The sequence below is a fragment of the Phalangium opilio genome, unplaced genomic scaffold (assembly GCF_054372755.1).
Source record: "Phalangium opilio isolate 3A_F unplaced genomic scaffold, DU_Popi_V2 ptg000053l_1, whole genome shotgun sequence".
Taxonomy (NCBI): domain Eukaryota; kingdom Metazoa; phylum Arthropoda; class Arachnida; order Opiliones; family Phalangiidae; genus Phalangium; species Phalangium opilio.
Window position 1 is genome coordinate 122,809 of NW_028324172.1, and position 72,089 is coordinate 194,897.

Here is a 72,089-nt window from a genome sequence, read left to right on the forward strand (position 1 = left end):
ACTAAGCACTTAACACTAAATTTCTCTTATCGATTAAACTTAATTTCAAATTACATTACATAATAATTTTTTATTTCTGGCCCTTTGTGGGTTTGAAAAAGTGTCAACAAAGATTATATATTAATGCAGTTTTTAAGGACTGCGAATCAAAAGTCGTTATTGTATAACTTATGCTCTTGTTAATAAAGCATTTAGTAAAAAGTGGAACTATTACTTTGTTACTTTTTATTACTTGCTTTGCACTTACGTTATCTGAGAGATTGGAGTACTCCTTCAGTTCTAAATTTCTACATTCCTCAGTTTTATTAGGGATTAAAGTTTTTGCCACTTCAGACTTTTCCTAAAAAAGTATTCTTAAACTTAGTGTACACTAAGGGTTATATGATCAAGGCTGGCCACCACCTGAGAAGGGGTTATAGCAGAAGCTGATTAGGCTTTACACATGAAGCGCGTAACATGTGCCTGGACGGGGTCATCTTTTTAAGCTGAATTTTGGGGGAAACAAATCCTCTAGTTGAAAGACCCATATTATTTAAAGTACTTACAACGAATTTATAGACATTAGAAGAAAACTCGCATCCGCATATACAATTTATGTTCCTATTTGAAAATATTAGATTTTGTTTTTAGAGATCAATTTGTAAATAGTTTTGAAACTTTACACCAGGTTTTCAATGGACGAATTTGCAGCGATTTTCGCATATTTTTCGGAAAAAGATAAAACTGTATCCTATACTTTGGCGGATCCTATTTCTATTGTTGCGGATTTATCTGTAGGCGCGCTTTTTTCCACTGTAGGCAGAAACCAATAATAGGCGGTATACGAGTGACGAGGTTTTGTGAGTCCGCGTGGTCTGCTTTGTTGAATCGAGTTGCCATTTTGAACTTATTATTATCGTTCATCAAATTCCTTCGTGGCTTTTAATCAGTTCTACTTTTTGACATAATTTCAAAATGACTAAACTCGATTCTGATGTTTTAGTAGAAGAAATTAGAAAATACCCATATCTTTGGGAAAAGAAGCACTTTAGCTTCAAAGATGATGTAATGAAAAATAATAAGATGAGTTCCATCGCAACTATGCTACAATGGACAAGTAAGTTTCGTATTACGTTTTGTGTATAACATTATTAATATTCATATCATTAGAAACCAACTGACTTCGAAATGGAAAGGGCTTAGAGACCGATATCTCAAGTTGTGGAGGGAATTTAGTTATAAAGCGAGCGATAAATTATAGACCAATTTATGAATTTGATAATTTATAACTCTCGTGAAAATTAAAAACGGTAGAATTTCAATTTTCCCACCTTGTTTTTTACTAGCACGAGGGGAATTCGCGAGACATCCGCCACTTTTCGTTCAAGGTTTGATGTCACCTAAGACTAATCACCTAGTTAGACATAGCGCTCTCATAGAACACACGAGGTTGACATCAACCCTTTAGACGATAGTTATTACTTGCTATAACTCGTTTAAAAGTTAGAGAATTGCCCACAATAACAGCTTACTGCTAAAACGAGCCCGAAGGGTAAAAACTTGAAGGTGGTCTCTCTGCGCTGGTCTCTCGTTTATTTTCTATGGCAAAAACACTAACTTCGGGCCATCGAGGCTAAGCAAAAAAACAACAATAAAACAAGCAGTTGCTAGCTCGATCATTTACATAAATATTATTACCTAGGGCGTGATTAATGCAGCAAGCGAGTGATTGGGATATTGGGGAATTTTGTGTTTTAAGACTTATTATGAAGGAAAGAAAACATGCCTGTTTAATGAATTTTTGAAAATTTTTAATATCTTTATTGATAATTAGTTAAAAATGTACAAGTAGTAACAAAATTTGGACGAACATTTTCGAAATAACAAGACTTCCTTCGAGTTTCAAATTGAAGAATGTTCGTTTTCTTTATTGAACTCTTTCTTTTAAACAATACTGTCAATTTCAGTTTCAATTGTTGCTTAATATTTTATTGGACCTACCCTAGCCCATAACCACATTCTTAATCTTTAATTAAATGACAGACATAAACTCTAATGAAATTAGAGGAAAAGCATTATAATATTCAATATATTCGCCCTGTTCGCAGGTAGTCCTTTCTCCGTGTGATTAACCAGCCCACATCGTGACCGGTAGTAATATAAATAAGCTAATCAATATTCATGTCTAACTTAAATCATTGTTTTAGTGTATGGTTTCAGGTTCAGCACAACGATTGCCCAGCCCATGCGTCCCAACTCGTTGCAAGAATTCTGGAGAACGAAGGAATTTACGTTTCGGACTGGCCCACTCTCTCGCCCGACTTGGACAGGCGATTTAGTGTTTATGTCTGTCTTTTAATAAAAGATTAAGAATGTGTTTAAGGGCTAGGAAAGGTACAATAAAATATTAAGCAACAATTGAAACTGAAAGTAAGTCTTATTTATTGTAAATAGTTCAATAAAGCAAATGAACATTCTTCAATTTGAGACTCGAAGGAACTCTTGTTATTTCAAAATTTTCGTCCAAAGTTTAATAATACTTTTCTACTTTTAACTAATTATCAGTAAAGATATTAAAAGTCTTCCGAAAATTCTGTAAACATGCATGTTTTCTTTCCATTATATTAAAAATCACACCAAATTCCCTAATATCCCAATCACTCCCTAACTGCATTTAATAATAACAGCCAACTCATTCCATAAAGAAAAGGGGACCGATCAAGAAAAGAACCGTATCTTATTTCGACAGTTTAAAACTGAACTAAAGGAAAAATATCCAGACTCCTCCGGGAGGTGCTACTGATCTCGAAGCTTCCATTTACATGAAAAATATAAAACTTACAAAAAAGAAGAAATTTATCAGGTTAGTTTTAAAGAGTAAGTAAAAAGAAAATCAAATCTACCTTACATTGTGTATAAAAACAATGGTCCCGGAAGCTTTGGAACAGATTTTGGCTGTTATGAAAAAACTGTCTCCATTGAGGAACTCTATTTAGATAATATAGGAGTTAAATGGTGTATATTCGTAAAAAAATTAAATACCCACATGGAGCCTTACTTCAGGGTATAGTCCCATTGGACCGAAACCGCTTTTTGGTTTTTTTATGGAGAATATATTTAAATTTCCAGCCCAAAGGCGAGTTTCTGCTGAATGGGAATTTATTTGAAAGAATAAGTTAATTAAATAACTGTCAGGATTTCGAATCACCGCAGCAGCATGCTAGAATATCAGGCTTTTAATTCAGAGGCTTGGAATCAAACCCAGAGAAGGAAATTGTAAGTTAGGTTTGGTTAGATTAGGTCAGGTTAGGTTATTATCCTATTAATTAGCTGCCAGCTTTTCCAAAATATTCTCCTACTAATGAGCTGCAACCTTTTCCAAAATATTCTCCTAATAGTTAGCTGCCACCTTTTCCAAAATATTCTCCTAATAGTTAGCTGCCACCTTTTCCAAATATTCTCCTATTAATTAGTTGCCACCTTTTCCTAAATATTCTATTAATTAGCTGCCACCTTTTCCTAAATATTCTCCTATTAATTAGCTGCCACCTTTTCCTAAACATTCTCCTAATAATTCGTTGCCACCTTTTCCAAAATATTCTCCTATTAATTCGTTGCCACCTTTTCCAAAACATTCTCCTACTAATTAGTTGCCACCTTTTCCAAAACATTCTCCTACTAATTAGATGCCACCATTTTTAAAATATTCTCCTAATAGTTAGCTGCCACCTTTTACTAAACATTCTCCTACTAATTAGCTGCCACCTTTTCCAAAATATTCTCCTAATAGTTAGCTGCCACCTTTTCCAAAATATTATCCTAATAGTTAGCTGCCACCTTTTCCAAAATATTCTCCTATTAATTAGTTGCCACCTTTTCCTAAATATTCTATTAATTATCTGCCACCTTTTCCTAAATATTCTCCTATTAATTAGCTGCCACCTTTTCCTAAACATTCTCCTAATAATTCGTTGCCACCTTTTCCAAAACATTCTCCTACTAATTAGATGCCACCATTTCCAAAATATTCTCCTAATAGTTTGCTGCCACCTTTTCCTAAACATTCTCCTACTAATTAGCTGCCACCTTTTCAAAAATATTATCCTAATAGTTAGCTGCCACCTTTTCCAAAATATTATCCTAATATTTAGCTGCCACCTTTTCCAAAATATTATCCTAATATTTAGCTGCCACCTTTTCCAAAATATTATCCTAATAGTTAGCTGCCACCTTTTCCAAACCAATGGTTCCAATAGTTCGTTGCCACCTTTTCCTAAATATTCTCCTATTAATTAGCTGCCACCTTTTCCAAACTATTCTCCTTATAGTTAGCTTCCACCTTTTCCAAAATATTCTCCTAATAGTTAGCTTTCACCTTTTCCAAAACAAGGCAATTCTCTCCATTATCAATCACTCTTAAAATTAAATTTTGCATTTCAAACATCAATATATAAATTCAACGAAAACTGTAGGGTAAAAAAAATTCCTTAAAAAAAGTGAAAACGTTTGGTTTTTAAATTATGATATATTTTTTCTTAAAACCGCACACTTGGGCTGTTTTCGGTTGAATGGGAAACGCGTTCGGTCAAATGGGACACAAGGTACTACAGACCGTCAGTTACTGATTTATTTCGAAATTCGGGAGCTCGCTAGCAGGGTTAAAGGAAAAATTCACGTAACCTCTAGCTGGAAAGACCTGCTTTCTTCAAGGAAGAGTCAGTAATAAGGAATTGAAACTTTGGTCAAAGCCATGTCGCGGTTAAAGTTTGCCTGAGACTTCCTGTAATGGCAATCTCAACGTACACCGGAAGTCATAAGACAAACCCCTCACAAAGCCAATACAATATTTCGTTATATAGTGGAAGGTAGTGGACACAGTTTCCATTTCTTATCACTCTACCCTATTTGGTTTCTTTCCCCCTTTTTTCCCTGCACCCATGAGCACCACGGTCACGGCAATTGGATCTTTATTTATTTTTATTTGATTTTTTTGGCTTCAAAATATTTTAAAATTAGTTTGCGCTCTCTATGATGAAACATTTAAATTGTAGACATTTTATAATATTCCTTTAATAAATATGGAGGAATTCAATTATGTATGGTTTTCTTCTTTAAGGGTTGATTTCAAGTTTGATATCTTCCCTGCTGTGGAATCCACGGTGTTCACTTCAACACCAAAGAAATGTATTGAATACCAGACTTACAAACTCAAAATTACGAGGAATTCATTGATCTTAAATGATTTTTTAACAGCATTCACCGTTAAAAGATTTCAACCGTACGCTGCAAAATCCATGTATATACATTTATTTTTATCATAACATTTACCGAAGCTCTCAATCATTTTCTTTACATTAAAGGGTCAATGTTAAAAAGCCGAAAATAATAACGCTGGACGATGACGAAATGGATGATGACATGGATAAAATTTTAATAAGATCTATGGATATGGCTGAAGCACAAATTGTAAATGTGCTTGCACTAATATTTCGTTCCAAATTTAACTAATATATGCATTATAAAGTCACTAGAGAAGCAGGAAAAGGAGGAAACGAAACGAAAAGAAAATGGGGAGGAAGAGAAAGCGGAGGAAGAGGAGAAACAAAACATGGAGGAAGACAAGGAGAAAGAAAAATCAGAGACAACAGAGGAAGAGAAGAAATAGGAGAAAACGGGAAAAGAAAATATGGAAAAAACCTTTCAAACGTTATTGAAATAAAATTTTTATTTCAACATTTATGACTTACTTTGTATTCTAGCAGGGTCACATTTATATTATTTTTCAAGGTTGTAACCGGTAATTGAGTTAGGATCGCTGCATAGTACTAAGACGCTCTACCATTGTACCGTAAAGACTTGATAGATACTAAGTTTTCTTCCTTTAGTTTAGTCAAAGTGTCGGGGCGTCGGATATTTAAAGTTTGCGGGGTCGGTAAGGCCCAGCCCTTGGGCCATTTTTTTTTGGAATTTGATTTAGGCATAGTTAAACCCAAAATTTTTTTATTTCTTATTTTTATTCTCACGTTGAGATGTTAAGGGTTCTTCAATTCAATTTTAAGAGTAGGGGTTATTTAATTATTTATTACATTTAGAGCCTGTACAGGGTGTTTCTGTTACGTCTGCCATATATTAAAGGGTGCATGTGTTCTTTTGTGACTAAAGAGCAAATGAAACGACAAGCGAATACAAGATACTCTTCGTCACTTTCCCTTGTAGGGGGAATTAACGTATCCGTCTTTTACTAATTCCTACGTATTCCGAGAATCTTGGAAAAAATATGTCTTAATTATTACAAACCCTTTTTAAAAACCTTATGACTTTTGACGATTGGTATATATATAGGCTTACAAGACCTTTTCCCTTCTAATCTTCCGTCTTCGGTGGTATAGTAAACGGAGTTGTATTAATTTGGGAGAGCTTTTGGCTGGTCATCGGTGGCGTATGTCTACCAATTTTACGTTGTAGAAAGGAAATGGCTAGTCCCAAGACAATTAGAAGGGAAGGCGACATGGGATAGCGATTTTGTCTACGTTTCTGGCTCCAGCCAGTCGTGGGTAAACAGGTTAAAATGTCAACTTAAATAAGGGTAAGAGAGAGAAGAAGCTAAAAGTACCGCTCCCATTTTTCATCGTCCCTTCTTTACAATTCACCTTGTTGGCTTGAGCAAATAAAGTAGGAAAGTAAGGCAGTCCCTTTTTAGAGGTTCAAAGTTTTTCCTCTTCTTCGTGTCAACCAGTTTACTGTACCAGTTTTTAGGATTAAGCAGCAGTTTTTTTGGGGGGAACTTAAAATTTGACTATTTACTCGGAAATAGGTGATTACTATAAATATTATTCCATTCCAGTTCATTAATTTGTTCTTGTTCTTTAATAAATTTGTATTTCGATGATGAAAAGGACGAAATTTTAAACCATTTGGAATATGATCCAAGGGACGATCAAACATTTCTCATGGAAACTGAATGTTTTGAGGCCTATGAGGAGAGAATAATTAACGAGAACATTGATCTTGAAATGGAAAATCTAGAGGAAATGGAAAAGGAAGATGAAGAAAATGAAATGCTAGAGCATGCAATGATATTGTTTGAAGGTGCACATGGACTGTTGCAGTATCCATATCCAGTTCCATGCTGGAACGAAGGAGAAAATCAGCTAGAAAATGCTATTGAAGCTCAAGCAAACATAAACGAAGCTATTATGGGCGGTGAGGGCAGCGAGGATGAAGGGGTTGGAGGTGATATGTTTTAAAAGAAAAAATAAAGACTTAAGTTTTAACATTTAATACATTCATTGTCAGTATTGAGCCTTCGATTCCACATAATAAAATTTATTTCACCTCATTATAGTTATTAAGTTTTTGATTTTATTATATACAGTTATAATTTTATCACTGTTTAGAGTAGGGAATCGAGGGACTATTAACTCTGATTTTATGCACTGTAAATCATTTAAGCATTGTAAAAGATAGCGCTGTTCACTCATTAGGGTAAGGTATAGAGATGTTATCCACTCATAAGGGTAGGGTATAGAGGGGCTATTCACTCGTACGATGTGGCTACTATTACGAGCCCTTTGGCTGTCTTGTTTGATTTTAGAACAGCCATGTTTCAAACCCAAATGGTAGTATATTCTATCATCAAGTGTTGTTTAAAGAACCTTTTTTAAACCTAGAAAACTGTTGGAAAAAAGGGTTTCACCTGAAACCTTTTGGGGACACTTCAAAATTTTCCCGTTTGAAAACTACGCTAAACCCCACGACTCCTTATTCAAACCCCCGCGAATTCTTATTCTAACCCCCGCGTGTTCTTATTCTAACCCCCGCGTGTTCTTATTCTAACCCCCGCGTGTTCTTATTCTAACCCCCGCTTGTTCTTATGCTAACTCCCGTTTTTTCGTATTATATTGTTGTTGTTGAAGGGGGTGACGCGTCGCCGCGTCGAGCACCGATACCAAGGGTATATTGTGCGCCCCGAGCTAGTTAGACTGCGAAGAGTCCTGTCGCCTCGATGAATTGGAGAATCCGATTGGCCGAGACAGTAGAGAACTGGTGAGGTTCCATAGTATGCATGTCGAAATGCTCAAACCTCATGGCCGCGAGGTAGTCGCAGCTACAGAGGATATGGGAGGAGGTTTCCTCTACCTCCCGGCAGAACCTACAGAGTGGGTCATCAACGATGCCCAATAAGTGCAGGTGTCTATTCAGCCGGCACTGTCCAGTGAGGAGACTGGTGACCAGCCTAACTTTGTTTTTGGGGAGGGCAAGCAGTTCCTTTGCCCTAGTGATAGAAGGACCCGGGACAAACTCCTTGGCTTGTCTCTGCCCACCCATGTCAAGCCAGAGCTGCAGTTGAAGTGCAGACATCCGGCAGTGAATCCTATGGCGAATGATGCCATGGGGGATGGGAACCGCAGGCTCAGGTCCGAAGTTATATTTTTGCATGGCATACAAACTGATACATTTTGACGAATGCAGGACTCCGTTAAACGACATAGCTGAAAAACACTTTTTGATTGTCTATGCAACCCACCAATGTCTTTCAGTTGCGTAAACCGCGAATGCATATTAAAGGCATAATTATGCTCGTTTGGGGGCTCTTCGAGTGCCTGGAGACAGGTTTTGCAGCTTATGATTTTGCAAAGACGCCATACCAGCAATGTATAAAACTGAATTTTCCCGGAAAATGGATGAATTTTCTTGTTGAATGTGAAATTCTTTAATTTCATCATCTTCTTGATTTGACTGGCGGTCCGGGGACCCCGGTAGCTGGAGAGGGTGCAGGCGGTCCGGTGGGAGGGGAAATGGGTGCTGGCGGTCCGGTGGGAGGGGAAATGGGTGCTGGCGGTCCGGTGGGAGGGGAAATGGGTGCTGGCGGTCCGGTAGCTGGAGAGGGTGCTGTCGGTCCGGTGGCTGGAGAAGGTGCTTTCGGTCCGGTGGCTGGAGAGGGTGCTTTCGGTCCGGTGGCTGGAGAGGGTGCTGTCGGTCCGGTGACTGGAGAGGGTGCTGTCGGACCGGTGGCTGGAGAGGGTGCTGTCGGTCCGGTGGCTGGAGAGGGTGCTGTCGGTCCGGTGACTGGAGAGGGTGCTGTCGGTCCGGTGACTGGAGAGGGTGCTGTCGGTCCGGTGACTGGAGAGGCTGCTGTCGGTCCGGTGACTGGAGAGGGTGCTGTCGGTCCGGTAGCTGGAGAGGGTGCTGTCGGTCCGGTAGCTGGAGAGGGTGCTGTCGGTCCGGTAGCTGGAGAGGGTGCTGTCGGTCCGGTAGCTGGAGAGGGTGCTGTCGGTCCGGTAGCTGGAGAGGGTGCTGTCGGTCCGGTGGTTGGAGAGGGTGCTGTCGGTCCGGTAGCTGGAGAGGGTGCTGTCGGTCCGGTGGCTGGAGAGGGTGCTTTCGGTCCGGTGGCTGGAGAGGGTGCTTTCGGTCCGGTGGCTGGAGAGGGTGCTGTCGGTCCGGTGGCTGGAGAGGGTGCTGTCGGTCCGGTCGCTGGAGAGGGTGCTGTCGGTCCGGTGGCTGGAGAGGGTGCTGTCGGTCCGGTGGCTGGAGAGGGTGCTGTCGGTCCGGTGGCTGGAGAGGGTGCTGTCGGTCCGGTGGCTGGAGAGGGTGCTGTCGGTCCGGTGGCTGGAGAGGGTGCTGTCGGTCCGGTGGCTGGAGAGGGTGCTGTCGGTCCGGTGGCTGGAGAGGGTGCTGTCGGTCCGGTGGCTGGAGAGGGTGCTGTCGGTCCGGTGGCTGGAGAGGGTGCTGTCGGTCCGGTGGCTGGAGAGGGTGCTGTCGGTCCGGTGGCTGGAGAGGGTGCTGTCGGTCCGGTGGCTGGAGAGGGTGCTGTCGGTCCGGTGGCTGGAGAGGGTGCTGTCGGTCCGGTGGCTGGAGAGGGTGCTGTCGGTCCGGTGACTGGAGAGGGTGCTGTCGGTCCGGTGACTGGAGAGGGTGCTGTCGGTCCGGTGACTGGAGAGGGTGCTGTCGGTCCGGTGACTGGAGAGGGTGCTGTCGGTCCGGTGACTGGAGAGGGTGCTGTCGGTCCGGTGACTGGAGAGGGTGCTGTCGGTCCGGTGACTGGAGAGGGTGCTGTCGGTCCGGTAGCTGGAGAGGGTGCTGTCGGTCCGGTAGCTGGAGAGAGTGCTGTCGGTCCGGTGGTTGGAGAGGGTGCTGTCGGTCCGGTGGTTGGAGAGGGTGCTGTCGGTCCGGTGGCTGGAGAGGGTGCTGTCGGTCCGGTGGCTGGAGAGGGTGCTTTCGGTCCGGTGGCTGGAGAGGGTGCTTTCGGTCCGGTGGCTGGAGAGGGTGCTTTAGGTCCGGTGGCTGGAGAGGGTGCTGTCGGTCCGGTGGCTGGAGAGGGTGCTGTCGGTCCGGTGGCTGGAGAGGGTGCTGTCGGTCCGGTGGCTGGAGAGGGTGCTGTCGGTCCGGTGGCTGGAGAGGGTGCTGTCGGTCCGGTGGCTGGAGAGGGTGCTGTCGGTCCGGTGGCTGGAGAGGGTGCTGTCGGTCCGGTGGCTGGAGAGGGTGCTGTCGGTCCGGTGGCTGGAGAGGGTGCTGTCGGTCCGGTGGCTGGAGAGGGTGCTGTCGGTCCGGTGGCTGGAGAGGGTGCTGTCGGTCCGGTGGCTGGAGAGGGTACTGTCGGTCCGGTGGCTGAAGAGGGTGCTGTCGGACCGGTGGCTGGAGAGGGTGCTGTCGGTCCGGTGGCTGGAGAGGGTGCTGTCGGTCCGGTGACTGGAGAGGGTGCTGTCGGTCCGGTGACTGGAGAGGGTGCTGTCGGTCCGGTGACTGGAGAGGGTGCTGTCGGTCCGGTAGCTGGAGAGGGTGCTGTCGGTCCGGTAGCTGGAGAGGGTGCTGTCGGTCCGGTGGTTGGAGAGGGTGCTGTCGGTCCGGTGGCTGGAGAGGGTGCTGTCGGTCCGGTGGCTGGAGAGGGTGCTTTCGGTCCGGTGGCTGGAGAGGGTGCTGTCGGTCCGGTGGCTGGAGAGGGTGCTGTCGGTCCGGTGGCTGGAGAGGGTGCTGTCGGTCCGGTGGCTGGAGAGGGTGCTGTCGGTCCGGTGGCTGGAGAGGGTGCTGTCGGTCCGGTGGCTGGAGAGGGTGCTGTCGGTCCGGTGGCTGGAGAGGGTGCTGTCGGTCCGGTGGCTGGAGAGGGTGCTGTCGGTCCGGTGGCTGGAGAGGGTGCTGTCGGTCCGGTGGCTGGAGAGGGTGCTGTCGGTCCGGTGGCTGGAGAGGGTGCTGTCGGTCCGGTGGCTGGAGAGGGTGCTGTCGGTCCGGTGGCTGGAGAGGGTGCTGTCGGTCCGGTGGCTGGAGAGGGTGCTGCCTGTCCGGTGGCTGGAGAGGGTGTTGTCGGTCCGGTGGCATACGGAGTTGTAGCTGTCGAGGGGTGCTGTCGGTACGATGGCGTGCGAAATGACTGCAGGCGGTCCGGTGGCATGCGGAGTGGGTGCTTGCTTGCGTCTTCTTTCGCCTCGCGCCGTTTCTCGCTGTCGCATCTCTTGTTCAGCATTTGCTGGTAGAGTTCTTCACCTGTTAATTTATTTGTTGGGAACTCCATTAGTAACGTCATTAACAAAAATTAGTGAGCATGTAATCATTCTTTAAGTAATTATTACTTATAATAGTGGGTCCAATTGAATTTGTATCACTCGTTACGTGAAATTCTCCTTCACAGGGCCGACCTCCGGGCAAGCTAACTATAAACTTGGTCACGACAATATGATTAAAACTTCCACTCTTGGTCCAAGGGCTCAAAAGATGAGGCTTTACTTTTATCCACGTCCCAATACTGGTAACGTTAATATTTCCCGAGCCCTCCGCAGGAAGCAGGAAATCTCCGATGAGGATACGAACAAACCTTAAATCAAAAATTAAAAAAAATATTTAGTTTTTGTTGGCTGATGAACAATAAAATTCCTTATCATTTAATTAAAGTTTAGACTTTATTTAAATAAAAAACAAGTAAAATACTCACATTATTCAAGAGACGATTTTCAGTTCTCAACTATTTATCACAGTAGTATGAAAATAAATAGATTTTTCTATTCACTTTTGGCAGTTAAACTGGTTCGGAGAGTCAAAGTAAAGAGAGTGAAGTGTGCAACAGAAAATTCTGGTATTTATAGGTTTTTTATACAAAGGGTTCTTATCCTCGACCAACGAGAGGGCTACTATTTGCGGTAAAAGGAACTTTCATACATATAAACCAATAAGAGGGTAGCTTTTTTGGGTAAAGCGTAGAAAACTCACGTTTATCCTTATTTTTATGGGAGATCGGACACTTGTCAAAATCCCTTACTTTTTTTGGAAAATCTCGATTAAAATCTCACTTGAAAAATCTCAAAATCTAAAAACCTCATATTAAGGTCTAGAAATTCTGATTTCTGTACCTAAATAGCCTTCCAAAATCGTTTTCAAATTCTCAAAATCGTTTTAAAATCTAATAATCTCATATTAAGGTCTAGAAATTCTGATTTCTGTACCTAAAAAGCCTTCCAAAATCGTTTTCAAATTCTCAAAATCGTGTTAAAATCTAATAATCTCAAGATCTTGTACAGTAAAACGCTAAATATCCGACCCCTCAGATTCCCGTGTCAATAAAACGTGTCCTACGCTCTCCATAGTGAAAGGATTTGCTTTGCCATTCTGAACACTATTTTCTTGCGACCTTTCATGTAATTGATTGCTTGACTAGATATTGAGATATTCACAGTTATTTAAACTTGACGATTTGGGGTAGCGTTGTTACTCGAGTTCTTTTGCTGTTGTCTACGAGGGAGATTTTAGTTTCTTCAATCTAACGTAAGTTTTTAATCGAAATTTATAAACTAGTGTCGTTTCGCCACAATCATATTTAGTTAATCAATAATAATAGTGATAGCCGTACATAATTGCATCTTTAAGGTATAGCAAAACCTCAATTTCCCTTTCGTTGGGAAATTTTAATCTAAAATAATTATAGTCATAGAAATTTGGAATCTCTGTTAAATTGTAAGTAGTCGTTAGAAAACAATAAGCATGGTGGTGCTAACAATCACAGAGAAGTTACTGATGACCAGCTATTCGCTGCGATGCTACAAGCGATAAACTATGATTTTGAGAAAGTAAAAGAGTTTTCTGGTAGTTTCAGACCAGTGTGGAATGAAGTAGTTAAGATTTTAGGTTGTGTTCAGAGCAAAGATGTTAAATCAAATGCCTACATCAAAGCTTCACGTTGCTTCCATTCGCGGTATCAGTTAAACTATCGGGGTTTAAACGATTATGTTACACATATGGTTGAACAAATGATAGCGACCCATTTCGTGCTTATCAAAGAAATGCAATCCCTAACTACCCAAACCGTAACTGACGCAAATGTTTCTTCCTAATCTTTCCCTGACCAAACTATTACTCCCGAATCTGTTTCTGTAAAAACTATTACTTCCAAATACGTCCCTGACCAAAAATTTACCATGCAAACTCTGCCAGCTCAATTAGACGACCAAATTATGCCTGTCCAAAACATTTCTACTCAAACCTTAATTGTTGAACCAGTATTTAACCACGTTTCTACCCAAACCTTAATTGTTGAGCCAGTTTGTAACCACGTTTCTACCCAGACCTTAATTGTTGAACCATTATGTAACCACGTGTCTATCCAAACCCTACCTGTCCAAATTCTAGACTACCAAGTTGTATCTCTCCAAAACGTTGAAGAAAATGGCTTAAATCATGAGGTTAATTGTACCAAAAATAGAAATATTTTAAATCTTAAATCTACAGGCCTACAAGTCCGGAAATCGGAAAGGTCAATAATACCTAAACGAGATCTAGATATGTTTTACCCTACTTTTTACCTCTCCGAGTGACGTATGTCACGGAGAGGTTCTAATTTCGACGTGTCTGTGTGTGTGTGTGTGTGTGTGTGTGTGTGGGTGTGTGTGTGTGTGTGTGTGTCTGTCTGTTGTTATACCCACGTGACCGCGTTCGCAGTTTGCAAATCGGAGCAAACGTGTTCTCAATTTCCGGAAATTTCGAAAATTGTATTACACTTACAGGCTATTACTCCATTGCCTGTCTAACATCACCAGCCTCTGGTATTTGTCCATCCCACATGGACACCAGTCTGTCCACACTGGCTTCTAATCACAATCGTCTGCTGCTCTTTGTCCATCCCACATGGACACCAGACTGTACACACTGGCTTCTAATCCCCACCCTCTTGTGGTCTTTGTCCATCCCACATGGACACCAGTCTGTACAAACTGGCTTCTAATCACCACCGTCATCTGCTCTTTGTCCATCCCACATGGACACCAGTCTGTACACCTGGCTTCTAACACCACCATCTTCTGGTCTTTGTTTTTGTCCATCCCACATGGACACCAGTCTGTACACCTGGCTTCTACTCCATCATCATCGTTAAGGTTAAGACATACGCGGCGATCGGCCAGGGTTACGAGAAACGTCCGGCCTCCCTAAGGTGGGGCTTCCACCAAAGGTTCACGCAATTGCGCTGTTCTTATCCATAGCTGCGATTCGACACCCTTATATACTACCTATTTGAGTAAGGTGACGCAACCGGCGTATGCTTCATTTCAAACGCCAATATTAGTCAAGTCTCTCAAGAATGTTTAATTATTCTTTTTCAAAACGATGTAACGCTCAATAAGGCGAACAACTATCGAAGAAAATATTTAATATTAATTATATTTATTTTAATATTTAAGATAATCATGTCTCTAAACTCAAAATTAATACGGAAAGGGTAAAACAATAGTCTATGTGTTTGTCTATATGTGTCCGTCCGTTGTTACACTAGTGCGCTGCGTTAGAAGTTCGTTTTTGTTTTGATGTGTAAAGAAATCCTTCAGAACCTTAATATTCCCGTTTTCAATAATATAAAATGAATATGTGGAAATATTTTTCGTAATTATGATGCATTTAGTACTTTTGTAGCTTTAAAGCTCTATTTCATTTTGATATTCCAAAGATTTTTTTTAATATTATTATTTAAAATGGATGTTTATATATTACTTAAGCTATACTACATTTGTTTATAGCATAATCCTTCCTAAAGTGAATACAAGCGCAACGCTACAATGTTGGTCAAATGAACTGTTATTTGTTAATGGGCCTAGTGAACCAAAAAGTAAACGCTTGGGTTTGGTTTTCGTTTCTGTAATGCAGAGACATTAACGGTTCAGAGTGAGCCGAAAGTTAAATACACTATTAAATAATTAGGCTTAGATTATATAATCATGGTGGAAATCTGGGCCGCGTTCAGCAGAGCCCAGCGCTGTTAGCAGTGTCATACATAACGGGATTTTGTTTTTGAATTTTGACGTCACGGTGCTTAGCGCTGAGCTAGCGCGGTCTTCAAAGAAAATAGTCGGCCTTTTGGATAACGTGACGTAAAACGTGTAGTTCTCAGCTTGGCGAAAAAACCATGGATGAATCAATACAAATAGCTCTATGGGACTATAGCTATTTAATTGGCGTGAAACCAGTTGATCACGCGAGAATTTTAAGATATATGTTAGTTTCTAATTTTAATTATAAAAGTTGTTATCTATCTCTATAAATATGTTATCATACAATTTTTGTTAAGCCTTGGTACCTTGCACGCTTTATTGCGCTAGCGTCATTTATAAAACGCCGATGACCGGAGAAAAGCTATGACAACAGAGCTCACCGGTAAACATTTCCAAAATCCGCTGTCTTTTTTGGTGAGCTCTGCTGAACGCAGCCCAGACCAGTGAAAGGTCTGATCGTAATCGGATAATAGCTTCGTGTTTTCATGCTTTTCATGGTACGCATCTACTTTCAGTGTGTGTAGCCACAAATAAGCTTTGGTGTTATGTAACGTTAACAGTCATGTTGACAAACTAAGAAAATCGTTGAGGTGAAACGAGAGGATAGTGTTTATATGGCAACCCTGTTGTGAATATGGCTTTGAACATAGAGGGCATACAGTTGAGGAGTAGAAAATTGGGCCTTTACAAACACGTAAAGGTAGTATCCCTCCAAAGTTTTATCTATTCATTTCCCGTTTCTCCCCCATCGGATGATTTTAATGTGTACAAGTATATCATTATTGGATGTAAAATGTCGTCTGATTTACAGTATATTTGCTATGCTTTGTATACTGCTTTCATATTTCATAAATTTTAACTTAAGAAACATTTCCATATCTGGGTAAATAAGTTTGTAAGTAGTCGTCTTGACTCGGAGAGGTAATATTTTGGTTTTCCCAACTTGTTTTCAAAAGAACTAAGTAGGTTTTTTGCTTGTGTCAAAAAATAGATGATAAAACATTATATTTTTAGTGTACAAAATGTGAACAGTGGTTCCATTTTAGATGCGTAGGCTTAAGTGGGAGCCCTAGTACAGAGGATCAGGTTAGATTAGTCAAAAATGTCTTGATAAGAATCAAGACCTAAAAAGTAGCGATAAAACAGGGACCGAGTAATTGAGTAAAACGTGAACAAACAAACCCCTCTATACGAAATGCATTAGACTATACTTTGCAGGCTCGTAACTCTGTGTCTACTAGAGATACGGGGATGTCCTTTGAGTATGTTATAGCCCACTTTGTCCACCATCTAACCATACTAAAAACTTTGGGCTCCGACAAACAGGGGCCGAGTACTTAAGCAAAACGTGAAGAAACAAACCCCTCCATAGGAAATGCATTAGACCGGATTTTGGGTGTTCGTAACTCATGTTCTGCTAGTGGTACGACGATGTCCTTTGAGTATGCTATAGACATATTTACCCCCATCCAACCATAATAGAAACTTGGGGATCGAGTAAACAGGGGCCGAGTAATTGAGCAAAATGTTCCCCTCCATGGGATTAACCTAAGACCCGTTTTTGGGGGTTCATAACTCATGTTCTGCTAGTGGTACGACGTTGTCCTTTGAGTATGTTATAGACAAATTTACCCCCCATCCAACCATAATAAAAACTTGAGGATCGAGTAAACAGGGACCGAGTAATTGAGCAAAATGTTCCCCTCCATAGGAATAACCTTAGACCCGTTTTTGGGGGTTCATAACTCATGTTCTGCTAGTGGTACGACGTTGTCCTTTGAGTATGTTATAGACCAATTTACCCCCCATCCAAACATTGTAAAAACTTGGGGATCGAGTAAGCAGGGACCGAGTAATTGAGCAAAATGTTCCCCTCGTTATGAATAACCTTAGACCCAATTTTGGGGGTTCGTAACTCATGTTCTTCTAGTGCTACGACGATGTCCTTTGAGTATGTTATAGACATTTTTACCCCCCATCCAACAATACAAAAAACTTGGCTATCGAGTAAACAGGGACCGAGTAATTGAGCAAAATGTACCAGAGATACGGGGATGTAAATAATGTGACCTTGACACAAATGTTCGAATGATTATAAAGACCTTTACATATCTCAAGCGAAAAAAAAACTTCGCGGTTTCGAACCTGTGGCCTTCCGGGAGTGAGGCGGATGTGTTAACCACTACACTACAGATATGTGATTATGGGTGACTGAGAATACAGGGCCGAGTAATTAAGGAAAAAGTAAACAAACAACTCCTTCCATAGGAATAGCATTAGACCCAACTTTGGAGGCTCGTAACTCTGGTTCTAGTAAAGATACGGGGATGTTCTTTGAGTATGTTATAGCCCAATTTGTCTCCCATCTAACCGTACTAAAAACTTTGGGCTGCGACAAACAGGGGCCGAGTACTTAAGCAAAACGTAAAGAAACAAACCCCTCCATAGGAAATGCATTAGACCCGATTTTGGGTGTTCGTAACTCATGTTCTGCTAGTGGTACGACGATGTCCTTTGAGTATGTTATAGACATATTTACCCCCATCCAACCATAATAGAAACTTGGGGATCGAGTAAACAGGGGCCGGGTAATTGAGCAAAATGTTCCCCTCCATGGGATTAACCTAAGACCCGTTTTTGGGGGTTCATAGCTCATGATCTGCTAGTGGTACGACGTTGTCCTTTGAGTATGTTATAGACAAATTTACCCCCCATCCAACCATAATAAAAACTTGGGGATCGAGTAAACAGGGACCGAGTAATTGAGCAAAATGTTCCCCTCCATAGGAATAACCTTAGACCCGTTTTTGGGGGTTCATAACTCATGTTCTGCTAGTGGTACGACGTTGTCCTTTGAGTATGTTATAGACCAATTTACCCCCCATCCAAACATTGTAAAAACTTGGGGATCGAGTAAGCAGGGACCGAGTAATTGAGCAAAATGTTCCCCTCGTTATGAATAACCTTAGACCCAATTTTGGGGGTTCGTAACTCATGTTCTTCTAGTGCTACGACGATGTCCTTTGAGTATGTTATAGACATTTTTACCCCCCATCCAACAATACAAAAAACTTGGCTATCGAGTAAACAGGGACCGAGTAATTGAGCAAAATGTACCAGAGATACGGGGATGTAAATAATGTGACCTTGACACAAATGTTCGAATGATTATAAAGACCTTTACATATCTCAAGCGAAAAAAAAACTTCGCGGTTTCGAACCTGTGGCCTTCCGGGAGTGAGGCGGATGTGTTAACCACTACACTACAGATATGTGATTATGGGTGACTGAGAATACAGGGCCGAGTAATTAAGGAAAAAGTAAACAAACAACTCCTTCCATAGGAATAGCATTAGACCCAACTTTGGAGGCTCGTAACTCTGGTTCTAGTAGAGATACGGGGATGTTCTTTGAGTATGTTATAGCCCAATTTGTCTCCCATCTAACCATACTAAAAACATTGGGCTGCGACAAACAGGGGCCGAGTACTTAAGCAAAACGTAAAGAAACAAACCCCTCCATAGGAAATGCATTAGACCCGATTTTGGGTGTTCGTAACTCATGTTCTGCTAGTGGTACGACTATGTCCTTTGAGTATGTTATAGACATTTTTACCCCCCATCCAACAATACAAAAAACTTGGCTATCGAGTAAACAGGGACCGAGTAATTGAGCAAAATGTACCAGAGATACGGGGATGTAAATAATGTGACCTTGACACAAATGTTCGAATGATTATAAAGACCTTTACATATCTCAAGCGAAAAAAAAACTTCGCGGTTTCGAACCTGTTGCCTTCCGGGAGTGAGGCGGATGTGTTAACCACTACACTAAAGATATGTGATTATGGGTGACTGAGAATACAGGGCCGAGTAATTAAGCAAAACGTGAACAAACAAACCCCTCTATAGGAAATGCATTAGACTATACTTTGCAGGTGCGTAACTCTGTTTCTACTAGAGATACGGGGATGTCCTTTGAGTATGTTATAGCCCAATTTGCCCCCATCTAACCATACTAAAAACTTTGGGCTGCGACAAACAGGGGCCGAGTACTTAAGCAAAACTTAAAGTAACAAACCCCTCCATAGGAAATGCATTAGACCCGATTTTGGGTGTTCGTAACTCATGTTCTGCTAGTGGTACGACGATGTCCTTTGAGTATGTTATAGACATATTTACCCCCCATACAACCATAATAAAAACTTTGGGGATCGAGTAAACAGGTACCGAGTAATTGAGCAAAATGTTCCCCTCCATAGGAATAACCTTAGACCCGTTTTTGGGGGTTCATAACTCATGTTCTGCTAGTGGTACGACGATGTCCTTTGAGTATGTTATAGACATATTTACCCCCCATACAACCATAATAAAAACTTTGGGGATCGAGTAAACAGGTACCGAGTAATTGAGCAAAATGTTCCCCTCCATAGGAATAACCTTAGACCCGTTTTTGGGGGTTCATAACTCATGTTCTGCTAGTGGTACGACGATGTCCTTTGAGTATGTTATAGACATATTTACCCCCCATCGAACCATACGAAAAACTTGGGTATCGAGTAAACAGGGACCGAGTAATTGAGCAAAATGAACCAGAGATACGGGGATGTAAATAATGTGACTTTGACACAAATGTTCGGATAATCATAAAGGTCTTTACGTATACCAAGCAAACAAAAAAAAAACTTCGCGGTTTCGAACCTGTGGCCTTCCGGGAGTGAGGCGGATGTGTTAACCACTACACTACAGATATGTGATTATGGGTGACTGAGAATACAGGGCCGAGTAATTAAGGAAAAAGTAAACAAACAACTCCTTCCATAGGAATAGCATTAGACCCAACTTTGGAGGCTCGTAGCTCTGGTTCTATTAGAGATACGGGGATGTCCTTTGAGTATGTTATAGCTCAATTTGCCCCCCATCTAACCATACTAAAAACTTTGGGCTGCGACAAACAGGGGCCGAGTACTTAAGCAAAACGTAAAGAAACAAACCCCTCCATAGGAAATGCATTAGACCCGATTTTGGGTGTTCGTAACTCATGTTCTGATAGTGGTACGACGATGTCCTTTGAGTATGTTATAGACATATTTACCCCCCATCCAACCTTAATAAAAACTTGGGGATCGAGTAAACAGGGACCGAGTAATTGAGCAAAATGTTCCCCTCCATAGGAATAACCTTAGACCCGTTTTTGGGGGTTCATAACTCATGTTCTGCTAGTGCTACGACGATGTCCTTTGAGAATGTTATAGAACAATTTACCCCCCATTCAACCATTGTAAAAACTTGGGGATCGAGTAAGCAGGGACCGAGTAATTGAGCAAAATGTTCCCCTCGTTATGAATAACGTAAGACCCAATTTTGGGGGTTCGTAACTCATGTTCTGCTAGTGCTACGACGATGTCCTTTGAGTATGTTATAGACATTTTTACCCCCATCCAACAATACAAAAAACTTGGCTATCGAGTAAACAGGGACCGAGTAATTGAGCAAAATGTACCAGAGATACGGGGATGTAAATAATGTGACCTTGACACAAATGTTCGAATGATTATAAAGACCTTACATATCTCAAGCGAAAAAAAAACTTCGCGGTTTCGAACCTGTTGCCTTCCGGGAGTGAGGCGGATGTGTTAACCACTACACTACAGATATGTGATTATGGGTGACTGAGAATACACGGCCGAGTAATTAAGGAAAAAGTAAACAAACAACTCCTTCCATAGGAATAGCATTAGACCCAACTTTGGAGGCTCGTAACTCTGGTTCTAGTAGAGATACGGGGATGTTCTTTGAGTATGTTATAGCCCAATTTGTCCCTCATCTAACCATACTAAAAACTTTGGGCTGCGACAAACAGGGGCCGAGTACTTAAGCAAAACGTAAAGAAACAAACCCCTCCATAGAAAATGCATTAGACCCGATTTTGGGTGTTCGTAACTCATGTTCTGCTAGTGGTACGACGATGTCCTTTGAGTATGTTATAGACATATTTCCCCCCATCCAACCATATTAAAAACTTGGGGATCGAGTAAACAGGTACCGAGTAATTGAGCAAAATGTTCCCCTCCATAGGAATAACCTTAGACCCGTTTTTGGGGGTTCGTAACTCATGTTATGCTAGTGCTACGACGATGTCCTTTGAGTATGTTATAGACATTTTTACCCCCCATCGAACCATACAAAAAACTTGGGTATCGAGTAAACAGGGACCGAGTAATTGAGCAAAATGAACCAGAGATACGGGGATGTAAATAATGTGACCTTGACACAAATGTTCGGATAATCATAAAGGTCTTTACATATCCCAAGCGAAAAAAAAAAACTTCGCGGTTTCGAACCTGTGGCCTTCCGGGAGTGAGGCGGATGTGTTAACCACTACACTACAGATATGTGATTATGGGTGACTGAGAATACAGGGCCGAGTAATTAAGGAAAAAGTAAACAAACAACTCCTTCCATAGGAATAGCATTAGACCCAACTTTGGAGGCTCGTAACTCTGGTTCTAGTAGAGATACGGGGATGTTCTTTGAGTATGTTATAGCCCAATTTGTCTCCCATCTAACCATACTAAAAACTTTGGGCTGCGACAAACAGGGGCCGAGTACTTAAGCAAAACGTAAAGGAACAAACCCCTCCATAGGAAATGCATTAGACCCGATTTTGGGTGTTCGTAACTCATGTTCTGCTAGTGGTACGACGATGTCCTTTGAGTATGTTATAGACATATTTACCCCCCATACAACCATAATAAAAACTTTGGGGATCGAGTAAACAGGTACCGAGTAATTGAGCAAAATGTTCCCCTCCATAGGAATAACCTTAGACCCGTTTTTGGGGGTTCATAACTCATGTTCTGCCAGTGCTACGACGATGTCCTTTGAGAATGTTATAGACCAATTTACCCCCAATCCAACCATTGTAAAAACTTGGGGATCGAGTAAACAGGGACCGAGTAATTGAGGAAAATGTTCCCCTCGTTATGAATAACCTTAGACCCAATTCTGGGGGTTCGTAACTCATGTTCTGCTAGTGGTACGACGATGTCCTTTGAGTATGTTATAGACATATTTACCCCCCATCGAACCATACGAAAAACTTGGGTATCGAGTAAACAGGGACCGAGTAATTGAGCAAAATGAACCAGAGATACGGGGATGTAAATAATGTGACTTTGACACAAATGTTCGGATAATCATAAAGGTCTTTACGTATCCCAAGCAAACAAAAAAAAAACTTCGCGGTTTCGAACCTGTGGCCTTCCGGGAGTGAGGCGGATGTGTTAACCACTACACTACAGATATGTGATTATGGGTGACTGAGAATACAGGGCCGAGTAATTAAGGAAAAAGTAAACAAACAACTCCTTCCATAGGAATAGCATTAGACCCAACTTTGGAGGCTCGTTACTCTGGTTCTAATAGAGATACGGGGATGTTCTTTGAGTATGTTATAGCCCAATTTGTCTCCCATCTAACCATACTAAAACCTTTGGGCTGCGACAAACAGGGGCCGAGTACTTTAGCAAAACGTAAAGAAACAAACCCCTCCATAGGAAATGCATTAGACCCGATTTTGGGTGTTCGTAACTCATGTTCTGCTAGTGGTACGACGATGTCCTTTGAGTATGTTATAGACATATTTCCCCCCATCCAACCATATTAAAAACTTGGGGATCGAGTAAACAGGTACCGAGTAATTGAGCAAAATGTTCCCCTCCATAGGAATAACCTTAGACCCGTTTTTGGGGGTTCGTAACTCATGTTATGCTAGTGCTACGACGATGTCCTTTGAGTATGTTATAGACATTTTTACCCCCCATCGAACCATACAAAAAACTTGGGTATCGAGTAAACAGGGACCGAGTAATTGAGCAAAATGAACCAGAGATACGGGGATGTAAATAATGTGACCTTGACACAAATGTTCGGATAATCATAAAGGTCTTTACATATCCCAAGCGAAAAAAAAAACTTCGCGGTTTCGAACCTGTGGCCTTCCGGGAGTGAGGCGGATGTGTTAACCACTACACTACAGATATGTGATTATGGGTGACTGAGAATACAGGGCCGAGTAATTAAGGAAAAAGTAAACAAACAACTCCTTCCATAGGAATAGCATTAGACCCAACTTTGGAGGCTCGTAACTCTGGTTCTAGTAGAGATACGGGGATGTCCTTTGAGTATGTTATAGCTCAATTTGCCCCCCATCTAACCATACTAAAAACTTTGGGCTGCGACAAACAGGGGCCGAGTACTTAAGCAAAACGTAAAGAAACAAACCCCTCCATAGGAAATGCATTAGACCCGATTTTGGGTGTTCGTAACTCATGTTCTGCTAGTGGTACGACGATGTCCTTTGAGTATGTTATAGACATATTTACCCCCCATCCAACCTTAATAAAAACTTGGGGATCGAGTAAACAGGGACCGAGTAATTGAGCAAAATGTTCCCCTCCATAGGAATAACCTTAGACCCGTTTTTGGGGGTTCATAACTCATGTTCTGCTAGTGCTACGACGATGTCCTTTGAGAATGTTATAGAACAATTTACCCCCCATTCAACCATTGTAAAAACTTGGGGATCGAGTAAGCAGGGACCGAGTAATTGAGCAAAATGTTCCCCTCGTTATGAATAACGTAAGACCCAATTTTGGGGGTTCGTAACTCATGTTCTGCTAGTGCTACGACGATGTCCTTTGAGTATGTTATAGACATTTTTACCCCCATCCAACAATACAAAAAACTTGGCTATCGAGTAAACAGGGACCGAGTAATTGAGCAAAATGTACCAGAGATACGGGGATGTAAATAATGTGACCTTGACACAAATGTTCGGATAATCATAAAGGTCTTTACATATCCCAAGCGAAAAAAAAACTTCGCGGTTTCGAACCTGTGGCCTTCCGGGAATGAGGCGGATGTGTTAACCACTACACTACAGATATGTGATTATGGCTGACTGAGAATACAGGGCCAAGTAATTAAGGAAAAAGTAAACAAACAACTCCTTCCATAGGAATAGCATTAGACCCAACTTTGGAGGCTCGTTACTCTGGTTCTAATAGAGATACGGGGATGTTCTTTGAGTATGTTATAGCCCAATTTGTCCTTCATCTAACCATACTAAAAACTTTGGGCTGCGACAAACAGTGGCCGAGTATTTAAGCAAAACGTAAAGAAACAAACCCCTCCATAGGAAATGCTTTAGACTATACTTTGCAGGCTCGTAACTCTGTTTCTACTAGAGATACGGGGATGTCCTTTGAGTATGTTATAGCTCAATTTGCCCCCCATCTAACCATACTAAAAACTTTGGGCTGCGACAAACAGGGGCCGAGTACTTAAGCAAAACGTAAAGAAACAAACCCCTCCATAGGAAATGCATTAGACCCGATTTTGGGTGTTCGTAACTCATGTTCTGCTAGTGGTACGACGATGTCCTTTGAGTATGTTATAGACATATTTACCCCCCATCCAACCTTAATAAAAACTTGGGGATCGAGTAAACAGGGACCGAGTAATTGAGCAAAATGTTCCCCTCCATAGGAATAACCTTAGACCCGTTTTTGGGGGTTCATAACTCATGTTCTGCTAGTGCTACGACGATGTCCTTTGAGAATGTTATAGAACAATTTACCCCCCATTCAACCATTGTAAAAACTTGGGGATCGAGTAAACAGGGACCGAGTAATTGAGGAAAATGTTCCCCTCGTTATGAATAACCTAAGACCCAATTTTGGGGGTTCGTAACTCATGTTCTGCTAGTGCTACGACGATGTCCTTTGAGTATGTTATAGACATTTTTACCCCCATCCAACAATACAAAAAACTTGGCTATCGAGTAAACAGGGACCGAGTAATTGAGCAAAATGTACCAGAGATACGGGGATGTAAATAATGTGACCTTGACACAAATGTTCGAATGATTATAAAGACCTTACATATCTCAAGCGAAAAAAAAACTTCGCGGTTTCGAACCTGTTGCCTTCCGGGAGTGAGGCGGATGTGTTAACCACTACACTACAGATATGTGATTATGGGTGACTGAGAATACACGGCCGAGTAATTAAGGAAAAAGTAAACAAACAACTCCTTCCATAGGAATAGCATTAGACCCAACTTTGGAGGCTCGTAACTCTGGTTCTAGTAGAGATACGGGGATGTTCTTTGAGTATGTTATAGCCCAATTTGTCCCTCATCTAACCATACTAAAAACTTTGGGCTGCGACAAACAGGGGCCGAGTACTTAAGCAAAACGTAAAGAAACAAACCCCTCCATAGAAAATGCATTAGACCCGATTTTGGGTGTTCGTAACTCATGTTCTGCTAGTGGTACGACGATGTCCTTTGAGTATGTTATAGACATATTTCCCCCCATCCAACCATATTAAAAACTTGGGGATCGAGTAAACAGGTACCGAGTAATTGAGCAAAATGTTCCCCTCCATAGGAATAACCTTAGACCCGTTTTTGGGGGTTCGTAACTCATGTTATGCTAGTGCTACGACGATGTCCTTTGAGTATGTTATAGACATTTTTACCCCCCATCGAACCATACAAAAAACTTGGGTATCGAGTAAACAGGGACCGAGTAATTGAGCAAAATGAACCAGAGATACGGGGATGTAAATAATGTGACCTTGACACAAATGTTCGGATAATCATAAAGGTCTTTACATATCCCAAGCGAAAAAAAAAAACTTCGCGGTTTCGAACCTGTGGCCTTCCGGGAGTGAGGCGGATGTGTTAACCACTACACTACAGATATGTGATTATGGGTGACTGAGAATACAGGGCCGAGTAATTAAGGAAAAAGTAAACAAACAACTCCTTCCATAGGAATAGCATTAGACCCAACTTTGGAGGCTCGTAACTCTGGTTCTAGTAGAGATACGGGGATGTTCTTTGAGTATGTTATAGCCCAATTTGTCTCCCATCTAACCATACTAAAAACTTTGGGCTGCGACAAACAGGGGCCGAGTACTTAAGCAAAACGTAAAGGAACAAACCCCTCCATAGGAAATGCATTAGACCCGATTTTGGGTGTTCGTAACTCATGTTCTGCTAGTGGTACGACGATGTCCTTTGAGTATGTTATAGACATATTTACCCCCCATACAACCATAATAAAAACTTTGGGGATCGAGTAAACAGGTACCGAGTAATTGAGCAAAATGTTCCCCTCCATAGGAATAACCTTAGACCCGTTTTTGGGGGTTCATAACTCATGTTCTGCCAGTGCTACGACGATGTCCTTTGAGAATGTTATAGACCAATTTACCCCCAATCCAACCATTGTAAAAACTTGGGGATCGAGTAAACAGGGACCGAGTAATTGAGGAAAATGTTCCCCTCGTTATGAATAACCTTAGACCCAATTCTGGGGGTTCGTAACTCATGTTCTGCTAGTGGTACGACGATGTCCTTTGAGTATGTTATAGACATATTTACCCCCCATCGAACCATACGAAAAACTTGGGTATCGAGTAAACAGGGACCGAGTAATTGAGCAAAATGAACCAGAGATACGGGGATGTAAATAATGTGACTTTGACACAAATGTTCGGATAATCATAAAGGTCTTTACGTATCCCAAGCAAACAAAAAAAAAACTTCGCGGTTTCGAACCTGTGGCCTTCCGGGAGTGAGGCGGATGTGTTAACCACTACACTACAGATATGTGATTATGGGTGACTGAGAATACAGGGCCGAGTAATTAAGGAAAAAGTAAACAAACAACTCCTTCCATAGGAATAGCATTAGACCCAACTTTGGAGGCTCGTTACTCTGGTTCTAATAGAGATACGGGGATGTTCTTTGAGTATGTTATAGCCCAATTTGTCTCCCATCTAACCATACTAAAACCTTTGGGCTGCGACAAACAGGGGCCGAGTACTTTAGCAAAACGTAAAGAAACAAACCCCTCCATAGGAAATGCATTAGACCCGATTTTGGGTGTTCGTAACTCATGTTCTGCTAGTGGTACGACGATGTCCTTTGAGTATGTTATAGACATATTTCCCCCCATCCAACCATATTAAAAACTTGGGGATCGAGTAAACAGGTACCGAGTAATTGAGCAAAATGTTCCCCTCCATAGGAATAACCTTAGACCCGTTTTTGGGGGTTCGTAACTCATGTTATGCTAGTGCTACGACGATGTCCTTTGAGTATGTTATAGACATTTTTACCCCCCATCGAACCATACAAAAAACTTGGGTATCGAGTAAACAGGGACCGAGTAATTGAGCAAAATGAACCAGAGATACGGGGATGTAAATAATGTGACCTTGACACAAATGTTCGGATAATCATAAAGGTCTTTACATATCCCAAGCGAAAAAAAAAACTTCGCGGTTTCGAACCTGTGGCCTTCCGGGAGTGAGGCGGATGTGTTAACCACTACACTACAGATATGTGATTATGGGTGACTGAGAATACAGGGCCGAGTAATTAAGGAAAAAGTAAACAAACAACTCCTTCCATAGGAATAGCATTAGACCCAACTTTGGAGGCTCGTAACTCTGGTTCTAGTAGAGATACGGGGATGTCCTTTGAGTATGTTATAGCTCAATTTGCCCCCCATCTAACCATACTAAAAACTTTGGGCTGCGACAAACAGGGGCCGAGTACTTAAGCAAAACGTAAAGAAACAAACCCCTCCATAGGAAATGCATTAGACCCGATTTTGGGTGTTCGTAACTCATGTTCTGCTAGTGGTACGACGATGTCCTTTGAGTATGTTATAGACATATTTACCCCCCATCCAACCTTAATAAAAACTTGGGGATCGAGTAAACAGGGACCGAGTAATTGAGCAAAATGTTCCCCTCCATAGGAATAACCTTAGACCCGTTTTTGGGGGTTCATAACTCATGTTCTGCTAGTGCTACGACGATGTCCTTTGAGAATGTTATAGAACAATTTACCCCCCATTCAACCATTGTAAAAACTTGGGGATCGAGTAAGCAGGGACCGAGTAATTGAGCAAAATGTTCCCCTCGTTATGAATAACGTAAGACCCAATTTTGGGGGTTCGTAACTCATGTTCTGCTAGTGCTACGACGATGTCCTTTGAGTATGTTATAGACATTTTTACCCCCATCCAACAATACAAAAAACTTGGCTATCGAGTAAACAGGGACCGAGTAATTGAGCAAAATGTACCAGAGATACGGGGATGTAAATAATGTGACCTTGACACAAATGTTCGAATGATTATAAAGACCTTACATATCTCAAGCGAAAAAAAAACTTCGCGGTTTCGAACCTGTTGCCTTCCGGGAGTGAGGCGGATGTGTTAACCACTACACTACAGATATGTGATTATGGGTGACTGAGAATACACGGCCGAGTAATTAAGGAAAAAGTAAACAAACAACTCCTTCCATAGGAATAGCATTAGACCCAACTTTGGAGGCTCGTAACTCTGGTTCTAGTAGAGATACGGGGATGTTCTTTGAGTATGTTATAGCCCAATTTGTCCCTCATCTAACCATACTAAAAACTTTGGGCTGCGACAAACAGGGGCCGAGTACTTAAGCAAAACGTAAAGAAACAAACCCCTCCATAGAAAATGCATTAGACCCGATTTTGGGTGTTCGTAACTCATGTTCTGCTAGTGGTACGACGATGTCCTTTGAGTATGTTATAGACATATTTCCCCCCATCCAACCATATTAAAAACTTGGGGATCGAGTAAACAGGTACCGAGTAATTGAGCAAAATGTTCCCCTCCATAGGAATAACCTTAGACCCGTTTTTGGGGGTTCGTAACTCATGTTATGCTAGTGCTACGACGATGTCCTTTGAGTATGTTATAGACATTTTTACCCCCCATCGAACCATACAAAAAACTTGGGTATCGAGTAAACAGGGACCGAGTAATTGAGCAAAATGAACCAGAGATACGGGGATGTAAATAATGTGACCTTGACACAAATGTTCGGATAATCATAAAGGTCTTTACATATCCCAAGCGAAAAAAAAAAACTTCGCGGTTTCGAACCTGTGGCCTTACGGGAGTGAGGCGGATGTGTTAACCACTACACTACAGATATGTGATTATGGGTGACTGAGAATACAGGGCCGAGTAATTAAGGAAAAAGTAAACAAACAACTCCTTCCATAGGAATAGCATTAGACCCAACTTTGGAGGCTCGTAACTCTGGTTCTAGTAGAGATACGGGGATGTTCTTTGAGTATGTTATAGCCCAATTTGTCTCCCATCTAACCATACTAAAAACTTTGGGCTGCGACAAACAGGGGCCGAGTACTTAAGCAAAACGTAAAGGAACAAACCCCTCCATAGGAAATGCATTAGACCCGATTTTGGGTGTTCGTAACTCATGTTCTGCTAGTGGTACGACGATGTCCTTTGAGTATGTTATAGACATATTTACCCCCCATACAACCATAATAAAAACTTTGGGGATCGAGTAAACAGGTACCGAGTAATTGAGCAAAATGTTCCCCTCCATAGGAATAACCTTAGACCCGTTTTTGGGGGTTCATAACTCATGTTCTGCCAGTGCTACGACGATGTCCTTTGAGAATGTTATAGACCAATTTACCCCCAATCCAACCATTGTAAAAACTTGGGGATCGAGTAAACAGGGACCGAGTAATTGAGGAAAATGTTCCCCTCGTTATGAATAACCTTAGACCCAATTCTGGGGGTTCGTAACTCATGTTCTGCTAGTGGTACGACGATGTCCTTTGAGTATGTTATAGACATATTTACCCCCCATCGAACCATACGAAAAACTTGGGTATCGAGTAAACAGGGACCGAGTAATTGAGCAAAATGAACCAGAGATACGGGGATGTAAATAATGTGACTTTGACACAAATGTTCGGATAATCATAAAGGTCTTTACGTATCCCAAGCAAACAAAAAAAAAACTTCGCGGTTTCGAACCTGTGGCCTTCCGGGAGTGAGGCGGATGTGTTAACCACTACACTACAGATATGTGATTATGGGTGACTGAGAATACAGGGCCGAGTAATTAAGGAAAAAGTAAACAAACAACTCCTTCCATAGGAATAGCATTAGACCCAACTTTGGAGGCTCGTAACTCTGGTTCTAGTAGAGATACGGGGATGTTCTTTGAGTATGTTATAGCCCAATTTGTCTCCCATCTAACCATACTAAAAACTTTGGGCTGCGACAAACAGGAGCCGAGTACTTAAGCAAAACGTAAAGGAACAAACCCCTCCATAGGAAATGCATTAGACCCGATTTTGGGTGTTCGTAACTCATGTTCTGCTAGTGGTACGACGATGTCCTTTGAGTATGTTATAGACATATTTACCCCCCATACAACCATAATAAAAACTTTGGGGATCGAGTAAACAGGTACCGAGTAATTGAGCAAAATGTTCCCCTCCATAGGAATAACCTTAGACCCGTTTTTGGGGGTTCATAACTCATGTTCTGCCAGTGCTACGACGATGTCCTTTGAGAATGTTATAGACCAATTTACCCCCAATCCAACCATTGTAAAAACTTGGGGATCGAGTAAACAGGGACCGAGTAATTGAGGAAAATGTTCCCCTCGTTATGAATAACCTTAGACCCAATTCTGGGGGTTCGTAACTCATGTTCTGCTAGTGGTACGACGATGTCCTTTGAGTATGTTATAGACATATTTACCCCCCATCGAACCATACGAAAAACTTGGGTATCGAGTAAACAGGGACCGAGTAATTGAGCAAAATGAACCAGAGATACGGGGATGTAAATAATGTGACTTTGACACAAATGTTCGGATAATCATAAAGGTCTTTACGTATCCCAAGCAAACAAAAAAAAAACTTCGCGGTTTCGAACCTGTGGCCTTCCGGGAGTGAGGCGGATGTGTTAACCACTACACTACAGATATGTGATTATGGGTGACTGAGAATACAGGGCCGAGTAATTAAGGAAAAAGTAAACAAACAACTCCTTCCATAGGAATAGCATTAGACCCAACTTTGGAGGCTCGTTACTCTGGTTCTAATAGAGATACGGGGATGTTCTTTGAGTATGTTATAGCCCAATTTGTCTCCCATCTAACCATACTAAAACCTTTGGGCTGCGACAAACAGGGGCCGAGTACTTTAGCAAAACGTAAAGAAACAAACCCCTCCATAGGAAATGCATTAGACCCGATTTTGGGTGTTCGTAACTCATGTTCTGCTAGTGGTACGACGATGTCCTTTGAGTATGTTATAGACATATTTCCCCCCATCCAACCATATTAAAAACTTGGGGATCGAGTAAACAGGTACCGAGTAATTGAGCAAAATGTTCCCCTCCATAGGAATAACCTTAGACCCGTTTTTGGGGGTTCGTAACTCATGTTATGCTAGTGCTACGACGATGTCCTTTGAGTATGTTATAGACATTTTTACCCCCCATCGAACCATACAAAAAACTTGGGTATCGAGTAAACAGGGACCGAGTAATTGAGCAAAATGAACCAGAGATACGGGGATGTAAATAATGTGACCTTGACACAAATGTTCGGATAATCATAAAGGTCTTTACATATCCCAAGCGAAAAAAAAAAACTTCGCGGTTTCGAACCTGTGGCCTTCCGGGAGTGAGGCGGATGTGTTAACCACTACACTACAGATATGTGATTATGGGTGACTGAGAATACAGGGCCGAGTAATTAAGGAAAAAGTAAACAAACAACTCCTTCCATAGGAATAGCATTAGACCCAACTTTGGAGGCTCGTAACTCTGGTTCTAGTAGAGATACGGGGATGTTCTTTGAGTATGTTATAGCCCAATTTGTCTCCCATCTAACCATACTAAAAACTTTGGGCTGCGACAAACAGGGGCCGAGTACTTAAGCAAAACGTAAAGGAACAAACCCCTCCATAGGAAATGCATTAGACCCGATTTTGGGTGTTCGTAACTCATGTTCTGCTAGTGGTACGACGATGTCCTTTGAGTATGTTATAGACATATTTACCCCCCATACAACCATAATAAAAACTTTGGGGATCGAGTAAACAGGTACCGAGTAATTGAGCAAAATGTTCCCCTCATAGGAATAACCTTAGACCCGTTTTTGGGGGTTCATAACTCATGTTCTGCCAGTGCTACGACGATGTCCTTTGTGAATGTTATAGACCAATTTACCCCCAATCCAACCATTGTAAAAACTTGGGGATCGAGTAAACAGGGACCGAGTAATTGAGGAAAATGTTCCCCTCGTTATGAATAACCTTAGACCCAATTCTGGGGGTTCGTAACTCATGTTCTGCTAGTGGTACGACGATGTCCTTTGAGTATGTTATAGACATATTTACCCCCCATCGAACCATACGAAAAACTTGGGTATCGAGTAAACAGGGACCGAGTAATTGAGCAAAATGAACCAGAGATACGGGGATGTAAATAATGTGACCTTGACACAAATGTTCGAATGATTATAAAGACCTTTACATATCTCAAGCGAAAAAAAAACTTCGCGGTTTCGAACCTGTTGCCTTCCGGGAGTGAGGCGGATGTGTTAACCACTACACTAAAGATATGTGATTATGGGTGACTGAGAATACAGGGCCGAGTAATTAAGCAAAACGTGAACAAACAAACCCCTCTATAGGAAATGCATTAGACTATACTTTGCAGGTGCGTAACTCTGTTTCTACTAGAGATACGGGGATGTCCTTTGAGTATGTTATAGCCCAATTTGCCCCCATCTAACCATACTAAAAACTTTGGGCTGCGACAAACAGGGGCCGAGTACTTAAGCAAAACTTAAAGTAACAAACCCCTCCATAGGAAATGCATTAGACCCGATTTTGGGTGTTCGTAACTCATGTTCTGCTAGTGGTACGACGATGTCCTTTGAGTATGTTATAGACATATTTACCCCCCATACAACCATAATAAAAACTTTGGGGATCGAGTAAACAGGTACCGAGTAATTGAGCAAAATGTTCCCCTCCATAGGAATAACCTTAGACCCGTTTTTGGGGGTTCATAACTCATGTTCTGCTAGTGGTACGACGATGTCCTTTGAGTATGTTATAGACATATTTACCCCCCATACAACCATAATAAAAACTTTGGGGATCGAGTAAACAGGTACCGAGTAATTGAGCAAAATGTTCCCCTCCATAGGAATAACCTTAGACCCGTTTTTGGGGGTTCATAACTCATGTTCTGCTAGTGGTACGACGATGTCCTTTGAGTATGTTATAGACATATTTACCCCCCATCGAACCATACGAAAAACTTGGGTATCGAGTAAACAGGGACCGAGTAATTGAGCAAAATGAACCAGAGATACGGGGATGTAAATAATGTGACTTTGACACAAATGTTCGGATAATCATAAAGGTCTTTACGTATACCAAGCAAACAAAAAAAAACTTCGCGGTTTCGAACCTGTGGCCTTCCGGGAGTGAGGCGGATGTGTTAACCACTACACTACAGATATGTGATTATGGGTGACTGAGAATACAGGGCCGAGTAATTAAGGAAAAAGTAAACAAACAACTCCTTCCATAGGAATAGCATTAGACCCAACTTTGGAGGCTCGTAGCTCTGGTTCTAGTAGAGATACGGGGATGTCCTTTGAGTATGTTATAGCTCAATTTGCCCCCCATCTAACCATACTAAAAACTTTGGGCTGCGACAAACAGGGGCCGAGTACTTAAGCAAAACGTAAAGAAACAAACCCCTCCATAGGAAATGCATTAGACCCGATTTTGGGTGTTCGTAACTCATGTTCTGCTAGTGGTACGACGATGTCCTTTGAGTATGTTATAGACATATTTACCCCCCATCCAACCTTAATAAAAACTTGGGGATCGAGTAAACAGGGACCGAGTAATTGAGCAAAATGTTCCCCTCCATAGGAATAACCTTAGACCCGTTTTTGGGGGTTCATAACTCATGTTCTGCTAGTGCTACGACGATGTCCTTTGAGAATGTTATAGAACAATTTACCCCCCATTCAACCATTGTAAAAACTTGGGGATCGAGTAAGCAGGGACCGAGTAATTGAGCAAAATGTTCCCCTCGTTATGAATAACGTAAGACCCAATTTTGGGGGTTCGTAACTCATGTTCTGCTAGTGCTACGACGATGTCCTTTGAGTATGTTATAGACATTTTTACCCCCATCCAACAATACAAAAAACTTGGCTATCGAGTAAACAGGGACCGAGTAATTGAGCAAAATGTACCAGAGATACGGGGATGTAAATAATGTGACCTTGACACAAATGTTCGAATGATTATAAAGACCTTACATATCTCAAGCGAAAAAAAAACTTCGCGGTTTCGAACCTGTTGCCTTCCGGGAGTGAGGCGGATGTGTTAACCACTACACTACAGATATGTGATTATGGGTGACTGAGAATACAGGGCCGAGTAATTAAGGAAAAAGTAAACAAACAACTCCTTCCATAGGAATAGCATTAGACCCAACTTTGGAGGCTCGTAACTCTGGTTCTAGTAGAGATACGGGGATGTTCTTTGAGTATGTTATAGCCCAATTTGTCCCTCATCTAACCATACTAAAAACTTTGGGCTGCGACAAACAGGGGCCGAGTACTTAAGCAAAACGTAAAGAAACAAACCCCTCCATAGAAAATGCATTAGACCCGATTTTGGGTGTTCGTAACTCATGTTCTGCTAGTGGTACGACGATGTCCTTTGAGTATGTTATAGACATATTTCCCCCCATCCAACCATATTAAAAACTTGGGGATCGAGTAAACAGGTACCGAGTAATTGAGCAAAATGTGCCCCTCCATAGGAATAACCTTAGACCCGTTTTTGGGGGTTCGTAACTCATGTTATGCTAGTGCTACGACGATGTCCTTTGAGTATGTTATAGACATTTTTACCCCCCATCGAACCATACAAAAAACTTGGGTATCGAGTAAACAGGGACCGAGTAATTGAGCAAAATGAACCAGAGATACGGGGATGTAAATAATGTGACCTTGACACAAATGTTCGGATAATCATAAAGGTCTTTATATATCCCAAGCGAAAAAAAAAAACTTCGCGGTTTCGAACCTGTGGCCTTCCGGGAGTGAGGCGGATGTGTTAACCACTACACTACAGATATGTGATTATGGGTGACTGAGAATACAGGGCCGAGTAATTAAGGAAAAAGTAAACAAACAACTCCTTCCATAGGAATAGCATTAGACCCAACTTTGGAGGCTCGTAACTCTGGTTCTAGTAGAGATACGGGGATGTTCTTTGAGTATGTTATAGCCCAATTTGTCTCCCATCTAACCATACTAAAAACTTTGGGCTGCGACAAACAGGGGCCGAGTACTTAAGCAAAACGTAAAGGAACAAACCCCTCCATAGGAAATGCATTAGACCCGATTTTGGGTGTTCGTAACTCATGTTCTGCTAGTGGTACGACGATGTCCTTTGAGTATGTTATAGACATATTTACCCCCCATACAACCATAATAAAAACTTTGGGGATCGAGTAAACAGGTACCGAGTAATTGAGCAAAATGTTCCCCTCCATAGGAATAACCTTAGACCCGTTTTTGGGGGTTCATAACTCATGTTATGCTAGTGCTACGACGATGTCCTTTGAGTATGTTATAGACATTTTTACCCCCCATCGAACCATACAAAAAACTTGGGTATCGAGTAAACAGGGACCGAGTAATTGAGCAAAATGAACCAGAGATACGGGGATGTAAATAATGTGACCTTGACACAAATGTTCGGATAATCATAAAGGTCTTTATATATCCCAAGCGAAAAAAAAAAACTTCGCGGTTTCGAACCTGTGGCCTTCCGGGAGTGAGGCGGATGTGTTAACCACTACACTACAGATATGTGATTATGGGTGACTGAGAATACAGGGCCGAGTAATTAAGGAAAAAGTAAACAAACAACTCCTTCCATAGGAATAGCATTAGACCCAACTTTGGAGGCTCGTAACTCTGGTTCTAGTAGAGATACGGGGATGTTCTTTGAGTATGTTATAGCCCAATTTGTCTCCCATCTAACCATACTAAAAACTTTGGGCTGCGACAAACAGGGGCCGAGTACTTAAGCAAAACGTAAAGGAACAAACCCCTCCATAGGAAATGCATTAGACCCGATTTTGGGTGTTCGTAACTCATGTTCTGCTAGTGGTACGACGATGTCCTTTGAGTATGTTATAGACATATTTACCCCCCATACAACCATAATAAAAACTTTGGGGATCGAGTAAACAGGTACCGAGTAATTGAGCAAAATGTTCCCCTCCATAGGAATAACCTTAGACCCGTTTTTGGGGGTTCATAACTCATGTTCTGCCAGTGCTACGACGATGTCCTTTGAGAATGTTATAGACCAATTTACCCCCAATCCAACCATTGTAAAAACTTGGGGATCGAGTAAACAGGGACCGAGTAATTGAGGAAAATGTTCCCCTCGTTATGAATAACCTTAGACCCAATTCTGGGGGTTCGTAACTCATGTTCTGCTAGTGGTACGACGATGTCCTTTGAGTATGTTATAGACATATTTACCCCCCATCGAACCATACGAAAAACTTGGGTATCGAGTAAACAGGGACCGAGTAATTGAGCAAAATGAACCAGAGATACGGGGATGTAAATAATGTGACTTTGACACAAATGTTCGGATAATCATAAAGGTCTTTACGTATCCCAAGCAAACAAAAAAAAAACTTCGCGGTTTCGAACCTGTGGCCTTCCGGGAGTGAGGCGGATGTGTTAACCACTACACTACAGATATGTGATTATGGGTGACTGAGAATACAGGGCCGAGTAATTAAGGAAAAAGTAAACAAACAACTCCTTCCATAGGAATAGCATTAGACCCAACTTTGGAGGCTCGTTACTCTGGTTCTAATAGAGATACGGGGATGTTCTTTGAGTATGTTATAGCCCAATTTGTCTCCCATCTAACCATACTAAAACCTTTGGGCTGCGACAAACAGGGGCCGAGTACTTTAGCAAAACGTAAAGAAACAAACCCCTCCATAGGAAATGCATTAGACCCGATTTTGGGTGTTCGTAACTCATGTTCTGCTAGTGGTACAACGATGTCCTTTGAGTATGTTATAGACATATTTACCCTTCATCCAACCATATTAAAAACTTGGGGATCGAGTAAACAGGGGCCGAGTAATTGAGCAAAATGTTCCCCTCGTTATGAATAACCTTAGACCCAATTCTGGGGGTTCGTAACTCATGTTCTGCTAGTGGTACGACGATGTCCTTTGAGTATGTTATAGACATATTTACCCCCATCGAACCATACGAAAAACTTGGGTATCGAGTAAACAGGGACCGAGTAGTTGAGCAAAATGAACCAGAGATACGGGGATGTAAATAATGTGACCTTGACACAAATGTTCGGATAATCATAAAGGTCTTTACATATCCCAAGCGAAAAAAAAACTTCGCGGTTTCGAACCTGTGGCCTTCCGGGAGTGAGGCGGATGTGTTAACCACTACACTACAGATATGTGATTATGGCTGACTGAGAATACAGGGCCAAGTAATTAAGGAAAAAGTAAACAAACAACTCCTTCCATAGGAATAGCATTAGACCCAACTTTGGAGGCTCGTTACTCTGGTTCTAATAGAGATACGGGGATGTTCTTTGAGTATGTTATAGCCCAATTTGTCCTTCATCTAACCATACTAAAAACTTTGGGCTGCGACAAACAGTGGCCGAGTATTTAAGCAAAACGTAAAGAAACAAACCCCTCCATAGGAAATGCTTTAGACTATACTTTGCAGGCTCGTAACTCTGTTTCTACTAGAGATACGGGGATGTCCTTTGAGTATGTTATAGCTCAATTTGCCCCCCATCTAACCATACTAAAAACTTTGGGCTGCGACAAACAGGGGCCGAGTACTTAAGCAAAACGTAAAGAAACAAACCCCTCCATAGGAAATGCATTAGACCCGATTTTGGGTGTTCGTAACTCATGTTCTGCTAGTGGTACGACGATGTCCTTTGAGTATGTTATAGACATATTTACCCCCCATCCAACCTTAATAAAAACTTGGGGATCGAGTAAACAGGGACCGAGTAATTGAGCAAAATGTTCCCCTCCATAGGAATAACCTTAGACCCGTTTTTGGGGGTTCATAACTCATGTTCTGCTAGTGCTACGACGATGTCCTTTGAGAATGTTATAGAACAATTTACCCCCCATTCAACCATTGTAAAAACTTGGGGATCGAGTAAGCAGGGACCGAGTAATTGAGGAAAATGTTCCCCTCGTTATGAATAACCTAAGACCCAATTTTGGGGGTTCGTAACTCATGTTCTGCTAGTGCTACGACGATGTCCTTTGAGTATGTTATAGACATTTTTACCCCCATCCAACAATACAAAAAACTTGGCTATCGAGTAAACAGGGACCGAGTAATTGAGCAAAATGTACCAGAGATACGGGGATGTAAATAATGTGACCTTGACACAAATGTTCGAATGATTATAAAGACCTTACATATCTCAAGCGAAAAAAAAACTTCGCGGTTTCGAACCTGTTGCCTTCCGGGAGTGAGGCGGATGTGTTAACCACTACACTACAGATATGTGATTATGGGTGACTGAGAATACAGGGCCGAGTAATTAAGGAAAAAGTAAACAAACAACTCCTTCCATAGGAATAGCATTAGACCCAACTTTGGAGGCTTGTAACTCTGGTTCTAGTAGAGATACGGGGATGTTCTTTGAGTATGTTATAGCCCAATTTGTCCTTCATCTAACCATACTAAAAACTTTGGGCTGCGACAAACAGTGGCCGAGTATTTAAGCAAAACGTAAAGAAACAAACCCCTCCATAGGAAATGCTTTAGACTATACTTTGCAGGCTCGTAACTCTGTTTCTACTAGAGATACGGGGATGTCCTTTGAGTATGTTATAGCTCAATTTGCCCCCCATCTAACCATACTAAAAACTTTGGGCTGCGACAAACAGGGGCCGAGTACTTAAGCAAAACGTAAAGAAACAAACCCCTCTATAGGAAATGCATTAGACCCGATTTTGGGTGTTCATAACTCATGTTCTGCTAGTGCTACGACGATGTCCTTTGAGAATGTTATAGACCAATTTACCCCCAATCCAACCATTGTAAAAACTTGGGGATCGAGTAAACAGGGACCGAGTAATTGAGGAAAATGTTCCCCTCGTTATGAATAACCTTAGACCCAATTCTGGGGGTTCGTAACTCATGTTCTGCTAGTGGTACGACGATGTCCTTTGAGTATGTTATAGACATATTTACCCCCCATCGAACCATACGAAAAACTTGGGTATCGAGTAAACAGGGACCGAGTAATTGAGCAAAATGAACCAGAGATACGGGGATGTAAATAATGTGACTTTGACACAAATGTTCGGATAATCATAAAGGTCTTTACGTATCCCAAGCAAACAAAAAAAAAACTTCGCGGTTTCGAACCTGTGGCCTTCCGGGAGTGAGGCGGATGTGTTAACCACTACACTACAGATATGTGATTATGGGTGACTGAGAATACAGGGCCGAGTAATTAAGGAAAAAGTAAACAAACAACTCCTTCCATAGGAATAGCATTAGACCCAACTTTGGAGGCTCGTTACTCTGGTTCTAATAGAGATACGGGGATGTTCTTTGAGTATGTTATAGCCCAATTTGTCTCCCATCTAACCATACTAAAACCTTTGGGCTGCGACAAACAGGGGCCGAGTACTTTAGCAAAACGTAAAGAAACAAACCCCTCCATAGGAAATGCATTAGACCCGATTTTGGTTGTTCGTAACTCATGTTCTGCTAGTGGTACGACGATGTCCTTTGAGTATGTTATAGACATATTTCCCCCCATCCAACCATATTAAAAACTTGGGGATCGAGTAAACAGGTACCGAGTAATTGAGCAAAATGTTCCCCTCCATAGGAATAACCTTAGACCCGTTTTTGGGGGTTCGTAACTCATGTTATGCTAGTGCTACGACGATGTCCTTTGAGTATGTTATAGACATTTTTACCCCCCATCGAACCATACAAAAAACTTGGGTATCGAGTAAACAGGGACCGAGTAATTGAGCAAAATGAACCAGAGATACGGGGATGTAAATAATGTGACCTTGACACAAATGTTCGGATAATCATAAAGGTCTTTACATATCCCAAGCGAAAAAAAAAAACTTCGCGGTTTCGAACCTGTGGCCTTCCGGGAGTGAGGCGGATGTGTTAACCACTACACTACAGATATGTGATTATGGGTGACTGAGAATACAGGGCCGAGTAATTAAGGAAAAAGTAAATAAACAACTCCTTCCATAGGAATAGCATTAGACCCAACTTTGGAGGCTCGTTACTCTGGTTCTAATAGAGATACGGGGATGTTCTTTGAGTATGTTATAGCCCAATTTGTCTCCCATCTAACCATACTAAAACCTTTGGGCTGCGACAAACAGGGGCCGAGTACTTTAGCAAAACGTAAAGAAACAAACCCCTCCATAGGAAATGCATTAGACCCGATTTTGGGTGTTCGTAACTCATGTTCTGCTAGTGGTACGACGATGTCCTTTGAGTATGTTATAGACATATTTACCCTTCATCCAACCATATTAAAAACTTGGGGATCGAGTAAACAGGGGCCGAGTAATTGAGCAAAATGTTCCTCTCGTTATGAATAACCTTAGACCCAATTCTGGGGGTTCGTAACTCATGTTCTGCTAGTGGTACGACGATGTCCTTTGAGTATGTTATAGACATATTTACCCCCCATCGAACCATACGAAAAACTTGGGTATCGAGTAAACAGGGACCGAGTAGTTGAGCAAAATGAACCAGAGATACGGGGATGTAAATAATGTGACCTTGACACAAATGTTCGGATAATCATAAAGGTCTTTACATATCCCAAGCGAAAAAAAAACTTCGCGGTTTCGAACCTGTGGCCTTCCGGGAGTGAGGCGGATGTGTTAACCACTACACTACAGATATGTGATTATGGCTGACTGAGAATACAGGGCCAAGTAATTAAGGAAAAAGTAAACAAACAACTCCTTCCATAGGAATAGCATTAGACCCAACTTTGGAGGCTTGTAACTCTGGTTCTAGTAGAGATACGGGGATGTTCTTTGAGTATGTTATAGCCCAATTTGTCCTTCATCTAACCATACTAAAAACTTTGGGCTGCGACAAACAGTGGCCGAGTATTTAAGCAAAACGTAAAGAAACAAACCCCTCCATAGGAAATGCTTTAGACTATACTTTGCAGGCTCGTAACTCTGTTTCTACTAGAGATACGGGGATGTCCTTTGAGTATGTTATAGCTCAATTTGCCCCCCATCTAACCATACTAAAAACTTTGGGCTGCGACAAACAGGGGCCGAGTACTTAAGCAAAACGTAAAGAAACAAACCCCTCCATAGGAAATGCATTAGACCCGATTTTGGGTGTTCGTAACTCATGTTCTGCTAGTGGTACGACGATGTCCTTTGAGTATGTTATAGACATATTTACCCCCCATCCAACCTTAATAAAAACTTGGGGATCGAGTAAGCAGGGACCGAGTAATTGAGGAAAATGTTCCCCTCGTTATGAATAACCTAAGACCCAATTTTGGGGGTTCGTAACTCATGTTCTGCTAGTGCTACGACGATGTCCTTTGAGTATGTTATAGACATTTTTACCCCCATCCAACAATACAAAAAACTTGGCTATCGAGTAAACAGGGACCGAGTAATTGAGCAAAATGTACCAGAGATACGGGGATGTAAATAATGTGACCTTGACACAAATGTTCGAATGATTATAAAGACCTTACATATCTCAAGCGAAAAAAAAACTTCGCGGTTTCGAACCTGTTGCCTTCCGGGAGTGAGGCGGATGTGTTAACCACTACACTACAGATATGTGATTATGGGTGACTGAGAATACAGGGCCGAGTAATTAAGGAAAAAGTAAACAAACAACTCCTTCCATAGGAATAGCATTAGACCCAACTTTGGAGGCTTGTAACTCTGGTTCTAGTAGAGATACGGGGATGTTCTTTGAGTATGTTATAGCCCAATTTGTCCTTCATCTAACCATACTAAAAACTTTGGGCTGCGACAAACAGTGGCCGAGTATTTAAGCAAAACGTAAAGAAACAAACCCCTCCATAGGAAATGCTTTAGACTATACTTTGCAGGCTCGTAACTCTGTTTCTACTAGAGATACGGGGATGTCCTTTGAGTATGTTATAGCTCAATTTGCCCCCCATCTAACCATACTAAAAACTTTGGGCTGCGACAAACAGGGGCCGAGTACTTAAGCAAAACGTAAAGAAACAAACCCCTCTATAGGAAATGCATTAGACCCGATTTTGGGTGTTCATAACTCATGTTCTGCTAGTGCTACGACGATGTCCTTTGAGTATGTTATAGACAAATTTACCCCCCATCCAACCATAATAAAAACTTGGGGATCGAGTAAACAGGGACCGAGAAATTGAGCAAAATGTTCCCCTCGTTATGAATAACCTTAGACCCAATTTTGGGGGTTCGTAACTCATGTTCTGCTAGTGGTACGACGATGTCCTTTGAGTATGTTATAGACATATTTACCCCCCATCCAACCATAATAAAAACTTGGGGATCGAGTAAACAGGGACCGAGTAATTGAGCAAAATGTTTCCCTCCATAGGAATAACCTTAGACCCAATTTTGGGGGTTCGTAACTCATGTTCTGCTAGTGCTACGACGATGTCCTTAGAGTATGTTATAGACCAATTTACCCCCCATCCAACCATTGTAAAAAACTTGGGGATCGAGTAAACAGGGACTGAGTAATTGAGCAAAATGTTCCCCTCGTTATGAATAACCTTAGACCTAATTCTGGGGGTTCGTAACTCATGTTCTGCTAGTGGTACGACGATGTCCTTTGAGTATGTTATAGACATATTTACCCCCCATCCAACCATAATAAAAGCTTGGGGATCGAGTAAACAGGGACCGAGTAATTGAGCAAAATGTTTCCCTCCATAGGAATAACCTTAGACCCAATTTTGGGGGTTCGTAACTCATGTTCTGCTAGTGCTACGACGATGTCCTTTGAGTATGTTATAGACATTTTTACCCCCCATCGAACCATGCAAAAAAGTTGGGTATCGAGTAAACAGGGACCGAGTAATTGAGCAAAATGAACCAGAGATACGGGGATGTAAATAATGTGACCTTGACACAAATTTTCGGATAATCATAAAGGTCTTTACATATCCCAAGCGAAAAAAAATTCGCCGTTTCGAACCTGTGGCCTTCCGGGAGTGAGGCGGATGTGTTAACCACTACACTACAGATATGTGATTATGGCTGACTGAGAATACAGGGCCGAGTAATTAAGGAAAAAGTAAACAAACAACTCCTTCCATAGGAATAGCATTAGACCCAACTTTGGAGGCTCGTAACTCTGGTTCTAAAAGAGATACGGGGATGTTCTTTGAGTATGTTATAGCCCAATTTGTCCCTCATCTAAATATACTAAAAACTTTGGGCTGCGACAAACAGGAGCAGAGTACTTAAGCAAAACGTAAAGAAACAAACCCTTCCATAGGAAATGCTTTAGACTATAATTTGCAGGTTCGTAACTCTGTTTCTACTAGAGATACGGGGATGTCCTTTGAGTATGTTATAGCCCAATTGGCCCCCCATCTAACTATACTAAAAACTTTGGGCTGCGACAAACAGGGGCCGAGTACTTAAGCAAAACGTAAAGGAACAAACCCCTCCATAGGAAATGCTTTAGACTATACTTTGCAGGCTCGTAACTCTGTGTCTACTAGAGATACGGGGATGTCCTTTGAGTATGTTATAGTCCAAATTGTCCCCCATCTAACCATACTAAGAACATAGGGCTTCGACAAACAGGGGCCCAGTGATTAAGCAAAAAGTAAACAAACAAACCCCTCCATAGGAATTGCATTAGACCCGATTTTGGGTGTTCATAACTCATGTTCTGCTAGTGCTACGACGATGTCCTTTGAGTATGTTATAGACAAATTTACCCCCCATCCAACCATAATAAAAACTTGGGGATCGAGTAAACAGGGACCGAGAAATTGAGCAAAATGTTCCCCTCGTTATGAATAACCTTAGACCCAATTTTGGGGGTTCGTAACTCATGTTCTGGTAGTGGTACGACGATGTCCTTTGAGTATGTTATAGACATATTTACCCCCCATCCAACCATAATAAAAACTTGGGGATCGAGTAAACAGGGACCGAGTAATTGAGCAAAATGTGTCCCTCCATAGGAATAACCTTAGACCCAATTTTGGGGGTTCGTAACTCATGTTCTGCTAGTGCTACGACGATGTCCTTTGAGTATGTTATAGACCAATTTACCCCCCATCCAACCATTGTAAAAAACTTGGGGATCGAGTAAACAGGGACTGAGTAATTGAGCAAAATGTTCCCCTCGTTATGAATAACCTTAGACCCAATTCTGGGGGTTCGTAACTCATGTTCTGCTAGTGGTACGACGATGTCCTTTGAGTATGTTATAGACATATTTACCCCCCATCCAACCATAATAAAAGCTTGGGGATCGAGTAAACAGGGACCGAGTAATTGAGCAAAATGTTTCCCTCCATAGGAATAACCTTAGACCCAATTTTGGGGGTTCGTAACTCATGTTCTGCTAGTGCTACGACGATGTCCTTTGAGTATGTTATAGACATTTTTACCCCCCATCGAACCATACAAAAAACTTGGGTATCGAGTAAACAGGGACCGAGTAATTGAGCAAAATGAACCAGAGATACGGGGATGTAAATAATGTGACCTTGACACAAATGTTCGGATAATCATAAAGGTCTTTACATATCCCAAGCGAAAAAAAAAAATTCGCCGTTTCGAACCTGTGGCCTTCCGGGAGTGAGGCGGATGTGTTAACCACTACACTACAGATATGTGATTATGGCTGACTGAGAATACAGGGCCGAGTAATGAAGGAAAAAGTAAACAAACAACTCCTTCCATAGGAATAGCATTAGACCCAACTTTGGAGGCTCGTAACTCTGGTTCTAGAAGAGATACGGGGATGTTCTTTGAGTAAGTTATAGCCCAATTTGTCCCCCATCTAACCATACTAAAAACTTTGGGCTGCGACAAACAGGAGCAGAGTACTTAAGCAAAACGTAAAGGAACAAACCCCTCCATAGGAAATGCTTTAGACTATACTTTGCAGGCTCGTAACTCTGTGTCTACTAGAGATACGGGGATGTCCTTTGAGTATGTTATAGTCCAAATTGTCCCCCATCTAACCATACTAAGAACATAGGGCTTCGACAAACAGGGGCCCAGTGATTAAGCAAAAAGTAAACAAACAAACCCCTCCATAGGAATTGCATTAGACCCAACTTTGCAGCCTCGTAACTCTGGGTCTATTAAAGATACGGGGATGTCCTTTGAGTATGTTATAGCCCACTTTGTCCCCCATCTAATTATACTTAAAACTTTGGGCTCCGACAAACAGGGGCCGAGTACTTAAGCAAAACGTAAAGAAACAAACCCCTCCATTGGAAATGCATTAGACTATACTTTGCAGGCTCGTAACTCTGTGTCTACTAGAGATACGGGGATTTCCTTTGAGTATGCGATAGTCCAATTTGTCCCCCAACCTACTATACCAATGGTTTGGGGTTGCGTCAAACAGGGGCCGAGAAATTAAGCGAAATGTTCAAAACATGCCATAGAAATAGCGTCACACCCAACTTTAGAGGCTCTTAACTCAGGTTCTACTAGACATAGGGGGATGTCCTTTGAGTATGTTATAGTCCAATTTGTCCCCCATACAACCATACTAAGAACATAGGGCTACTCGCGACAAACAGGGGCCGAGTACTTAAGGAAAACTTAAAGGAACAAACCCCTCCATAGGAAATGCTTTAGACTATACTTTGCAGGCTGGTAACTCTGTTTCTACTAGATTTGGCCTATTTCGACTCCATCTCTCCTCTTTCGTCTCTGGCATCATCTTGTTTGGCCTATAGGTAGATTTCACACATGTTCGACGCTATAAACACAAGCAAATATCCATAAGTTCGACACTATGTTATAGTCCTATTTGCTCCCCATCCACTGGGGGAACTGAACTTTGGAGGCTCATAACTCTTGTTCTATTGGAGCTACGTGGATCTCCTTTTAGGATGTTATAGTCCTCTATGCCCCCCATACAAGGATACTTTAAAATTGAGGCTACCTCGATATCTTCGTCAACTCATTTTTTGTCAAAGGCTTAGTTCAGACATATGAAGAAGAAAGTCCGGCGAAACTACGTGTAGCCAATTCTCGCGTCGTTCTCGAACTAGCTCCCAGTAATTCTCTAGCATTACAAAGTATAGGTAGAGTCATACTTACGGAATATATCTTATAAGCTTATGGTTTTGCGGGAAGCCCGATACAAGTAGGCCTTGGTTTCTAACACAAAAGTGACAAAACTAAATAAAACTTTATAAAATAGTACTGTAGGCAAGAACATTCTTTACAAGTTGGGAAAACCAAAATATTACCTCTCCGAGTCAAGACGACTACTTACAAACTTATTTACCCAGATATGGAAATGTTTCTTAAGTTAAAATTTATGAAATATTAAAGCAGTATACAAAGCACAGCAAATATACTGTAAATCGGACGACATTTTACATCCAATAATGATATACTTGTACACATTAAAATCATCCGATGGGGGAAAAACGGGAAATGAAGATATAAAACTTTGGAGGGATATTACCTTTACGTGTTTGTAATGGCCCAATTTTCTACTCCTCAACTGTATGCCCTCTATGTTCAAAGCCATATTCACAACAGGGTTGCATTGTAAACACTATCCTTTCGTTTCATCTCAACGATTTTCTTAGTTTGTCAACATAACTGTTAACGTTACATAACACCAAAGCTTATTTGTGGCTACACACACTGAAAGTAAATGCGTACCATAAAAAGCATGAAAACACGAAGCTATTATCCGATTACGATCAGACCTTTCACTGGTCTGGGTTGCGTTCAGCAGAGCTCACCAAAAACGACAGCGGATTTTGGAAATGTTTACCGGTGAGGTCTGTCGTCATAGCTTTTCTCCGGACATCGGCGTTTTATAAATGACGCTAGCGCAATAAAGCGTGCAAGGTACCAAGGCTTAACAAAAATTGTATGATAACATATTTATAGAGAAAGATAACAACTTTTATATTTAAAATTAGAAACTAACATATCTTTTAAAATTCTCGCGTGATCAACTGGTTTCACGCCAATTAAATAGCTATAGTCCCATAGTGCTATTTGTATTAATTCCTCCATGGTTTTTTCGCCAAGCTGAGAACTATGCGTTTTACGTCACGTTATCCAAAGAGCCGACTATTTTCTTTGAAGACCGCGCTAGCTCAGCGCTAAGCACCGTGACGTCAAAATTCAAAAACAAAATCCCGTTATGTAGGACACTGCTAACAGCGCTGGGCTCTGCTGAACGCGGTCCAGATTTCCACCATGCTTATATAATCTAATCCTAATTATTTAAAAGTGTATTTAACTTTCGGCTCACTCTGAACCGTTAATGTCTCTGCATTACAGAAACGAAAACCAAACCCAAGTGTTTACTATTTGGTTCACTAGGCCTATTGACAAATAAAAGTTCATTTGACCAACATAGTAGCGTTGTGCTAGTATTCACTTTAGAAAGGATTATGGTATAAACAGATGTAGTATAGCTTAAGTAATATATAAACATCCATTTTAAATAATAATATTAAAAAAAATCTTTGAAATATCAAAATGAAATAGAGCTTTAAAGCTACAAAAGTACTAAATACATCATAATTACGAAAAATATTTCCACATATTCACTTTATATTAAGGATAAAGGGAATATTATGGTTCTGTAGGATTCCTTTACACATCAAAACAAAACGAGCTTCTAACGCAGCGCACTACTGTAACAACGGACGGACACACACAGACAAAAACATAGACTGCTTTTTAACTCTTTCCGTATTAATTTTGAATTGAGAAACAAGATTATCTTAAATATTAAAATAAATATAATTAATATTTAATATTTTCTTCGTTAGTTATTCGCCTTATTGAACGTTACATCGTTTTAAAAAAGAACAATTAAACATTCTTGAGAGACTTGACTAATATTGGCGTTTGAAATGAAGCATACGCCGGTTGCTTCGCCTTAATCAAATAGGTTGTATATAAGGGTGTCGAACTACAGTTAAAAGCAAGAACAACCGCAATTGCGAAAACCTATCGTGGACAACCCACCCTAGGGAGGCTAGACGTTTCTCGTAACCCTAGCTGATCGCCGCGAATGTCTTAAACCCAACGATGACGATGGAGTAGAAGCCAGGTGCGCAGACTGGTGTCCATGTGGGATGGACAAAAACAAAGACCAGAAGATGGTGGTGTAGAAGCCAGGTGTGCAGACTGGTGTCCATGTGGGATGGACAAAAACAAAGACCAGAAGATGGTGGTGTTAGAAACCAGTATGTACAGACTGGTGTCCATGTGGGATGGACAAAAACAAAGACCAGAAGATGGTGGTGTTAGAAGCCAGTGTGTACAGACTGGTGTCCATGTGGGATGGACAATGACGAGAAGATGGTGGTGGTTAGAAGCCAGTATGTACAGACTGGTGTCCATGTGGGATGGACGAAGGCCGTAAGATGGTGGTGATTAGAAGCCAGTAAGTACAGACTGGTGTCCGTGTGGGATGGACAAAGACCAGAAGATGGTGGTGTGAGAACTCAAGTAGAGTAGCCATTTCCGTGACTGTGAAAGCAGTTCGGAAATGGCGAACACATTTGCTCCGATTTGGAAACTGCGAACGCGGTCACGTGGGTGTAACAACAGACACACACACACAGACATAGACAGACACACACGATCGTTTCAGAACCTCTCCGTGACATACGTCACTCGGAGAGGTAAAAAGAAAACACAACATCAATTAACACCAAGACGCAATGACAGTTAAAAGTGATTTATTCAATGAAATTAAAAGCACGTTGTTTAAATGGCAACAAATTCGTGTTGTACAATATATTTTTCCAGTAACAAAATTAAAGTTAATGGTACAGTTATTGCCTATCGCCCGTTTTCTATGATTTCCGTGTATAAATTGGTATGAAAAATATATTTAGAAATCGAGATATTGATACAGATTAAAAAACAACTTAAACAAGGCTTATTTTTAAACAAAATTTCAATGTTTTCATTTCAACATTTTAAAATGACTAGAAGGTAGCTTTAATGGCGCCTGGTCCCGTTGATCTAGGCATAAAATCCTTTATTCTTTGTAACAGCTTTTCGTAAACACCTTCTACATTTTGGTTTGGCCTAGCCTTTTTATTTATTTTAATTTCAATTATAGTCGAGTACATTAATCTTAAAAATAACAAAATAGACGCCAACGAAATCATCCTTAAGTCCTTTTGACGTAAAGCTCGAAAATTTCAAAAGGACCACCGTCACGTGCTAGCCCGGCCGCCTGATAGAGTAATGTCAGTTCTAGGTATGCAAACGTCATACCCTTCTATCTCTTAGCTCAGTGTCATCCCCCCTGCCGGGCGCGTACAGTATCCACTCTTACAAAAACGCGCCTAGAGGGAGGGATACACAGTCTACTCCCCTCTCTACCGATACTACTCTATAGGTAGGGGGGTTCCGGTTAACAAATGGTCAACGCAGATGTTACTAAAAGATCTGAACCCCAGGAGGGGGGGAGAGAAGGGGTGTGAGGGGGCAGATCGACCCCGGGGATTTCAACGTTGCCCCAATTTTCATCGGAAAGCGTTACTTCTCCAAATAAAGAAGGAATTTCTGAGAAATTGTTTGGCTAGCTTTGTTTCGTATAGCCCAGATGGTAGTAGGTAAATATGTCTAGTCTAACCTTTCTCAAAGGTTACGCGAGTGGGCTAAGATATTTAAACCGAGTGTACCAACTTAAGAGAATAGTTAATTTAAATTGAAATTTAAATTAAACTTGGGGGACAACAAATACACGTTAAAAGTTTCATCCGGATGAATGGTACGGGACAAACATAGCAAACAAATAAATAAGGTTTAAGGACCACTCTGCAAATTACTAAAATGAAATACATTCAGGATTAATTGTAATTAATTGTAATGAAATACATTAATAATTAAAATATGTGGGAGTGCTTTGCACCCCCCTCCCCCCGTTAAAAATTAAGAGAGACATAAATTTTGCAAATTAGCAAACGTAAAATTACTAATTAGGTAGTAATTCTTTTGAAGACGCTAAAAGGCAAGATTCGCGACTACCAAGAAAAAAGAAAAAAGAAAAAGGTCCACTTTAAAGGAAAATTGTGGATTAAGGGAACAATAGGACAGGGCGTAGGTGGCTTTGTCAAAAACACCCGCTTTAGTGAATCTTGACCCAATTCCAAAAAAGGGATAATCACACCCCACACATCATTGGCTTAAGGGGATAAAACCGAGGTCAAAGGTACCATTTTCTGTAATAGAATATAATGCTTTAAAATAAAACTCAACGACGAGATTTGAAGGATTTTGGGACAGTTGAGCTTGAAAAATTCTAATAAGGAAGCCCACCTACTATTTTTTCCGAAGACTATAATAATTAATAAAGTGGTCCCTGCAGGGAGCACTGAGCCCAGATTTTGGAATAAACTGAAACTGGTCCGAGCAATTAATAAACCTGTCTTAAGCCTCGTTTTCAAAGCAGCGGGTAGCGGGAAAAATACCAGCGATAGCGCAAAATAAGTAAAAAATATCGCTCTCGCTTTTATCACTACTGTTTTTATGCAAGCGATGTTTTGAAGCAAAGCTCAAAACAAGCAAAGAGAGAGCGCAATTTCAAAAATCGCGCACATCTATCTCAGTTTGATTTTATCGCTTCGTTTTAAAAAATCGCTTGACGTCATTCGTTTGACAACCAATGAGAAGGAGCCTTCGGTCAATTTTCATTTTTAGATTCTGATATCTGTAAAGTCGTAAGGCGTATACGCCAAGGCTTAAGAACCATGCCTCCAAAATTAAAAATGCTAAATTCCTAGTGACAATTAAAAGCCGAGCGTTTCTGGGTGTATCGTCTTTTAGCGATTCCATAATATTTCAACAAATATATATATATATATATATATATATATATATATATATATATATATATATATATATATATATATATATATATATATATATATATATATATATATATATATATATATTGCATTAAAAGCAATTTTTTAACTTTAATAACAAGGCGCCTTCGCTTGCCTATTACCACAATCTTGATAGAAATCGGGCAAACCGCACTGGGCCTATAGAGTAATAGAGCAATCGCTTCTTTGAAAACCTTTCAGCGAGAAACAAGGCGCGATTTCTTGCGATAGCGACAAACCAATAAATCGCTCCAGCTTCGAAAAATCGCTCGCGCGCATTTTTTTGGCTGAAACCCGCTGCTTTGAAAACGAGGCTTTATTTCCTATCCGGGAACTTGGCGTTGATGAAAGCGATACTAAAGGATTTTATTTCCTAGAATTTATTAACATATGAAAAATAATAAATATAAATAAATTTTTCAAATAAAGTTTATTCATTTTTAAAATTTTAATATTAATTTAACAATAATTCGGAAAATAAATACAATCTTAAATTAATTTTAAGAACATTATTTAATCGCGTCGTTCACCATGGACCCTCGATTTTATCTTGTCCATGTTCCGTTAACTTTTGCAGAGATTTATCCACTTATCGCAAAGTTGTTGAATGGATCTTTGAATCCCGTATTCTCGGGCTATTTTCGACCAGCAGCGACCGTAATTTTGTACACCAATGAACAGTAGGTCTTCTTCGTCCTCTGTCCAAGGTGTCTTGCTTTGTTTAGCTAATAGTAATTTAACAATAATTGGGAAAACAGTGGCAAACATAAAATACAATACAAAATTAATTTTATGAACATTATTTATTTACTTTGTTCGGCATGGACCCTCGATTTAAGCTTGTCCATGTTCCGTTCACTTTTGCAGAGATTTCTCCACTTATCGTAGAGCTGTTGAGCGGTTCTTTAAATCCGGTATTCTCGGGCTATTTTCGACCAGCAGTGACCGTAATTTTGTACACCAAGAAACAGCAGGTCTTCTTCGTCCTCTGTCCAAGGCGTCCTGCTTTGTTTGGTCTTAGGCTTCGGCTTCGATGTACCGGGTTGGCCGCCTTTTCTTGAAGCGTCATCGCTGTCGCTATCCGAACAACTATCTAACTGTAATTCTTCTCGAGAATTGGGAGCCAAATTCTCATCCTGTACGACGGTTGTACGTTGTTGTCGTCTTTCTGGCTCTTCGGCGACAGAGGGAGCGTTTTGAAGGGGAGCAGGTGGGGGAATATCGGGCATTTTCTTTTTCAGCAAGTCATTGTCAAACCAACGCGCCAAATTTACTGGTGAATGTCTATTAGCCCCTTGTTGCGCCGCCGGTGGCATTAGTTGTTGGTTCTTCACGTTGGGCCCTCCACAGAAATTACCATCTTAATTATACATTGGGTCCCCACGTTAATAACAAATTTTCTTGTTCCCCCGATATCGTAATAACAGCGTAATGATGACTAAGCAAGCATTAACGCCGCGTTTCTTTAACTAAGCCTTTGCATAAATGAAAATGATGATTTGTCCCTCCCTAAAGTACCTTCTATTCACTGCGTTACTTCTAATTAACCTAAGCCTAATGTACGCGGTACAACGATTGTTAACAATACATCGTCTCAAAATCAAAATTGAAAGAGATGGCATATTTCGTAAGCCTTTGCGCGTCTAAAACCTGCCGCGTAAAAAGCCCTAAAAAATGATTCTGTACTCACCAGGCCTTCCAGACATGTGGGCACTTAAACTCAACAGTTGTTCTTCTTGAGATGTTGGCTTTGAAATTCCTAAAACAAAATCCAAGATCGCTATACATTCAATAAGAATCGTAACGGTTGAGTGAAATTAGTACCAGAATAAAGCGAGGCAGCTAAAAACTCTTCAGCAGCTAAAGAGTCCTTGGTAATTTCTACAAGAACCCTATCACCGTGCCCCAAATTAAGTGGTTGACGGATTTCTTTAGGCGGGACACCCGCTTTTAAGTTCTGTCTAGAAGCGGGAATATCAAACTCTTTCTCAATCCAATCTTGAAGTTCCAAATAAGTCGGTGGCACCGTGCTAGATAAAATTAAAGAGCCTTGTCGTCCGTCAGAAGTTACGACTCTGACAATTTTTCGCTGAGGTGTGGAGGCTAAAGCGGCAGAATTTGGACTTTGCTGTTATTAAAACAAATAAATAAATGAGCTAAATTAGTTAGTTAATTAATAAACAAAGAAACAAACAAATAGAAAAATATTATTTTGTTATTGGAAAAGGTTCAGATGGGGTTCGGTTTTTAACCATGGAGGGTTCAATCGACACAAATGGTGCTATAAAAAACCTAAAATGGTAAAATCTAAAACAATGGTTCACTGGTGTACCTTAAAGGGTTCATCCGCATGAAAGGCTCCTATATAAACCTTTTAAGGTTCAAATTATCACGATGCAAGGTTCAGAGATAAACCTTACGAAGTTCATTTGAATAAAAGGTTCAATTCTAAATCTTGAAAGGTTGAATGACAAACCTCACATGGGTCATATGAAAAAAGATTCAATACTAAACCATGGAAGGTTCAAGTATAAACCATGGAAGGTTCAGGTATAAACCTTGCATGGTTCATTTAAATATAAGGTTCAATTCTAAACCATCGAAGGTGTAGTAAGAAACCATACAAAGTTAATCTAAATAAAAGGTTCAATGCTAAACCATGGAAGGTTCAGGTATAAACCTAGCAAGGTTCATTTAAATATAAGGTTCAAATCTAAACCATCGAAGGTGGAGTAAGAAACCATGCAAACTTAATTTAAATAAAAGGTTCAATGCTAAATCAGGGAAGGTTCAGTGAGAAACCTCACAAGGTTCAATGCCATAACACTAAATGTTAATTTTTATTAAGGTTCAAATTAAAAAATATTGAAGGTGCTTTATCACAACTTTAAACGTTTAATGATAAACCATTTCGGGCGCCTCAGGTTGCGGCTCGTAATATTTTTGTGAAGGAGATTTTTTAGCACGTTTAAAGGGGAATAATAATACATATCTCAAATTTAACGTAACGAGTTTTGAATTTGAGGGGCTTACAAATTTGAAATATATTTTTAAAATGTATGCCCTTATAACCACTAAATAATGTGTACATTTGAGGTCGCATTATGTCACCGTTTTTAAGTGCATATAGCGGTGTTTTTTAATAGTAAGTAAATGTACGATACTACTGTTCTTTAAATTTTACTAAGCGGTATATTTAGCGCTGTCAAGCTGAAAGTAGCCTATTTCTAAGTATTTTGTTTCAGAACCTTTAAGCTCAAAATGCACAAGAAATTCAATGGACGAAACCATTTTGGGTTGAAAAGGTAGGTTTTTGGTTTTGAGGAGTCGGAAACTTGCTTGTTTATAAGATTTTGCAACATTATTAGCACGAATCATTTTCTATAGAGTATTTCGGCTCACTGCCTTTATTAGAGCTTGTGGGAAGTTAACATGGAGTGATACTACTCTATTGACAGTTTTGGTTTTCTAGTTTGGTCACAAGACTACAGTTTTTGATGCATTTCCTTTCTCTCGGTTTATTCTCTCTTGCACCCTGCTACTTGATTGAAAGGCGTGATAAGAATGTCGTTCGCGAAACTAGCATTTGCAGAAAGGATGGTACAGTCGACGCAATTAAAAACTTTCTCTCCCGCGACGTCTTGTTTTAACAATAAGCCGCAAATTATTGATCTGATACAATTGATAAAAAACTTATCTTATATTATTATTTGAATATATTTTTTACAAAGTGTTTTTTTTAAAGTCGCCACTTCCCATTTCCAAATGCTAAATAAGGGGTTTTGAATCATTAGGGATGATTTTAAAGAGAAAGTGAACAGTTGAACATAGCTCGTCCAAATAACAGAATGACATTCCAGTAAAGGGGCAGTGATGTTAACTGTAATGTTCTGAATACACGGCCACCACGGAATCAATGCATTGAGCCATATTCATATACCCTTTAATATTACACAAATGTATAAGTCAACAATTGTAGAATGATACTTCAAATCTGCCTTTGGTGAAGATGTGGCCACCGGTGCGACATTCTGTTCCACTATGGTTCGCAAAGGCCAGAGGGTGGAAAGAGATTTCCATCTAGATTAGTAGCGATTCTTCAATTCTTGATGTCAGTTTCAACATAAGTCTGCATGAACGTTTGGTTGAAAACCGCGCATTTCGGAGAGAACCATCTAGAAATTCAATGCCCAAGCAATTCCCTCAATATGTCGCCCATTGAAAACCGCTTGTCGGAAATAAATGTTTACACATTCAAAGCAGAAAGGGTCACAAAATAGTGCCTACATTTGAGAAAGTGGTTGTGTTCATTGTATTCAACTAATTGGGGTTCGCAATAAACAAGATGACGAACCTTTCAACACTCTAAGAAATGAAAGTGTTAAAAACGTGTTAAAACGGTGTAAACACCGTAAAAACACCCGAAAGAGAGTTTTATTACCTTGATTTTTAGGGGCCAATTAAAAGTGTAAATACGGTGTAAAATAACACTATTAAAACACCGTTTGAAATTAAACATGAACAAGTTGGGAAACCAAAATAAACCTCTACGAGCCGAGACGAATTTACTTTCCAAACACAGGTCCGCAAGCCAATGAGACAAACCAGAAATACATAGTTCTAATCGGCGAGATATTGCCATGATCATTTAGTTTAAAGCGTTTTTATAATTTCCTGCGTATCCACAATAATTCTAATGAGGACCTATTATCTATCACTTAAATGTGTATTTAACTTTCGGCTCAATCTGAACCGTTAAGACCTCCTATAAGAGGACATGAAACAAGGACAATTATGGTTAAGATCTAGATTATCTTATCTCATAGACCCAGTCGTTTCAATACGTATGGAGAGATGAAGTATTAACATCCTTATTATTTAATGAAGCTAAAAGTTACGTTTACACTATATATAAATGTAGTAAAGATGAATTAAAAAGTAAACACCAAATTTTAAATGTTAATATCAAAAGATGTTCTTGGAATATTGAGATGAAACAGAGCTTTATAGCTACACAACTACTAAAAGAATCGAAATGCCGAAAAATATTTAAGTATTTCCATTTAATATTCTGCAAAAAGAAAATGTTATCGTTTTGTAAGAGATCTTTTCACCCTACTCGCTTTATATTAACTTTGATATGCGTGTACTGTTTCGATTCAGATGCAACCTTCATTACTCGTTCTATATTAACTCTCACTTGTGTCAGTACATAGAAATAAGTTTATCTTAAATAATTAATTAAATATAAATGATATTAATTATTTTAATCGCCAGTAAATAACTTTAAAAATAGTTAAATCGTTTAAAATAAAGTTGTTCCTATTTTCTTTCGAAACTTTGCTAATATTGACGTTTAAAGTGAAGGGTGCCCCTCCTGCCCGCTTTCTTCAAATTTTGGGGTATATATACGATTCGTTTCCATTATAATAATAGATAAAAACGCATTCGCGTGAACCGATGGTGGAAGCCCTGCCATTGGGAGGCTAGACGTTTCTCGTAACCCTAGCCGATCGCCGCGTATATCTTGAAACCAATAATAGATAAAAACGCATTCGCGTGAACCGATGGTGGAAGCCCTGCCATTGGGAGGCTAGACGTTTCTCGTAACCCTAGCCGATCGCCGCGTATGTCTTGAAACCAAACGATGACGAAGGAAAAGAAGCCAGAATGGACTGACTGGCGTCCATGTGGAATGGACAAAGACCTGAAGATGTTGGTGCATAGAAGCTGGTGTCAATGTGGAATTGACGAAGAACAGAAGATGGTGGTGCATAGAAGCTGGTGTCAAGGTGAAATTGACGAAGATCAGAAGATGTTTGTGCTAGGAAGCTAGCAAGTACAGACTAGTGTTCATGTGGAGTGGACGAAAACCAAAGCTGGTGGTGTTGGAACTCAAGTAGAATAGCCAGAGGAGACAAACCCAAATTTCCGTGAACTGTCAATGCAGTCCGGAAATTGGGAACACGTTTGCTCCGATACGCAAACTGCGAACGCAGTCACGTGGGGTCTGACAGACAGACACACAGACAGACACACAGACACGGCCGGTGTAATACCTCTCCGTGACATACGTCACTCGGAGAGGTAAAAAGCGCAATTGCGAAAACCTTTGGTGGCGATCCCACCTTAGGGAGGCTAGACGTTTCTCGTAACCCTAGCTGATCAGTGCGTATATCCTAAAACCAAACGATGATAATGGAGTAGAAGCCAATGATACAGATTGGTGTCTATGTGGAATAGACGGAAGACCAGTGGATGGTGGTGTTAGAAGCCAGTGTAAGTGCAGACTGGTGTCAATGTGGGTTTGACAAAGAACAGAAGCTGGTGGTGATTAGAAGCCAGTAAGAACAGACTGGTGTCCGTGTGGGATGGACGAAGACCAAAAGATGGTTGTGATTAGAAGCCAGTAAGAACAGACTGGTGTCCGTGTTGGATGGACAAAGACCAGAAGATGGTGGTGTGAGAACTCAAGTAGAGGAGCCATTTCCGTGACTGTGAAAGCAGTTCCGAAATGGCGAACACGTTTGCTCCGATTCGCAAACTGCGAACGCGGTCACGTGGGTGTAACAACGGACAGACACACACACACCCCGACACGGCCGTTACAGAACCTCTCCTGGACTACGTCACACGGAGAGGTAAAAAAGCCAGAGAGCCTATCTAATTATTTTATTTGAAAGCTATTTTAGTTTCAGTTTAGTATACAACCCCATAATTAAATTTAATTTCAGGCGAGAGTAGAATCTCATACCTTACAAATAAAACTTCCTAAATTTTCGGATTACATAGAGAAGAGACTTCAAGATAAAAAACCAATGGCAATTTTCTCGAAAATTGTTAATGAACTTGCGTACGGATTACTTGCAAAACACGAGATGAATATTAGAAAAGAGTATGACTTGGTTGGACACCTCATGTTCAAAAAATATCCTTGTATTCAAGTGGACATCGAAAGAAAAGTGCCATGGGTAAGATACACTCGAAACTGAGTTGAAAGGGCGTATAAGTACATTGATTTTGGACTGAAATATTAGTTATGTCTAACCACAGCAATTTCCATTTCTGGTTCCTTAGAAATTGTAGACAGACAAGCTGTCCGCTAGAATTCGGCACATAAGGTGGATGGAAAAATCGAAACTGAAGGATTGTGAGAGTTTTGGTGCTAATAAAAAGAAAATTAAATTGGCGAAAACTTTAGACGAAGCTTGTTCAGTAGAAATTGAGATGCCGGAAATATCGTACGATAGTGCATTATTGGAACTTACAGCGTTGTTTGAAGCACCTGAGTTAGATATTCCAAAGGTACTAAAATTAAATCGATCAACGTATACAAAGAGAAGAAAATGGATGCTCCAGAATAAAGTGGATCATAATTCGATATTGGATAAATTTCCTCAATTTAGTGATGTTCGTTTTGTGAGTAAAATTTCATTAGTGGTAGGAAAATATTTTTTTCTTTAAATAATTATATTCTTCCTTTTAGCTGGAAGCGGAACTCAACCTTATTCTGAAGGTAGAGGATTCCAAGAAGATATTTCTTGAAAATTTCAAAAAACTGAACGAAATTTTGAAAAATCATTGTGATGATCTGTAGGATGAAGACAATAGTCAATTGAATAAAGATCTGGAACTTGTGATGTTTTTAGGGCGTAGCCTTACTACAACTGGTCGAGTGAAAGGTTTCCAAAAAATTTGTGGACGCAAGAAATCGAAAAAAAAAATAAACCCTTTTCAATTGTAAATGTCACTCAAGTATGTTATGTAGTTTTTTCCTAATGATATATTTTAAATAGATTCCAATAAATGATTATACTTCCAGGACGAGTTTCCAGTTTCAAACTTAATCGACGCACCGCAATTGGTCATCGTTCAAAAATATGGCGAAAAGCAAATATTTAACCTGTTCCAAGAACAGAAGTTGAAATGTACGTTTCCATTAGTTTTGGGAGAGGCTATTTTCTCTCTGTTGGCGTATTACTACGTGTTCGATCTTTCTTATCCAGGAGTCCTAAGTCAAGTTCTTGGCTTTTACCAAGAATACATATTAAATGACTACACCCCAAAGTCAGCATTAAAAAGGTCATACAAATATTTGAATTTTGTGGAATAGTACTCTCTTAGTGACCTGCGTAAATAATGTTATCACTGATTGTCAATTTGCACAATCGAGTTTTTCGTGAATAAAAATTAAAATCAATAGTTTGATGAAGAATAAAAATAAATAGAAGAAGAATAAAAATAAATTGAAGAAGAATAAAAAAAATTGATGAAGTATAAAAAAAATTTATGGAGCATAAAAAAATTTGATGGAGAATAAAAAAAATTTGATGGAGAATAAAAAAAAATTTGATGGAGAATAAAAAAAATTTGATGGAGAATAAAAAAAATATGATGGAGAATAAAAAAATATGATGGAGAATAAAAAAATTTGATGAAGAATAAAACTTTTTTTGAAGAATAGAAACAATATTTAACTTAAATGGCTTTTCATTAACTTAGACCAACATAAAGTAAACCTAAACCACTTATAAGCAAATCACGTTTAAAACATTTTCGTCTACAAATCTAAACACGTTGGATAACTATTCACCTACCTACCTATACACGTTAAATATCTATTCACTAGTTACCTAAACACGTTAGGAACCTATACGTGAGTAAAACTAAATATATTTAAAAACTATACACCAAGAGAAATAAATGTTGCAAACCTAAACATGATACATCTAAACATGTGTAGTGGCTAAACACTACGGGCCATAAGCATATTCATAAACTCTACATTTAACCGTAAACACGTTTAGGAATTTCACTTGTTTAAAATCGCGTTGCATTTTGATGTTTAGGAAAACGTTTAGATACGAAATATTGTTTTTTCTGTGTATATACTTATGTATTATAGATTAAGTTATATATAAGCAGCCGGTACAAATAATGATATAAAAATTTCTTGGAATGTTAAAATGAAACAGAGTTTTATAACTACTAAAGGCATCGAAATTACGAAAATTATTTTTATATATATTTATTTTATATCATGAAAAATAACAAGGTTTTGTAGGATGTATTTCCATATGCTTCAGTAGCATTTGCGCCGAATCCCTATTAACTGAACCCAATCCCATTCGAGCGAAAAACCCTCACTTTTGCGGAATTACGATTCTGTCCAATGAGACAATCCCATTGCACCAAAAAACCCGCACTTTTTTCCTAATGGACTGTAAATAAATTAAATTAAAACAATTTAAGGCCTACATAAAATGAACACTAGATCCAAACATTTTCTGAATTATAAGAACAAAATAATAATATATCAGCAAAATATGACATAATAAAACCAATTGCTAATATTTATTATTTTTTTATGCTAAATTCATCATGAAATTTTATTAAGCCAGCCCTTTTTACTGTACTTAAAGTGTGTAACCTCATAACAAACCAAACCTAACCTTGCCTAGCCAGTCGTAAAATAGTGGCGTTTCCAAGGCAGTAAAAATTTATTTAAAACACTTTCATTGAAAAACGACATTAATAGAAATTAAACTACGTAGCATTTTTGGGTTGGCTTAATTTGACAAATAGGGTCGTTTGAATTGTTAATACCAAACCCGCGGTTGGGCTAAATTCATTAAAACATTGGCGGGATTCGGTCTAATAGAATTCAGCGCAATGGGAATATACCTTTAAGCATCACCAGGCGAACTCCTATCGCGGTGCACTAGTATAACAACGGACGCTGTATGAGAAACAAGATTATCTTAATAAATTAATTAATATTATATATTTTCTTTGATATTATATATACGCCATTCGCAGAGGATAAAGGGCTCTGTCTAGTACATGAAAGAATAAAACTATGGTATAACTGCACTGCAAAGGTGCTAAGATTTACTCCCATTTAACCCAAACCGTTTCTCCCAATTCCCATATCTCCCAATCCCATTTGACCCAACACTATGTCTTTTCTCCCAATTTCTTTTGTCCCAATTCAGCATAAAACATATGTTAAAAGTCAGATTAATTAGGCCAGATAAGTCGATCTCTTTGAGCGTTAAAGGATTGGCTGGATGAACCAGATGTCGACTTCTGTAAAAGGATGACTTCGCTGAATAATGGGAAGGCAATGCTTCCCTGCTTCCCGTATATGATCTTCACGATCTGTTCCTTCTGCCACCGTGATAATTTGTGCACGAACTTTCTCGTGGATCTAGCAGAAAAATATAATACATTTAGAATAACACTTATTATTATTTAACCTAACCCAACCTAACCTAACAGTAACGTTTTGGAAAAGGCATATTATTGGAGAAGTCAATGAAGCTAAACGTCAATATTTTGGAAAACGCGTAACATTGTTAAATGATTTATAAAATATTACTAACCTAACCTAATCTAACCTATCCTAATCTAACCTAATCTAATCTAACCTAACCTAACCTAACCTAACCTAGAGGTTTGTATCCAATCGTCTTCCATTTCAATAAACGAATGAACCTCTAACTCAACCAAAGCTTATATATATAAGGTAATATTAAAAAAGTCGAAAAAATACTCTAATAATTTGCCTAATCGCATTAAAAATAATCAAAGTCGTTTTGAAAGCAGCCCTTTGCAGCATAAAATATTAGACGAAACCATTCGATTGGGAGAAATGAGAATTGAATAGTTTGGGATAAAAATTCCGATTGGGAAATATAAGATTGGGAGAACTGGGAATCGGAAAGTTTGGGATAAAAATGTATTTCGGGAAACACAGAATTGGGAGAAATGGGACCATACCGTGCTATGTACTAAAATACGACTAATTACGTAACGTATTCAATAGCCTTTCCCCACCCCATGTAAAATTTAGAAACACCTACTTAAGACCCTCTCCCCGGGATTCGCGTTACGTAATTTGTGAACAGACCCTCTAAATGCTTAGAATTCTCCTTTAAGGCTTCGCAAGCAACCATTACTTTGAAGAATCCTGCTCTAATATAACCAAATTCTCTATATCGCCAGCCAACATTTTACGCTTTTTGAACATATTATTGACCAATAAATGGTTCTGATTTTATTCCCAAAAATTTATCAATAATGATGAAATCCAACCTGATAAATTACAACGTTGAGAGTATCGTTGCTCATATTTCACAGAATTGAAATCGTAGTGCGTAGTAAGGCAAGTGTTGAATGAATTGTTTAATTTTATTTGCAAAATACGAAAAATCGATATAGCTCGTTTTTCACCTTATTGAGTTCCAATGTCTACAAAACGTTTCGGCAGCTGGACTGTTGTCAATTAACCTTTAAGAAACAGACGACTTAGTGTATATTTTCAACTTTATTTATGTATTTGTTATTTTCCAAAGTCTCTCAAAGATCATTCACAAAAGCATTTTAAAATTCATAAAAGGTATAAAATAATATATTTCAGAAATGGCTGTTCCTTGAATCAGCATTTCCCAGTAAAGCACCTCACAAAATAGCAACCGCGATTGCAAAAAAGCGGTGTTGTTCAGAACTGTTATTTTAGAAATAGCGACTGGAGTTTTGGGAAATAACACTTTAACTTGAGTCTAGTTCAATTCTTAACCCTAAAGTTTACCTTACCTTACAACTTTATTATCATACGCTAACCTAACCTAACCTGACCTAATATTATTGGAGTTCAAGCAAAAAACTCTAAAATAATTTTATACTATTGGTGTTCAAATAACAAGAGCTAAGCTGGGGGTTCAAACAACAAAAAATAAGGAGACCTAATACTTCTGGGGTTCAAATAACCAAACCTAACCTAATATGATTATTACTCCTGGGGCTCTAAGTAAAAACCCTAACCGGACCTCATACTATGGGGTTCAAATAACAAAACCTAACCTGTCGTAATACTTTTACAAGTTAGGTATAAAAATAGAAATTTTCCTAACTTAACCTCACCTGACCTAGTACTATTTGAGTTAAAATAACACAGCCTACACCATCATAAACGACTACCGTTTTATACAACGCGTTTGTACAAGTTTCTCTATATTTTCATTTCGCTGCCATTTTTTCCTGTTAGAACTAGAGTAACAAAATAGGACTCCCTAGATAGTATGACTTCACAAAATTATTCTAAAATTAAAAAGGACACGATTTCGTTTACCATAACGGAAATAGAAAATACCCCCGGTAATGACGTCACAAAATATAACCTCAAATAGGTCGACAATGCTCTCATTACACGCATCATGTTACAAGAATCGAAAACCATTTTCAAATTGTAAATCGTTTCAGAAAATCAAAAGTTATGAAAAATCTATGACGTTCAAAACATTGGCAAATAAGCCGAACGATTATTTTATTTTATCTATATTAACTTAGCTCCGTAGTAAACATTACGAACAGAAAAACATTATGTTCACACCTGAGAAACTTTAGTTTCACGCTGAAATATGAGAAATGAGAACTTTCGAATTATATTCAGATTTGGGGTGTTGTGTATGTTGATTGCCAGTTGCACGAAGATTGTGAAAGGCCGATTCGGCACGATAATAATTTAAACGTCTAAATATTTAGATAGAGATTTGGATTTGTTTATGGCTAGCATTCAGAGAATAAATTTATTGTAATTGGCTTCTTTCAATTACAACATCAGTGGGTGGATATTTGGGGATAATATGACGGCAATTTTAGGGAAGATGGCGTTTTGCTTGAGATTTGATTACAAGTTGAACGAGCCACGGTTTTGAATGATGGGTAGAATTTCAGATTCAAAGTATGCTATGGTTTGAACATCTTGTTTTTCTGATCTTTATGTTTTACTACGGAGCTAAGTTGATATGGATAAAAAGAGATTAATAGTTAGGCTTATTTCCCAATGTTTTGAATGTCATATTTGTGTCATACATTTTGATTTTCTGAACCGATTGACAGTTTCAAGAGCGTTTTGGATTATACGTGACATGACGCGTGTAATGATAGCTTTGTCGACCTATTTGAGGTGTTATTTCGGGACGTCATTTTGGCGGTCTTTACTATTTCCGGTAGAGCTAACGCCCTATCAGCGTCACTGTGTCCGAGGACGACCATTTCCACTAAATTTTCGAGAATCATAGTCAAATTCCGCACAATTTTTTCGGTCCATTTGCGCACAGTTTTTACTTCAAAATTTTAGTTTACAATTTTTTTACCATAACCCATTTCCGCAAAGATTAAGGGTTCGGTTTGGTTTAGTTTTGGTTCCGTTAGGGTTAGGTTAGAAGCTTGCTATTTAACTTGTGATTTCACCATTGCATTATCACTATCGATATAGAAAAATGCATCGATAGACTTAAGCATTAAAACAATTATCTTTATGTTAAAAAAAATAAAAGTAAAATATTAATTTTTTAATTCCGATTGTAGAAGCTGCGTTATAAATATATGTTTCTTTTAACAACATCGAAAATTTTGTTATCAACAAGAAAATAAAAATGTTTTTTGCAAATTGTGCGGAAAGGTGATATAGGTTTTTAAGGTGCGGAACATAAAACTGTGCGGAAACTTTGTTAAGTCAACCTGTATAGGAAGTCCTATTTTGTTACTCTAGCTCAAATAGAAACAAAGTGTCAGCCAAATAAAAATGTTCAGGAAATGTTTTCCGGGACTGTACTGCTCCTTGGGTAATTGCTGTAACAGTAAACCGCGTTTACAAGAACCCCTGTATAGGGAACTGCCGTAACGGGTAAACTGCTTTTTCGGGAAACTATTAAACGCTTTTATGAGGAACGCTACTATGGGATCCGCGTACATGATTCCTTCTCTAAATATATCTTGTTGATCTTTAAAATTTTAAGCCAACACGAATTTTTGGTTTCACACTTACCAGAAAACAGCGTCTTAGTTCTTCAAAAAAATGTATTTTTAGCAAGGAAACGATAGACACGACCTTGAAAACTTCCAATACTATTTGAATGACTTTTTTAGTGACTAGTCCGTTATTTACACGAAATCCAACACTTTTCTATTGAAAATGAGTGATGTTTCAAACAAAAAATTTCTAAATCTTTGAAGAAATTACAAGGTCGAGAATTGGAGACAAATCCAGAATTAAAAAATAATATTCTGTAAATATATTTCGAGATCTATGATAAAATTCGAAGTCGATGAGAAAGCCACGAGACATTTATTTATCTACGGATTTTTGATTAAGTCGCGAAATGGAAAAATCTCTCCGAAATGTCGGACCGATTGAGTTGGTTGCCAAGAGTAAATGTTTTAAAGAAGGCTTTGATCTGTTTTCCAACGTTTGCTCCAAGGTTATTTTGCAAAATTCATGCCGTGCCAAAAAAATAATATTATTCAGCTATAAGAATATAAGAGACATGAAGGTGAAGTTGATTAAAGGAAAAGTATACCCATAAATTTATTTTTACCAGAAAAGGTCAACAGTCCTTTGGTAAAGTTAATGTTATGACTGAAATTAAATTCTTAATAATATTTTTAATTTTCTTAAAAATATTTTTCACGTGGACATCACCACCTTCATCTGCCTCTAAACTTCACTGCCAAGATATATTCTTATACATCAATGATAATTTACAGAATTTAATTAAATAAAATCAAAGTTAATTATTTGAAAATGCATTCCAAAAGAATGTAAATTGTTACATCTAGTGGGGAATATGGTTTTATACCCGATAAGAACGCTAGCCTATGTTGGCCTTGGCTATCAATGTTTAGGAAAAAAGGCCCTCAATGGAAAAAGTTCTACCGATTTAATATAAAAACTTTGAAAAAGGTTTTAATTTAAACTTGAAAGCTTGGTTTTGGGTTAACAGAAGGGATTATAGCATAAAAATTTGGGGATCCACTCCTTTAAAAATACATTTATAAGGCCCAGACTTAAAATTAGAGAGGGTGAAAACATTCGCCGCTGTCCAGTCTCTTACCAGATTTTAACGAAAATTTTCTAAAATTGGTAATTATCGCAATTAGTTTATAATAAGTTGTCATAACTATAATGTATGTATACTATCAAAAAATAATGTCTTTTGGTTAAAGAATTTATTTCAAAGGTTTCTCCCTTTTCACGTAAAAACATAACGAACTGTTATATCCATTCTGACAAAAGGAATATAATTGTCCTATAAACTTCTTATTTGACCAATCTGCACGGTTGATATCATGGAAACTGGGATAAAATGGTTAAATTGAATTCCTCAAGATTGGATCGGCGAACCCCAAGAAATTAAGACTCATAAGAACGTCGTATTCCGGACCAGTAACATTTTTGTTTCACTATTAAACCCTAAAAAGCTAAGTTTTATGGAATTTGAAGGGTAGTTAGTTAAAAACCACTTTCTTGAAGATATTTCATAGAGGTGGGCTTAAAAATATTTATTGTTTAGTGTCTCTATAGGCAAGTAAATCTTCCCAGCTAAACTTTTCGGTTTCTTTCAACATCCGGACAACATTGGCTCTAAAAGCATAGCGCGGCTCTTGTGGATCCCCTACAAGTTGACTTTCCTTACGAACTCCAGTTTTGGCTTGGCGAAGCTAGAGGCAATTGTGGGCGGGATTTATACGTGCATGTACAAATCCCGCCCACTAGCCTTTGCGAAGCCAAACCCGGAGTTCAGGAGGAAAGTCCCCTATGCTATTAAGTATTGGATGTTTAATTTTTAAATCTGACAAAAAATTACTTAATCCTGTTTATGATCAGTGAAATATTGTCTGAAACAAGCTCAGAGCAACGAATTCCTCACTGTACATTTTGTTCAAATGTATTCTTATTGTCTTAGTTTTAAATGAACTTATCTCTCCGCCTTTTATTAGTTTATATTTCTCTATATTAATATCTTTTACTTTCATGTAATTACTTTTGTATAGCCCAGTATAATGACGCATGGGTGAACGGAAAATACTTGGATGTGGATCGATTATCTTTTCCAAGCTTTATTTTAATAAAGCTGTCATTAGGTTAAATTTAGCCGACATTGATCGTTATTTTTACTTGTACCGGTCACGTATGTCACGAAGAGGATCTGTCACGGTCGTTTATGTGTTTGTGTCTGTTGTTAGGGCTCTGGGTTTTCTGATCGATTTTTTGGAAAAGTACGATTAACTACAAATAATCAAAAGCTATTCAGTAGTTTTTTCGTTTAAACAAAACAGCAATTTTAGATGATATGTTTTAGATTCAATGATCTTAGTAAGACTTTAAGGTATCTTGCCATTGCGAAGAATTCCATTAAACCGAATCCCGCCAATGTTTTTAATGAATTTATCCCAACGGCGGGTTTGGTATTTACAATTCAAACGACTCTATATTCAGTCGTTAAACGAAGCAGACTATCCGAGACGACTAGGATTTTGTCAATGGTTTATGGCCCGGGTGATCCGCTGTCTTTTTTGGTGAGCACTGCTGAACACAGCCCACATCAGTGAAAGGTCTGATCGTAGTCGGATTATAGCTTCGTGTTTTGACGCTTTTTATGGTGCTCATTTACTTTCAGCGCGTGCAGCCACAAATAAGCTTTGGTGTTATGTAACGTTATGTTGACAAACTAAGAAAATCGTTGAGATAAAACGAGAGGGTAGTGTTTACGCGGCAACCCTGTTGTTAAAATGGCTTTGAACATAGAGGGTATGCAGTTGAGGAGTAGAAAATTGGGCCTTTACAAACACGTCGTAAAGGTAATATCCCTCCAAAGTTATATTTCTTCATTTCCCGTTTTTCCCCATCGGCTGATTTTAATGTGTACAAGTATACATAGTTTACAGACTAGAAGGATTCATAGCATTTACACAAGGAGGCTTGGCTTTAGACTCACCTAGTGACTGAGTCAGGTCTCTCATATGTGAAGCCTGGCCTCCCTGTGCAAATGCTATGAATCCTCCTAGTCTGTAAACTATGTATATCCTTATTGGATGTAAAATGTCGTCTAATTACAGTATATTCGCCATGCTTTGTTTAATGCTATAATATTTCATAAATTTTAACTTGAGTATTTGTTCATAAAAAAAAGAAACCATTTCATATCTGGGTAAATAAGTTTGTAAGTACTCCTCCTCTTGACTCGGAGAGGTAATATTTTGGTTTTCCCAACTTGTTAATGCTTGTTGTGACCAATAAAAAAACCCTTGATTTAAAAAAATAGAAAGAAAATCTGGGAATATTTTACACAATCGCGGCGGGCGTTACTATAGTTCATTTCAACAACAGTTTCGTGAAACTACTTTTATTTCCGCAGCGTTTAAGATTGTATATTAATCCTCTGTAGCTTTCTACGTATTGTCAAGTACCATTGAACTAAAGTATAACAGCTCGCGAAAATGCTGCGCCACGCCAGTTTTTTATTACACAAACGCGTCACTTTTCTCTGTACATCAATTAATCCATTTAATTCGATCCTTCCTTGTTAAAAAAACCCTATTTATTATATAGTTTTTGAGTGGCTTGGTTTGTAACAAATTGCAATTGAAAAAACAGATTTTACGTTTCTGAGATAAGGTGTAAAAACTGGTTTTTTTAGAGATATTTTTTGCTCTATTTTACATTGGCATTTTCCATGGGGTATTTGTATTGGTTTTAGAATGAAAGTTTCCTCGAAAGTACCTTACATTGAGGCTAGATCTCCCGTAATATTTCTCCATGGTGGCAGTTGTTTCTAGGCAAAGAAAAAAACTAAATTTGTTTCAAGTTCTTACCATGCATCATAAAAAATCCCTGAAGGCTATAAATACGATTGTACTCTCGAATTTTTGCGTTACTCTATCTTCAACTGTGTTGGCGGGAAGTTAGTCTTGTACAGGCTGTACAGTCTGATTTTCTTATCAATTGTGTAACGTTTTTAGTTTATTTTGAATGATTCGGGCGTGTCAATTAGTTTGTGATTGAAAGTTTTATACTAGATGGTTAAAGTTTCCCCCTACTTCTTGGTTTTAAATTGCGCCGAGTCTTGAATAGAGTCTTCGTTACTTTTACCAAGGGCCAAGGTTTAGTCCGGTGTGTCTAGGTGTTTTAGGCTCTATGAGGTTGTGTTACTTAGTTTTTATTGTTTAAGTATTTAATAATAAGGACATAATGGCGAGCTCCAGCAGTATAAGCTCGGAAATGGGAACGAACTCTGATTTCGACTTGCTGTTTATCTCTGATGGAACGAATGAGACAAATTTTAACCTGGCCTTTGAAAGAAGCATTGAACTGGAACTAAAACCTTAATTTCACTCAGTTGAAGATGAAGGAGAAGTATGCCACACAAGTTTTAAGTGAAACTGTGGCCTTTGCTTTAGAAACTCTTTTTGGAGAGAGCAAATATTTAGAAACTGTTAAATTTATTCGAACATTTAATAAGGTCTTCGATTTATGTAAATTAAAAAATTGCAATGAAGCCTCGAGGAAACGAAAACCAAACAAGAGTCCGTATAAGTGCTTTAATGACGAGCGTTTAAAAGTAAGGAAATTATTTTAGATTTTTGTAACTTTGCAGTAACAGTAAATTTTAATTGTTTTTTATTGTGGCTAGAAGGAGATTTTATGAAGTACTTGATTGAATGGGTAGCAGATGTTGCGAGTCGACCTGGTGATTTTTCTATAGCAGACAGAGACAGGATGCTTTTAAGTCGGGAAACAATTCAAGGCTTAAGAATTACTGGTAACATATCTCCTTAAGAACAGATGATGCATTACAGAAACTGATAGTATATGTTCTTATTATAGCTCTTTCAACAGTACAGATTGTAAAGTTTCTCTTACAGAAATGTGCTCAGTTTGTACTGACCGAACACCTAAACCAGGACCCCCTAGAACAAAATTTTGGGAGGCAACGGTGTTCAGGTGGTCAAAATTGTAATCCCTCTGTCGCACTTTTTGAGGCCAATATGGATAGATTGAAATCTTTACAAGGCCTGGTTGTAGAAGTTGTAAATGGCATCACATCTATTCATTAATAGAATGTAAACTTTTGATTAGCACAATATCGAAAATCCATGTTTCATAAATACAATTTATTCTCTTTAATATCAACAACCTGTCAAACATTTCATAAATATTTAAAAAAAAAATAAATAAATAAGGCTCTCACAATTATCTATTTGCACATACAGGAGTCTTTGTTTTCTGGTGGTAAAAATTCCATAAAGATATCGAGATCTTCGTCGTCATTTAAAAAAAGATATTGAGAGTCCTTAATGTTAGACCCTTTTGAAATAGGAACATTGTTGTCTGGAATATGGATAGTGGGTGGCGTCATCACAGACTCACTTTCACAAATAATGTTTGGGGGTAAAAACTCTTTAAAAATATTTATATTGGGATCGCCGTTTAAAAAGCTATATTTTGAACATTCATCTACAGAAATCAATGTTTGAGATGAACAGGGTATATCAGGAATGTGTAGAGTAGGGATTTCCATTGACCCATCTTTGACTAAAGTGGTTTTTTAACATTTTTCCTAATCGTTACTTTCTTGGGTGAACGCTTCGCTTTCTTTGGAGAGCTCTTCACTTTCATTGGAGAGAATTTCACTTTCTTTGGAGAGCATGTGTTCGAAGATTCATCGCTCTTGTCTTTCAGGCCTTTTTCGCTTTGATAGCTTCTTTTCAGTTGTATTGATAAAGTTTTAACAAATCTTTGACCAAACATTTCCCCCTTGTGTTTAAAAATACATTTAGGACTTTTGACAACCACCTTTTATTGTCTGGCTTTGCGTAAAGTAGTTGCCACCTACGATTAACTTCAGTATTGACTAGGATTTGTTTTAGTGCAATGGTCTTGAGATTCTGCTTTCGTATTCTTGCAGCACCATTTACACAAATTTTATCTGATATTTGTTTCAGCACTTTGATTAAGTCAAAAAACGGGTCTGTAACAAAAACCAATCCTCCTCGTGACAGTTTTAAGGTCCAAGTTTCCGTGGAATCAGTAAGAACGTGATCCATTTCTTTTTTAAAAATAGCTTTCGTCAGTTCTTCTGGGCATTTATTATTGACTAACAAAATGGCTGAAAACCCCGCAACATACCTAGTGACTGCGTGGTTTGGCTGTATATCTTGCTCAATCGTAATTTGACCCAAGGGAGTGCGATGACTAGACGTTGATTCTAATGGTTGTAGCTGCATTGCTTCCTTCTTAGCCTTTGTGTTTTGCTTGGCTACAGCTGTACCCACTCCCACTTCAAGTTTGGCTATTAACATTTTGGCAAAGATTTGTAACACTCTTGTCACTAAGGTCCGTTGGCTCAGTTCTAACACATTTTCAAATTCAGGGCACAATAGTGCCAAAACTTGTTGCACTTCATTTGAATGCCTCTCAGCTATACAGATTCTGTGTGTTTCTGTCAAGAAACTTTCTTTCGTAGTATTTTGATGTTGGGCAAATTTAAATTTCTCAAATACTAACTCCAAGAGTTGATTTACCCACGTAGTTGGCCCATTTTGAATGACAACCAAAAAAGGTTTTATTTTCCCGCTGTTAAAGCAAAAGACAAATTCCTCCACCGAAATTATCTTCAAAGAAGCTTTGAAACATTGGTTTACAGCTCCTAAAAACGCATTAAACAAGGTAGATTTAAAATTTAACTTAAATGCTAAAGACATTATAAACGTCTACAGTTGCGGACGTCTCTAGTGGTGTCAGCAAAGAACTGTTCTGCGCCAAATTTTCAAATTTCGTCTCCCCTAGAGACCTTCCCGCAACATTCTAGTCCCACCCTAGAGGGAGGGGCCACTAAAAATCATACCGGAAATAGACCTGGCCAGTTTTGTTGATCAT